The 70,724-nt window shown below is 38.5% G+C and overlaps 6 protein-coding genes across 8 annotated transcripts in view; 4 read left to right on the top strand and 2 right to left on the bottom strand.

Moving 5' to 3' along the window:
* The window catches only part of mybbp1a (MYB binding protein (P160) 1a), a 17,847-nt gene extending 6,154 nt beyond the window's left edge, over positions 1 to 11,693 (top strand). The window contains exons 11-27 of the mRNA XM_059352266.1: positions 1 to 58; positions 502 to 708; positions 1,409 to 1,517; positions 1,607 to 1,697; positions 2,513 to 2,673; positions 2,802 to 2,912; positions 3,000 to 3,179; positions 3,418 to 3,591; positions 3,787 to 3,944; positions 4,233 to 4,367; positions 5,199 to 5,289; positions 6,533 to 6,664; positions 6,745 to 6,813; positions 7,181 to 7,294; positions 8,989 to 9,087; positions 9,201 to 9,325; positions 11,090 to 11,693. The exon at positions 1 to 58 is cut by the window's left edge and continues 68 nt beyond it. Coding sequence (XP_059208249.1) covers positions 1 to 58; positions 502 to 708; positions 1,409 to 1,517; positions 1,607 to 1,697; positions 2,513 to 2,673; positions 2,802 to 2,912; positions 3,000 to 3,179; positions 3,418 to 3,591; positions 3,787 to 3,944; positions 4,233 to 4,367; positions 5,199 to 5,289; positions 6,533 to 6,664; positions 6,745 to 6,813; positions 7,181 to 7,294; positions 8,989 to 9,087; positions 9,201 to 9,325; positions 11,090 to 11,456 — 2,381 coding nt within the window. The 3' untranslated portion in view covers positions 11,457 to 11,693. The remainder of the gene's footprint in view (positions 59 to 501; positions 709 to 1,408; positions 1,518 to 1,606; positions 1,698 to 2,512; positions 2,674 to 2,801; positions 2,913 to 2,999; positions 3,180 to 3,417; positions 3,592 to 3,786; positions 3,945 to 4,232; positions 4,368 to 5,198; positions 5,290 to 6,532; positions 6,665 to 6,744; positions 6,814 to 7,180; positions 7,295 to 8,988; positions 9,088 to 9,200; positions 9,326 to 11,089) is intronic.
* Positions 11,694 to 19,140: 7,447 nt separating this feature from the next.
* Positions 19,141 to 21,537, bottom strand: LOC131986727 (uncharacterized protein C11orf87 homolog). Its single transcript, XM_059351823.1, has 2 exons — positions 21,025 to 21,537; positions 19,141 to 20,663 (listed from the first exon to the last, which is right to left on the bottom strand). Exon 2 carries the CDS (start codon positions 20,563 to 20,565, stop codon positions 20,125 to 20,127), a length of 441 nt encoding a protein of 146 aa, XP_059207806.1. The 5' UTR covers positions 20,566 to 20,663; positions 21,025 to 21,537; the 3' UTR covers positions 19,141 to 20,124.
* A 15,099-nt stretch (positions 21,538 to 36,636) lies between these two features.
* On the top strand, positions 36,637 to 45,216 carry psmg1 (proteasome (prosome, macropain) assembly chaperone 1). Its single transcript, XM_059352445.1, has 7 exons — positions 36,637 to 36,821; positions 39,500 to 39,603; positions 40,541 to 40,686; positions 42,025 to 42,087; positions 42,406 to 42,604; positions 44,085 to 44,215; positions 44,329 to 45,216. Exons 1-7 carry the CDS (start codon positions 36,703 to 36,705, stop codon positions 44,404 to 44,406), a joined length of 840 nt encoding a protein of 279 aa, XP_059208428.1. The 5' UTR covers positions 36,637 to 36,702; the 3' UTR covers positions 44,407 to 45,216.
* Positions 45,217 to 45,549: 333 nt separating this feature from the next.
* ccdc15 (coiled-coil domain containing 15) lies at positions 45,550 to 53,541 on the top strand. 2 transcript variants are annotated; one of them, XM_059351667.1, is made up of 10 exons: positions 45,550 to 45,977; positions 47,287 to 47,436; positions 47,593 to 47,721; positions 49,426 to 49,542; positions 49,668 to 49,802; positions 51,187 to 51,306; positions 51,399 to 51,502; positions 51,749 to 51,943; positions 52,640 to 52,788; positions 52,883 to 53,541. In XM_059351667.1, the coding sequence occupies exons 1-10, from the start codon at positions 45,810 to 45,812 to the stop codon at positions 52,930 to 52,932; spliced, it is 1,317 nt and encodes a 438-aa protein (XP_059207650.1). In that variant the 5' UTR covers positions 45,550 to 45,809; the 3' UTR covers positions 52,933 to 53,541. The 2 variants fall into 2 exon arrangements, with proteins under 2 accessions (XP_059207650.1, XP_059207649.1); XM_059351666.1 differs by having other exon boundaries at positions 49,426 to 49,548.
* A 1,349-nt stretch (positions 53,542 to 54,890) lies between these two features.
* On the top strand, positions 54,891 to 68,075 carry slc37a2 (solute carrier family 37 member 2). Its single transcript, XM_059352452.1, has 18 exons — positions 54,891 to 55,391; positions 56,885 to 56,966; positions 57,597 to 57,687; positions 58,360 to 58,438; positions 58,526 to 58,661; positions 60,405 to 60,481; positions 61,493 to 61,659; positions 62,600 to 62,637; positions 62,724 to 62,876; positions 63,353 to 63,443; positions 63,561 to 63,623; positions 64,140 to 64,225; positions 64,525 to 64,573; positions 64,846 to 64,919; positions 65,473 to 65,551; positions 66,234 to 66,331; positions 66,445 to 66,509; positions 67,774 to 68,075. Exons 1-18 carry the CDS (start codon positions 55,333 to 55,335, stop codon positions 67,787 to 67,789), a joined length of 1,503 nt encoding a protein of 500 aa, XP_059208435.1. The 5' UTR covers positions 54,891 to 55,332; the 3' UTR covers positions 67,790 to 68,075.
* Positions 68,076 to 70,078: 2,003 nt separating this feature from the next.
* The window catches only part of pou2f3 (POU class 2 homeobox 3), a 16,613-nt gene continuing 15,967 nt past the window's right edge, over positions 70,079 to 70,724 (bottom strand). For both annotated transcript variants that reach the window (XM_059351815.1, XM_059351817.1), the window contains exon 12: positions 70,079 to 70,724. This exon is cut by the window's right edge and continues 850 nt beyond it. The gene's annotated coding sequence lies outside the window, so the exon portion shown is untranslated.

Below are 70,724 nucleotides of genomic sequence, written 5' to 3'. Positions count from 1 at the left end.
AGCTGTCTGTCCCACTGGATGATAAGACCAGAGGAGTGCTTGTCAATACCTTCTTTGGGTGAGAGATGAAATAATCTGTAGTGTTCTCGGACAGCCGCCTCTCAAATGTACAGCACTTTGAAAAGGTTTATATAAGATCAGTATTTCACATCACTGTGGAGGAATTTCACTCTCTTTGCAGATTAGCTTTAATTCGGTCACATTGGAGGGTTTCGGAAGAACAAACTGCCCATTTGTTCTTCCTGCCACAGCGTTTCAGCAGGTCAGACAAATGTGGCAAATGTAGAAATGTGAAAAGGTATCAAATGATAATCTGACACTACAGCCAGTGAAGTTTATTTCTATCAGCATTTGCAGAACATTAATGCTTTCTACTCTGTTTGCACAGAGGACAAGAGAAATCCAAATGTGACGTGATGCATGTAACCTCGCGGTCTTGTTCAGTTTTCTCGTTGTGTCACAGCTGATTGACTGACTTACTGTCTGTCCATCCTCCTCCAGACTCCTCCTGTCCATGCACCACCTGCCTCTGGCCCAGGACTCTGCTGAAGGCGCCACAGTCAACCAAAAGCGTGTACAGGGCGTCACAGCTGATGGCACCTTGTGGATCTACCACCTGGTCCAGTACGCCCAAGTCCTGCTCGACCAGACGAAATGCGTCCAGAGTAGCCAGCCCTTCAGCCCCGAGCAGAGACAGGCCTGGGACAGGTAGGACAACAGCATACAGCAGAAATAATCTGACTGTCACAATATTTCAGCCTCCCTCATGAATATATTTGCACAGGTTTAATGAAAATTCAGCTTATTACAACTTGGAGCTTATTTTCGTAGTTTTATCAATCAACTAATTATAACACTGAAGTCATTAAGTCTTGTGTCTCACTTGGGGGAAAAAAGCTCTGCTGCCATTTAGAGGACAAAAATGTTTGTAGCAAAAAACTGCCATGAAATGAATAAATATTATATTATTATTTTGTTTTCACCGAGTTAATGAATTGAATTAATTTTTAACCAATTCAGTCCAGATCATAACTACCAATATAGAATATTAGCAATTTAAAGGCCATTTTTCTGCATAATACCATTGTGTTTTTTATGAAGAAAAAAATGGGCAAGTGTCTGAATTTTGGATACACAGTTTATTATAGATATTAGATATAGATATTATCAGAGCTGAGGTTGAACTTCCAAAATAAAAAAGATCACACCCATGACAAAAAGTTTATCATTTGCATTAACACAGCCACAATGTTTAAAAAAATAAAAAATAAAAAAGCCACAAATGGGCTGGAGTAATTTCTGTTCAGCTACAGGTTAAATGTATAACCTGCTACACATCATACACAGCATTACTAAACGCAGTAGGATTGTGTTTGACAGTTTTGCTCCTATATGTGTGTTCTTGCAGTATGATGCAGTCGGTAGCAAACCTGAAGAAGAAAGCAAAGAAGGGCGCGACTGCAGAGAGCGGCGCCTTCCAGCAGCTCTTCCTGCTGGTCGGCATGCACCTCTTCAAGGTACAGCATACCACTAGAGTCGTGATTATTGTAGTTATTATTCTGCTGTTAACAACACTGACAAACAAACCAAAAAATTTCCCTGAAAGGCCCCTGAAGAGCTGCTGGACACCATGAAGGACCTGCAGAGCTGCATGGACAAAGCGCAGGAGAAGAAGGCCAAGAAGAAGAAGAAACAAGGTAAGGATTTATGCACAATGATGGAGTCAAATGTAACCAAGTACATTTACTCAAGTACTGTACTTTTTTGTACTTAATAGTATTTCTAGTTGCTGCTACTTTATACTTTTACTCCACTACATCTCATAGGGAAATATTGTGTGTTTTACTCCACTGAAACATATGACAAAAGTGTTGTCAAATGTTGTTTTTTTAATTGATTTTGAAATATTGAATTAAAAAAACTACCCAACACTATATAAAGTAAATAATTTAGCTCCACCTTTACCAGCTGCAACATTTAGGAAATGAACAAAGTAATGCATCCATAATTCTAATCAAATAATATAACCTCTATTTTTCTGAAATGGGAATTGTCGTGTATTTTAACCTTAAGTCTGTTGTATATGTAAATAGGAAACTGTTTGATAATGTAATGTTTGTCATTGCAACTTTATGAAGTGATTATATGTGTTTACAAAATCTATCAGACCATTGTTTTCTTCGATTTCTTGTTCATTTTTATGCCTGGTACAAACTAAAGGTACATATCTCTAGCCATTTTCCATGGTTTTCTTGATAATAACCAAAATCATTATCAAGAAAACCATGGAAAATGGCCAGATATCAGCTCTTAAATCAAACTCTTATGAGCTATTTTGTTGTTATCATTAAATTGTCCAAACAAACATACCTTTAGTTCTACCAGGCATTAAATGAAGAAAGCAAGGAGAAAACAAGGGTGATCTAATAATTCTAATCTAATTTCCATGACTGTATGTTAAAGTATGTGAATGTGCTGTATAAATATGTGTGTGTTGTTTCCTTTGGTGCAGCCACAGAGCAGGAGGAGGAGCCGGAGTGGGTGGAGGTGTTGGTGGACATCTTGTTGTCCCTGCTGTCCCAGCCGAGCCGTCACATCAGACAGGTCTGCAAAACGGTCTTCACCTCCGTCTGCCCCCACGTCACTGCGGCCGCCCTCACCGCCATCTTAGATGTAAGTAAAACGAGGCTATGAGTGACTCCAAAGCAATGAGTGATCTCTAATTGTATTCAGACACCCTGGTTTTATGTGTTTCACTGCAAGCTTTTTATGTGATTGTAAAGATGAGTATTTCTGTGTAGGTTCTGGACCCAGACAAGGATGACGAAGAGGACGGTGCTGTGGTCGTCACTGATGACAACAAACCCCAGAAGAAGAAGCCAAATGAAGAAGATGATGATGAGGAGATGGAGGTCAGTCCTTGTCGGACTTATTCACAAGTTATATTCTTTACTGTGAAACGTTTGAAATCCTAAAACACGTGGTCATGCTTCTGCCAGGACGAGGAGTCTGAAGGGTCAGATGATGACTCTGATGAGGATGAAGATGATGAAGCAATGGAAGAGGATGATGAGGAGGAGGAGGAGGATGAAGAGGAGGAGGAGGAGATGGGAGAGGGCGCTGTGGACCAAAGTTTCCGTTTGGAGCTGATGAAGGTCCTGAAGCAGCAGAATGCTCTGGTGGGTTTTTAGAGAAGGTCAGATTTAAAATAAAGAGTGTTTAAAGTCGAAATTTTGCCTAATTCAGCCTATATTTAATATTGTTTCAGAGAAGAGTACCAACTTCTGCACCTCTGCTGATATAAATGTTATTGGATATAGTAACACTGTTGGATTGAGACATTTTAGATGAGAGAACAATATGTCTCAGATCCCACTGCACATTGTGGTAAAGTCCTCTGTTGTGCCACGTGTTCAGGCAACAGAGGGGGACGGCAGCAGTGATGAAGATCTGGATGACGACGCCATGATGGAGCTGGATAAGGGCCTGGCGGCGCTGTTTTCCGAGCAGAAGAAAAAGACCCAGGCCAAGAAGGATGAAAAGGCGAAAATACAAAAAGAGAAGACGCTGGTCCGAGACTTTAAGATCAAGGTACGTCATCCAGGAAATAATGCTTGTTGTCTGGTCCCATCAGAGTCCCATAAGATCTCAATGTCATGTGTGTATTCAGTCCAGAGATGGCTCTAGAACATGCTTAGCATGGCTTAGCTTAGCACGAAGACTAGAAGCCAATACGCCTTCCACTAACTCCAAACCTGTCTCTCTCCCCTGTTTGGTGTGTTCCAGGTGTTGGACCTGATCGAGGTGTTTGTGGCCCGGCAGGCTGGCAGTCCACTTGTTCTGGGTTTGGTGGAGCCTCTGCTCAGCATCATCGACAGAGGAATGAGCTCCGACAGCGACCAGCAGGCGCAGGACTTCCTCCGCCGAGCTGCAGATATCTTCAGGTAACACACGTTAGCTATAGATCGAGATAATTCACTGCGTCTGTTACTGATTTAATGTTTGTTGTCTCCAGCCTTTGTTTGTTTTTGTACAGTTTTCAACATCATTATGTATTTGGTGTGAAATGCACATTTCAGAATGTTTTGATCCACAGTCGCAGCTGGCAGCCTGATGTCTCAGCTAGGTTTTCATATCTCAAGAACTGGACTGATTCCCACTTTGACTGAATACACACATATCTCACCTGTTTGTGTGATCCCCCCCCTCCCTTTTTTTTTTGTTGTTGGTAGGAACCAGCTGTGCAGGTCCAAGGTTTACTGCAGGACCGTCGGTGACAGACAGGGGGAGCTCCATGACCTGCTGGACAAACTGATGACTAAAGCCCAGAAACTATCCGAATCCTCAGTCTGCCTCTACTACTTCAGGTACAACTTACTGTTTAATGACTGAGCTGAATAATATTAATAATAAATGATAATAGCACAATATCTGAAAGTGTGATGAAACTGATCACCGATACAAAGGGAAAAGGTCTGGGAAAATATGTAAAGGGTATGACGCATAACATGACCATTTCACTACACTGAACAAGTGCATTTGGAAGTTGATGAATGAAAAATATGAACTGTGATTATGATATTCTGTTAAAAGTCAAGTCTAACTAAATGTGACTCTTTTTGTAACCTGAAACTTCTAATTTAATCTGACAAAGTGAAATAATCAGTTTATTGTAAGTACTGTATATACAGGTGCCTCTCAATAAATTAGAATATCATAGAAAGTGTATTTATGCCAGCAATTTGATACAAAAAGTGGAAAATACACATTATATTGGTCCATTGCAAACGGAATGAAAACATTTAACTTCTTAATTTATTTAATTTCGTCTAATTATAATGATTATGGCTTACATTTAATGAAGACCTAAAATTCAGTGTCTCAAAAAATGTGAATAATACCAATTTTAAAAAGTATGTTTAATATGGAAATGTTGGCCTCTGAAAAGTATGTCCATCTATATGCACTCAATACTTGGTTGGGGCTATTTGACTTGAACTACTTGAAATTTTGACTTTTCCATGATACTCTAATTTATTGAGATTCACTTGTACATGTGTAACACAGCTGTAAAGTGCTGAAGAAGCTTGAAAGTGCTTGAATTTGACTGTCGAAAATGCGTATGAACCCTGGGGCCGTGCATTTAATTTGGGTCTTGGATGTTTTTGTATTTTGCTAATGTTGAACTGTCGCTGCAGTGCGTCTCTGTACGTGGTCAAAGTGCTGCGAGGAGCTCCACCTGCTGAGGCCAAAGAGGAGCAGCCAGCTGACGGAGCTGCAGCAAATGATGTATGTTTACACACACTGATTAATTTGTTGCCTGTGTTTTTAGTCTTAACCTCCTTGCAGTGTGTGCTGCTGCTTTAAGATCACTGGATAATAGTGCCATTGTTACTGTTTACATCGCTCATTACGTCCAGCTTTGCATCAGAAATATTCCAGGTCTGTCCCAGTATTTACTGGGTCAGGAAGTGGGTCAGTGCTGGATAACTTGGCCCCCTTTTATCAAGAGTGTCTAACTCACACACACAGTTCTAGTTTGCTTTTATAGATATCGTAGTACATTGCTGTTTTTTCTGTCGGTCGGACAAAACAAGACATTTGAACGCGTCACCTTGGGCTCTGGGAAAATTGTGATGGACATTTTTATAGACTAAGCAAAAATATTATTGACAGGTAAATGAAGGTAGTTGTTAGTTGCAGCCCTACGCTGCTCAAAAAGAGATTCCAAGTGTCACCTATGTTCAGTTATTGCTCACATATTTTCAGTTGTCTGTGCCGCCAGATGGTTGCAAGAGGATGCTGCTCTCAGATGTTTGAGTTTATTGTTTTATTTATTAAGTAATGGACAAATTCAAACGTTAACTTGATGATGCTTCTAGATAAAGTAAGTTAAGGTATCGGCAAGCGTTCTTCTTCAGGGGGCAATGTTTTAATGTTTAAAAAGTACAAACATTTCACTTAAACCCACACATGGCAACCTCATGATGGTGCTGGAGGAAAACTGAGGATTTCACCACCAAAAACAGTAGATTTCATCATCTGGGAACAGGGTCATTATTAACAGACAAAGTTATGGACAGTGAAACATGCACTTCAAAATAAAATTTGTTGCATTGGTGATATTTCAATATTGTTTTTTTCAAAGAACATGACAACAGCTACAGGTATTAAGTGACCCAGGACACCTAATATTCAAATCCTGTAAAGCATTAGATAAAACACAAATGACAAAGAATTTTGTTTGGCTGCTGTAATAAAGCTTTTGTGATTTTTTTTTTAAATGTCAAAAATTCATGATTCAGCTGCAGTATAACTGAATAGTTTCTTAATTATTCCAAATATAAGGTGACTTAAAAAAGCCAACCCTGGAACCACTTTAAAATAATGCTGAATTTAAAAAAAAAACGGAGCAAAAAAATCAAATAGTTGTAGAAATATTTCTTAACATGCCAGGAAAAAGACTGCGAAAAAGTCTTGTCAGGAATAAAAACTGACCCGCTGTGCTCTTTATTGCTGTGTTTGTGTGCAGTTGAGCTTCATGGGCAGCATGGATGTGGATCGGGTCTCTGCTATCTTCAGAGACGCTCTGAGCTCCTTCATGGGCAAGAGGAAGAGCCCTCTGAGCACTCAGATGTTCACAGACTTGTTCACCAGATTCCCGGTGAGTTACAGCGACACATCTCACAAGGTGCTTCAGGTCTCTATGACAGAAGTAACTAATGTGTGTTGGGGTTTTTTTAGGGTTTGTGTGTGAAGCTGTTGGATGCAGCTGTGCAGCACATCACATCTGGGGTCAGAGTGCACCAACAGGTAAAGGAGACCCTCCTTCCTCCATCTCAGATGCTACATGATTTACAGATGTTACATTGATTTATGACCTGTTAATATTGTTTAAAGAAGTGGGATGGGATTGAACAAGTTTTTAATTCTTCCCACCCCTTTTCAAATATGTTGTGGCATTTTTATAGAGTGCTTGGCGGCCTTGTCAGTGCAGGAGTCACTAGGGCTGACTCCTGTTGATGCATTATTATTATTGTATTGTTGTTGCATATTTGAAATAAATCATTCAAATCAAAAATTCAAATAAAAAAAAAGAGGCTACATATTTACTTAGAACCATCTGTATGTGTTGAATTTGTGTGTAAGTTCCTGTTGATGGACATTGTTTTGTGTTCAGGGCCAAGCATGTGTGTTGGTGTTGCGGGCGATGCAGAGTCGGGAGGTTCAGCAGCTGCTGAGCGGCGCTCCGTGGACGGAGCTCTGTGTGAAGGTCTCAGGTCAGCTGGAGGCGGTAAGTCAATATTACATCACAGGGTTAGAACTGAGGAGGAGCTGCATCTGTCAACACTGAGAAGCTTTCGGGGTTTATGTAGTATACAGACTTTCTTTCCCTCTTGTTTTTCTTCATTGTCATGTTCAGTTGTTTTTTCACTGGCTGTTTTTCTTTGTTTTTCTGCATGCTTGTAGTACGGTGTAATAGAATATGATGCATTCCTGTAGATTAAACGACCCAACATTGTATAAACTTCTTTATACATTGTTGGGTCGTTTAATCTACAGGAATGCATAAATGAGGACAACCTTAAACATCTACTGCAGTAACATATTTTAGTTCTTCTTACTTCTGTGCTGTTTCCAAAGAGGTGCACGACTTGTGTATTGCAGTGAAAAACGAGGCCACAGTGAATAAAATGTGACAGGAGCAAAAAAACCACCCCGACACTGCTCGGGGATCAGTGGGATAAAGGATTAACGCACAATAAAACACTCAGATTCCCACTCAAATATATGAATAAAATAAATGCATGCAGGAAGTGAGGAAATGTGATTAGGTGTTTCAGTAATGACATATTTTACAAAAGGCTACAGCTTGAACAAGATGTTTTTTTTTAGTCTAGCTGCAGTGCAAATACTGTGTAACTCTTCAGTAAAAGGACATGAATGTGTTACAACAAGCTTAAAGATTATATAAGTTATTTCAAATGTGGAAAATGCTGCAACAAACAGCACACAAACTCAGAGAAGAAAGTGAGACACCACTCCTATAACGTGTAAATAGACAACTCTTTACTAACAGGTTCATAACTTTTCATTACTGCTGCATCGATGTGTATGTTGCATTTTACTGTTTTAGATGTTAACTCTGCCGATAACCAGGTACCAACTCGCTACCATTGCTCTTTTTCCCCCCAGTTTCAATTCTGTGAAGCTCTGAACTGATTAAGTCATTTTTCTATGTGTAATGTAACACAAGGCTATAACGAGGGCAGTGGAAACATCCTTCACGCATGTGCAAATTTTAATTATATTGCTCTCGAAGGTTTGTGAAATTGCATCAGGCTGTGATGAACGATGATTAGAGCTGCACTCGCTGACCTCTGTGTGTCCACAGGACAGCTGAGGTGTAAACGCATGCATAGTTAGATGCTCCTGCAGTTCTTATATAGACCTGCGAAACAATAGACATTTTTTTTAAATGCTTTTTTGGTGATAAAATGTAACCTCAGTCCTGTTTCCGGGCTGCTCTGCTTTATTGAGCTTTGCTAAGCATGTCATGAAACAGTTTCGTCCATACAAATGTTTCAAAATTACTTTTTTTAAAAGCAGTATATAAACATTACAAAATGAGTTATAACACTATAATCTAGTTCTAAGCAGATATACAGTCATGGAAAAAATATTAGACCACCCTTGATTTCTTCAATTTTTTGTTCATTTTAATGCCTGGTACAACTAAAGGTACATTTGTTTGGAAAATATAATGATAACAAAATAGCTCGTAAGAGTTTAAGAGGTGATAGCTAGCTGTTTCCCATGGTTTTCATGAATCATAATTGTTGAATTATATATAATTCAACAACTATGACTCCTTCAGTGGCCATACATTAAGTAATAGTGTCCTTATGATGGTGTACAACTATGTTATAACTGCTTGTTCACTTCTGATTAATGCTGAAGTCTAACCTTGGTGTCTTCTCCTCTCAGAGTCTCCAGATCGAGCAAACTGAGAGCAAAGTGGTGAAGGAAAAGGTGCTGAAAACCCTGGAGCTCTGTCAGTTCCTGGTCAAGCATGTTAACCAGCAGGTAAGTGTGGAGTGACAGTGTGAGAGTGAACGGCTGGTCCAGTGATCTCATGAGAGGGAATCCTTGATGGGGTTTGACTCACGCCTCTGCTTTCTGCTGCCTGCACCGTGTAGAAGCTGTCTGTGGACCTGGAGCCCCTTCAGAAGGTCCTGCAGTCCCTCACCAGCGCCATCGCTTTCAAGAAGACGGGCAAGCTGGAGGACACCTACTGGGCTGTGATGAAACACTTCGGAGTCATGTGAGTTGTTGTGGTGTGAGCTCAAGAAATGATTGTCATGCATGTACCCAAGATACCAGGCTTGTGGGAGAAATTAGGTTAAAAAGTTAAATTTGTGTATACATGCAGCACGTTAGTGATGAGATCCCCCCAAACACACACACACACACTTCCATTTATAAGTTTGGTTCCATGGTTCACTTATTTTAACGTGCATTAGTGTGCTGAATGTAAAGATTTCTTCTATGAAATGTCATGTAGGGGGCATGAACTAAATCAAAATCAATACATTGGATAAACTGAAAAGAAAAGTCTTCACTTTGGGAAGGGATCAGGAGAAATGTAGCTGCAGAAATCAGGTTTCTCTAATCCAGAGATCCCCAACCCGGGTACTTGAACCCTCTGGCGTTATCAGGGGGTACATGGGAATATTGTGGTGTGGTTTAAATTTAAATAACAATATATTGAGTGTGAGGCAGCTATATTGAACACCTAGTATTGCAACTGAGGGTGCGGGAAAAATGGTAAAGTTCCCACTTCTCCAAAATAATCAAAAGATTGACAATTTCATTGCTTAAATGAAAACAATGTTGTAAAATATTTTTAAAAGTTGTGTAAAAAAGGTTGATGATAAATTGAAATGAACACATTAGGAACCTGATGGATGGCATTGATAAATGGGAGGTCATCTCATAGCAGTGTGCAGTAACGCCTGAAAGAAAAGGTGTGGGTACACAGCTTTAATCTTCTACTTCAATAACGTAAACCAGGTTTCTCATTTAGGTTAAGTAACCATAAGGTTTTACCTCAGCACACAAGAATGCAGACTTCCACCAAGGTCAATAGTGTATTCACATGCTCCTTGGATGCATATCCCAAGTTGGGAAGACGGTCTTCCGATTTCAATGTGTTCATGAGCTTTAAGTCAAGATGTGGAAACAACATGGACGCTGCAAAAAAGATCCATTTTATTTTATTGCTCAGTGTTTAATCAACATAGAGCTGTTTCCAGTGTTTGTGTGACAACAAAGGGCAAAGGACACAGATCATGTGAGCTATGAAATATGACAGAAAACACATTTTTCAGAGTATTCCGGCACCATACAAACGCAGCACAAATACAATGACAAATTTGCAAATTTGGATCAACTCAAAAATGTGATGGCCTCTTTGGGCGTCCCAGTGGCTCACACCGGTAGAGCGCTAACCATGTATGCCGTGTGCTGCGGCGGAGCCAGGTTCGAATCCGGCCTGAGCTCCCTTTGCCGCATGTCTTCCCCTCTATCACCCCCTTTCTATCTCTCACTATCAATAAAGCAACAAAATGCCAAAAAAATAATCTTAAAAAAAAAAAAAAAAAAATGTGATGGCTTCTTCTTGAGTGCTTGCTACACCCTTCCACCAAGTTTCATGAAAATCGGGCCAAACTGGCAACATCAGTGTATTTTCATTGTTTTCTCCACCATTGATACGTTTGTTTGTTTTTTAAAATCACTGCTGCAGTATAATGAGAGGTTTTCTAACCGCAGTCTTCTGCTCCTGGGAACACTGGCTTTTGTCCACAGGTGCTGCCAGAATCCACACAAATGGAAGTACCTTGTAGCTGCTTTAATTTATAATTTATGAATTTTAACAAGGAATTTGTTTGTTCTTGTTCCTTTTTATAAAAATGAGCTTTACCCAGGATAACTTTACCACAGGGCTCGTGTATCTCAAAGCGTTTTCTTTCACAGTGTATTGTAGCCATCACATTGACCTTGTATGTGTTTATGTTCACTTTCACAGGAAACCAAAAGTTGAAAAGATAAAGCCTGACAAGGAGGCCAACCAGCAGCAAGTCCTTAAGAAGAAGAAAGGTTTTCTGCCAGAAACAAAGAAGCGTAAAAAGCGCAACAAGCCTATTTTAGAGCCAGCAGCAGCAGCAGCAGCAGCCGCCGCCGACAACAACTCGACCTTCAAATACAAACCGGGAGCAGACAAAGGACAAGCCAAAAAGAAACATGACAAGAAAACAAAACAGAAGCGGCCGGCCGACGGAGCGACAGCTTCTCAGCCCAGCCCGGCCAAGAAGAGCAAGACAACACAGTCTGAGAGCAAGACAGCCAAGAAAAAGAAGAAGAAATCCAAACAGAAGAAAGGGGGAGGAGAGTAAATGGAAAGTGGACACTGCTATTTAAATATTTCCTTTTAAAGAGCCTGTCTTTTGTCTGTTAATTTTTTTTTACCTTCTTGGCTGCCACTTCAGTTCTAATAATATGTTTGTAAGTTTCAATATGAGATAATATTATACATATTGAAAAATGAACATGTGGGAAGTGAATCTGGATGGATTATTTTTCTAATATGTAACTTTGTTTGGAAAAAATGCAATAATAAATTCATTTATCTCCCTGTAAATCTGACATGACTGCACTCACTACAGAATAGTTCTATCAGCTTTATTATATATATATATATATATATATATATTTTTTTTTTTTTTTTTTTTTTTCAGGTTAATGTCTGCGACACTGAATATAGTCACATAGAATTTTCTTTTTTTCTAATGGGATTGAATCAAAGATGTAATTTTTTACTGACCCAGACCAGTTGTCTAAGTGAGGCCAAGCTTATTCTTTGCTGCCACTCGACATCCATTAGTCAAAGATGTGGGAGGACGTGACTCAGAATTTTTCAGTCGCATGTATGCATTGACAGAAATGTAACTTATATAACATTCTTAATAGGAAAAATATCACTGGCCTCTTCGCAGGATTTGATGTTCCAAGCCTTTGTGCTATAAACTAAGGTGAGCAATCACAGAGAACTCTAATTCAGCTGTCAGAAAAATGATGCAGTGTCCCACAAATGGATTACTATACAGGATATGCAGCCATGCTGCCATAAATCTACAGGCGTGCCAGGCAGGTAGCAGCCTCATCCATCAGTTTATCTCATCTTAAAGCCCCTCTCCACTTCAGGAACCTTCAGTGGTGGGCCTCAACAGGAGCCATCTTGCAGCAAACAACGTGTTGTTTGGTGCTGTACTCACAGTACATAGCACTGTTTGGAGTCCCAGTGACTCAAAAATATATGGGGGTGTATTTGTCCTAGCCTCTCATCACACATTAGTTTTGAGTTTCAGTCTTTAAGAAAACAGAGCTTGCTTTAATCAATACAATTTCGATGTTAACGCTATAATAGATTTTTTATTTTATGTTTATCTGTCTAATTTGTTTGGATCACATGATTATTTACTTGTATGTGAAAGTAGGTGCACATGTATAGTAACAGACTCCACAATGCCCAAGAGTTGATCCAAAGGGTCGTTGTTTTTTTAAACAAGGTGGGTGTTAAACGAAAGGTGTCCTCTTGTAAAAAGGAAATGTAAAAATATAATTGGCTGGTTGCCAGGAAATTAACTGGAAAGGGCCACGGGGCAATCGCACCGAGCACTGGTCCCATACAGCAATAGCTGTATGGGACCAGTGCTAATAAACTGTGTTCAAGGACCCAAATTCCACTCTACAGAAATAATTTATACATAAAAACATAGGAAAATTTGTCTTCTCCCTCACAATCCTCTGGTAAAGCTGTCAGAGTTATAGTTTGGGCGTAGGACGCACAGATGCGCCACCAACACGCACCAACAGCCTCATTGGCTCCCATATTAAAAACGCAGGAAGATTTCTGAAAAGGGGAGATGGAACAGTTTTTTTAGATCGCTCTAACAAAGCTATTTTTTAATTTTTCTGAAAAAAAACAAACATATGTAGACGTTCAGGAAGAACTCAGGACGCTCAAAGTGAAATCGGATCAATGATAGGTATTATGGTTTTGCCAAAAATGCTTTCTGTTCGAGGCCAGAAATTCCAGCCTTTCAATGTTCCGGGACATTGGCAGGTGTCAGTTAATTCTGTTGATTGCTTTGATCTGATTGCCTTTGATCTTTGATGTGATTACAGTTACAGATACACACACACATGCGCGCAAGTGCGCACACTCCTCACACATGCATACACATGCTTCAAACGCACGCACACACACACACACACACACACACACACACACACACACACACACAGGTAACTGCGGTTTTCGCTACACACACACACAAATCACACACTCACTCACACATTTTTAGGTCAAAGGGCATAGTTTGAAATCTCTGAATCTCATCATAGTGTACACACACCGGCAGTAGCCCCTGTGGCCCTTTCAGAATTTCCCCAGAGGAATTTTTCTAGTTTAAAATGCTATCTTAAAGCAACTATTTTAATCTAACTTAAGCTTTAATATCATTCTGATGCTTCACTGACTTGTAATAGGGATCATGTAGCCATTCTCACTTGAACTCCAAACAGCAGTTCTTGCAACTTTCATGTGCAGGTATAAACTGCTGCAATACTTAAACAGACCACCAGTATTGTCACTGTTTTTTGAGTCATATTTAGATTAATGAATGTCCTCTGTCTCAACTCTGTGATTTAGGAGTTTCCTAATGGAGCGAAAGTTTTACTTGTTGCTAAAGTAAAGCTAACCGCCAACTGCTGCTAGCTGTCGTTGTGGTCAGCATGTTCAGTTGTTGTGCCTGAACTGGAGCCTGGGCTAACGGGCAACAGAATGGGGTTCCCCATCCTCTACGGCAGCGGTTCCCAAACTTTTTTAGCTGCACACCCCCTTCTACGTCCCAGCCGGGTTGACGCACCCTCAATCCCCCACACCTTCAAAAAAACAAAATGCAACAAGCTTTTTTATAGCCATATTAAAGGCGGCATGTTTAATCATGCTCAGATGACCAGAACACACATATCACATTTGAATTCATCTGAAACACAGTTTCAAAATAATGCAATAAAGATATGCGCAAGCTTCCACTTTCTTTTTTTTTAAGATTATTTTTTTGGGCATTTTTGCTTTATTGAAAGTGATAGATAGAAAGGGGGAGACGGAAGGGAGGACATGCGGCAAAGGGACCTCAGGCCAGATTCAAACCCGGGTCCGCCACAGGAAGGACTCAGCCTTAATGGTACACGCTCTACCAGTGTGAGCCACCGGGATGCCCATCAAGCTTCCACTTTTAAGAGTAAGAGGATGGATGACAGGCTCAGGATCAGAGGCAGATAAGTTGGGGAAAATGTTATAATATTTTGAGCCACGTTGAACAAAAATTGCAGCAAGTTTAAATGACTGTGGAGGTTACACAACCCCGTCATCATAACACATGTTGGAAAAATGGAAGAAGATAACTTCTTCTACGCTTCATTTTAAGATGAAGTGCATTTTGAATAGCCTGCATTTATTAATTAATATTACAGTTTTTGATTTTACATTTTACAAAGGAAATGTTTATTTACACGTCTTTTAAAAATGCAATTGTGTAATTATCAGACCGCATTACATTTTTCATCTCGCTCACCCCCTAGCAGCAGTTAGTGCATCCCTGGGGGTCCGCGCACCACACTTTGGGAATCCCTGCTCTACGTCCATCATGGCAGACTGCAGACAGACGACACGCTGGCCTTCCTGCTGTTGGACTGGTAAGTGGTATTAGCCGGCTAACTATACTAAGTTTTCAACATTTTTTAATTGTAACTAATACAAGCATAACAAATAGACATCAACAGCTGTTCATATTTACGACAGTGGTGGAGAAAGAATTGCACTCTCAAACTGTAGGGGGGCTAAATCACACAAAAATATTTATTCTATGTAATTTTGCTTTAATCCATCCAAAACTTAATGAGATACTTCCATCTGGATCAAAGTGTTGGGCTGATATTGCCATCCAGAGAGCCACATAACTGGCTATGGCTAAATCTACTGGGAAACAAAGTGAGGTTTTATTTCTGTCACATTCATACATTTATTAAACTCCTTATGACTCCAGTTTAAATCCCCAAGTTACCTATGAACTGCTGCATCTTGCAGTGATGTGTGTAATAGCTGCGTCAATAATGGTTTTTAAATTTTATGTGAATGACAGGAGAATAGAGGTAGACAACTAAATGTATGAGGATCTGTTCAAAAGCTCCAACAAGAAGTATAAAGATTACACCACAGAGAAATGATACAAGCTTTGAATACGGCTTATCTGTTATTCCCTCTCTGGCCGACTGAACAGTGGAGGTACTTGTCTGAGTTTCTGGTACTGTACCCTCACAGACACAGCTTGAACCTGCAGTAATGAAGCATACAAACAGACACTGGTGGTGACAAATCATCCACGTCGAAAACCTGACAGCAGGGGTGAGAATAGGAGCAGCGGTGTCCTCTCTTCCTGACAGTGAACTGTCACTTGTCATCGCTTTGAGTTGAGATATAGAGTGCAGAACCAATCTGCTAATGCAACTCAGTAGAATAATCAGAGTGGGCTGTAAAGTGGAGGGCAAAGTCTCATCAATATGAGTAAGCTGTAACTGAATGCTGGCCTGATTCATCCCCTCACCTTATGAAATATTTTGTATTCAAGCATGGTGCTTTTGTTTAAGTGTGGCCCTTTGGAGTGCGATGCTCCACAGCAGGCAGGTTGGCAGGCTCCTGGCAGGGTGTTAGTTCTATATTGAGTGCAACCGGAAACCAATTAATTGGTGCACCCAGTAGTTTACTTGCCAAGCCTTGTAGGAACAACCTGAGTGGAGTACCGTCACTTGGAGGAGGCCCAAATCTGCAAGCCTCACTTCAGTCTCCTCCAATTGACCACCTGCTGTGCAGAAAAAACTCCCTGTTCTTGTTATAATTTAAAGGATCCTGCTGATTTATTTTCACTGAAAAGAACATTTTGACCATTCTGACTATTTTTCAAACAACAAAGAAGAAATCTGAGTGTGAACCCCACCAAGGAATGCCAACTCAACAAGATTTCAAGCCTCTGCAAGTTGATCTTCATAGTTCCAAGAAATGATAGGAAATCAATGGTTGTCTGGAGGACTGAAAAAACAGTTTGAAAAGAGAGGTAAAAATAGCAAACGCTGTGTGTGTTCAACAGATTAGATTGAAAAATTATTTTAGAAATAACAGTCTAAATCTTGTCTCAAAAAGACAAGGTACAACCAATCAATTCCGAGTCCAGACCCATAAGTCCGCCCACTTCACAGAGTTGACTGATCAGTCTGGCATCATGACCTTAAACAATGATTTCCCAGTTGAAAATCAATTGTTCCAATGAGCAGGATTAACGCTTTTGTCGAGCTGTGCCAGAACCAAGGAGTAATAACAACTATGGTGGCTGCGATTGATAATAATTTAAACTTGCTCTGCATAACTCTTAAAACCCAAACAAAACCAATAGTTGGCAAGGCCATTCATCAGTTTCAACTTAAAATGATGGTAGATTCAGGCAAATACGTTGACCTCTAGTGACTGGTTAGGAAATATCCAATTCCCCTCCTTCACAGAAATCTTACAGAACGAAGGCAATGCCAGACTGAAGATGGAAACAGAGTGGAACGAGTTGACAATTCTGTTTGCTATCAGGCAAAATCAATTCAACACATATCCCTAGCAATAACGGGGTTAAAAATCCAAACTTTGTTCTGGGGGTTGGCACAGGAGAAAGCTAGTAAATCGGTAATAAAAAACTTTATTTTTACACTATCATTCTTTTCAAAACTTTATTCACTTGGCATCACAAATACTCACCAAATCTTTGCACTAGATTATGTGATCCTATTTAAATGTTTATAAATTGCACTAACTCAAGACCAATTTCCTAAGGTGACACACAGTTACACTCAACCATAATAGTGCTATAATAAACAGGCTCAGAGGACCTAATCTATTCACTGGCCATCCAACGTCCCCTGCAAAGTCTGTCTGCAGCACTGAGGAGCAAAACCCTGTGGGACAACAAAACCCTGAAAAATGACCTCATTAATTCTAAATTAGGCTATACACAATAACTGGGCTATTCCCAGAGCAAACTTAAGTCACACAAAAGTCTCTGTCTTCATCTCTCTCTTTCCAATGCAGCTCTATATGTGTAGCAATAGCAGTCCTACTTCATATATCCCCAACTATTGACCTTCATCATATTTCCAACCATTGCCCTCTGAAGTTCTCCAGCCTATACTTGTTTCTACCCCGAAACATGACCCACAGGAGCTCCACTGGTGTCAGGAGATCAACAAGTCCTTATACTGAAAACATAACAGTTGAAGTTTTAAACTATTATATTGTTATATTAAATATTGTACAACTTTCACAGTTTGGTTACGTTTAGGCAATAAAACTACTTGGCTAGGTTTACGAAAAAGTCATGGTTGCAGTTTTTAAAAAGGAAATCCATTCCTTGCCACTTGCTTCTAGTGATTCCCAACCACAGACCTCCATCTATTTCTAGCCACCGACCTCCACTGTTTCCTAGCCATTGACATTTTCCATTCCTAGTCATTGACTTTTATCCATTCCTATAGACGGATCTCAATCCATTCCTATCCACTTACCTCTAATGATTTATAGCCAATAACCTCCACTGATTAACAACCACTGACCTCCCTCCATTTCTAGCCACTCATCCCCACTGATTCCTAGCCAGTGTCATTTGTCGTTTCCTGATCACAGACTTTTATCCATTCTTAACCATTAACCTCCATTTTTTCCCCAGCCACTGACTTCCAGCCATTTCTAGCCACTTACTTTTAATGATTCCTAGCCATTGACTTCTCTCCATGCCTAGCCACTGTCCACTGATTCCAAGCCACTGCTGTCCATTGATTCCTAGCCATTGATCTTCTTGTGTCATATATTTCTAGCAACTGACCTCCTTTGATTCCAATACCCTGACCAGCTCTGGCCCTGAGCCTCCATCCATCCCGAGTCACGGTCCCCCAGTGATCCTGTCCACTGCGCTTCATTCATTCCTAGCTACTAACTTCCTTCTGTACCTTTCTACTGAGCTCCCTGACCCCATCATCTCCTGGCCACTTACTACTGCCCATACCCAGCCACTGACCTCCATCCAACCATCCATCTCTAAATGCCAATATCTATCTATTCACCATTGACATCCCTAGTCACTCAGATCCATCCTTTGCTACCGACAGCCAACTTCATCACTTATCCTACCTTACTTTAACCAACCCCCCACAATTATTCATAGTAGTTATTATGGTATTGTTCCGTAAAATCCCTTTTTTGTTTTTTTATCCTGAAAACATGTTTCCAATCCTAATATATATACATTTCTGAAGCAAGCATAAGTCTGAATGTAAAATGCATTAGTCATCTTTTGTTGACTTACTTCCAATTTCCCTGCAAGGATAAATGGTTTCGTTCTGTTGCACTTATGCCAATGAGATATAGATAGACGGGCAGTCTGTCAGTGCATCTTCCAGGGCTGGAGCTGTGCCAAAGACTGCTTCATATTCCCAGGCTTTTTTCTTGCTGGGGACAATTAGGAACATGGTGTCCTGGTACCTGGCCAACACAGTGACTGATGCTGATTCACTTCCACTGACCTCAAGTAAGACAGGCTGTGGCGCCATTATGGGGGGATGTTGAGATTAAGGGTGGTACTTCTATGGATAACCTTCATGTCAATAAATCACAGTGAAAGAATAATGGAGTCTACACGCAGTAGACGTTGTTCTATATGCAATTGATTGTGTAGTGACAGTATATCTACATGGTTCTATATATGCCATAGAAATTGTGTAAGCAGTCATACATTGGTAATTTAAATGCAGGAGACCCTACGCAGACTCTATGGATCCCCCCTAGGAAGGTCATTTGTGACGTAATGAAAATCCATCCAAACATTTGCATATTATATAATGTCACGTATATTGCATCTTTTTACCAGTCAGTTCAATATACTGATAGTCGTATTCAGGTGGTGAAGGTTAATGACACATTCAAAAGGTTTAACATAAGGTAAGTATTTATTTATAAACTTAGAATATTACATATTTCCTTTGATAAGGCAGATTATATGAACTCCAGAAAGATGATGTTACTGTAAAACATTCCAGCTCTCATAATGGCATACATTTACAGTGAATTCATATAATAAATGACACAGAATTTCTATTAGGCCCACTATGATACAATATGACGGATAAAAATAAAAAAAGACGGGCTTGAACCCTCTGTTGGATTCTCAATTTATTACATGTCAGAGAATACATTATAAATACTCAAAAATGAAAATACTGTATTAGCGCTATACTATCTGACACATTAAAAAAAATCTTATGTGCATTACTACAGCAAAAAGTCTTGCATCCTGTCAGGCTAACTAGAGCTACCTACAGATGTCTAACAGACATTGGAGGACAGTACTTTAGGCAAATATGCTAAGTCACTTAATTTAAGGAAAAAATACTATGCAAACAAATAAGCCATTTTCTACAGCCTATATGCAGCTTTGCACTGCCTAACAGCACCACAACATCCATTATAGTCTAACTACATACTGGTAGTGTGTCAGAGAGACATGCCAAGGAAGATCAGCGAGCCATTATGGTCTGTGTTGTGTCACCAAACTCTTAATAATTTAACACAACTGTGTGTCACATCCCAGGAAGGATTTAAAGTTTAAACATCTTTGAGGGTTTAAACAACGTTTTAGGCAGAGGGAGAGGAAGAGGTCCAAAAGTCAAAGCAGGCAAATACTTTATACAGTCCCATAAGGAATTACCGGTTGGCTAAATACTATAAGAAGGTGTGCGGCCACATAGCTATCCAATGTGCCACTGTAGTACTACTGCCACTACCTCTAGGCTGACTATTCTGCTTAGTATTCTGCATTTCTAAGTAATCTACAAGCAGCAGAGATGGGTGTGGGAGTTCTTTGTGCCTTATTGCTTTTCCTGTTTATTCCACAGTCTCATTCCCTGAAGTTAACAGTCAAGAGGAGCTGGCTCCTGCAGCTCCTGGTCTCCGGTGCAGGCGACGTCCACGCTCTCCGCCGCGCTCTGGCACGAGAGCCTCTCCTCACATCGCACCGGGCGCACGATGACGCACGGCCTCGCGGTCTCCCCGCTCGCCCCTGCGCCGCCGCCGCCGCGCGCGGGACTGCGACTGTCGCGCTCGTATTCCTCCTGCGCGCGCTGGATCTTCCTGTTCCGGAGCTTCCTCTTGTGGAAGTGGAAGGTGGCCAGGGACACGAGGACGATCCCCACGAGCACGGCCACCAGCACGAGGAGCGCGAGGGTGGAGGAGAGCGGCGAGAAGAAGCTGAGTTGCTCCGCGCAGGAGGTGTCGTTATTGGCCTGGGAACCACCGTGACAGCGGTGCAGCGGCACCGACAGTCCCGAGGCCTCGGAGGTTCTGGCTGTCATCCGGTCCACCTTTCCCGGCCACTCTTGTCTCTCTGACCCCAGTACCCTTCGTGCTCTCCGGGCTCAGCGCGGTGACACCGGCCCGCGCATGTGGTTACCTGCACCGAAAAGAGCACACATGAGAGACGGAACAATCAGAAACCCGCCCACCAGTCCTCATTAACCGGTCCAGGCTACATCAATAATCTGAAACAATTACCATACGCACCATTAAATCACAATGTGAGATAAAAACCTGCCAGCCCCTAATAGAGCATATGCTCAGTTAGAAAAACGGACGCTCCTATGAATATAAGATGTTCGGACAATAAATCATCTATTAAAATTGTGAAGGCCTACAAGATTTAGCCAAACAGATATTTTCCTGCACCCCACGCAGCGTTTTAACATGTTAGAGGACAATGTCTGCATTTGTTGCATATCAAGGCTAAAACATTCAAATAAAAGAGAAATCCTTACCTGGTGAAATTGTCAGTACGGGGCACAGTCCGTGAGTGGAGAGCCGATATGTGTAAATGGGAGAACAGGATCACGGTGACGCATTTCATACAATGAGATGCTGCTGCTGCTGCTGCCGCTGAGCTCCGATCACTCAGGACGCTTTGATGCCGCAATCCGCTCAGTCTGCATCCAGGGCAGCGCTTCCCCAGCTAAATACTATAAGTAACGGCGGAAATCCCTCAGTGTGCATCAAAGTGGGCTTTCAAAAATGCGATTAGAAAAAGAGCTGTGGTGTGGTTTTCCCTAGAAAAGCGTCCCCTCCTCCGGTCATCCGCTGCTCCACTCAGCATCTGAATGAAGAGCTGCAGCTGCATTAAAGGTCCCGTATAGTCAGCTGGCAGGGCTGCCTTTTTTCCCTTCAAATGTAGTCCATGTATTACCAACACCAGAGTGCTTAAATTCCCCTCTAATCACTATAATAGTACATGCTTATTCACCTCATGCTTAAATCATATAACGAAAAAGGTAAATTAGTTTTAACACATGACCCTGGTCGGTAACAACAGACATTCCTGAGGGTGTGGTCAGTCAAATGCTGCATGATTTGAAGCCTTTAAGCCTAATAATGAGGAGTGTAACTAAGGTCCAGTTGCCATGCATTCATTTGGGCCAAATCATGTATATGTATGCCCCAAATTATTAGCCATTTCCCACAATTTCAGACATGGAAAGTTGGTTGAAAGCACATATTTTTGGACATTACTCCATGTGAATAGGTTCAGATATGGAATGTGTTAACTTTGATGTACATTTATCCCAAATACACAGCTGAAAATGGATTCATTTTCTAATTAAACCAGTGTATCACAATTAAATACTGTCACAATGTTCATTTAACACTCTTGAGTATTGAATATTAGTACAAATGAGGTAATTGTACTTGAATTAAAATATGTAATGGTTTGTATAAGTATTGCTGAAATGATTAGTTGATTAGTTAATTAGCCGATTGTCAGAAAATCAATTAATGAATTAAACAATTTGGTGGTTCTAGCTTCACAATCAGAGGATTTGCTGCTTTTATTTTAATATTTTTGAGGCTTGTACTCATTTTTGCAAACCGAAGAGTTGATCGATTAATCCATAATGAAAGTAATAGTTAGTTAGTTATTAGTTACAGAATGAGCTTGACTGCAACAGTAAAATCCTGCTTTTACATAAATATATGTAATAATAATCTAATGATATCAAACATAATCATATAACAGTCACAGCATGTGACATGTATCTGCGTTAAGTAGCCTGTTACTTTTATTTAATTAATTAACACATTTTTATGACAGACTCATGACTTAACACACAGTGCTGAGCTTCATCTCAAATTAATCTTCAGGTTTCCAGCCTTCAGGTTCAGGGCCCTCCTTCAACCTCAATGCTGAGCCTCAAAATGTCAGCTTTTATCGAACTCCATTCAAAAACTCTCTTTTTTTAAAAAAACACTTTCAAATCTGAAAAGTCAACTTCCAGAACAAACTCTTTTGGCTCAGTGATGGTGATGAGTGATGGACCCAGCTGGACCGACAGTTGCCTTTGACTTTGTCCTTCCAGAGACCTCATCACTTGGATAATCTCCACAGACTCTAAATAAGAGGATTAATATAACTGTTAAGCACTTGATTTCATATTAAAACTACTCTTGAATAATACATGTTACTCCCCGCTTTTACTTTTGCTGAAGAGATCAAATATTTTACAAAAAAGTCACTTGAAATGAAAAAAAACATTCTTTTTTTTTTGGCCTCCACCAGATCGAGCTCAGCTCCTCCCTGACTAGAAGATTGCTGCAGGCTGTGTGACACGTACTCCAAATATAGAAGTGTGGGCAGCCAGGAGTGTTTCTACAATGAGGCCACACCTTGACCTACCTTAAAGCGTTGTGAAAACATACAGTATGTCTCTACACTTTCCCATAACAAGAACAGATGATCTGACTGCATCTCAATTCCTGACAGCATACCAATTCTAGCAGGTTTGATTATGTAGTGTGTTCACACTTGGGAAGGTGATAAAGTATGCATACTAAAAAACACTGATTTGATGTGGTGTTGATTGATGACACTATTTCCCCATGATGCATTGCAAAAATAAAGTATACAGGGCATGCTGTAAAACAACATTTGGACAGAGGTTAAACTTCTTTTTGACAGAAAACAAGCAAACGTATTATCACATCTTTTCATTTGTTTGACTGTGGAAAACAAATGGGGCGTAGTGACCCATTGGTTTGTGGATTACTGTTTTTGCATTTTGGCCATTGCCATCTTGTATTTTTGGAACCAGATGGGGCCAGTGGGTGGACCTGTCTAAGAACCTGAGGACACTTAGCTTTCAATAAAAATAAATTACTTGTATTACAAATATTAACCATAATATGGAAGTTGATATCAGTTCATTAATATAACGGGACAATATATATATATTTTTTTACAGTATAATTCAATTGCTTTATAGCCTTGATTGTGAAATTACAGTGAATTCTATGTAAAAAAAAAAAAAAAAAGCATATTGCTGAATGTCAATTTAGGGGAAATTGTTACAGTACAACTTTAAATTGAATTTGAATTTTAAAAAATGAATTAAAAAGTCTGGCAGCAAGAGTTGTTACACTTCCTGTCATATTAAAGTAAAAAAAAAGTTATTCTACATATATATATATATACACACACACACACACACACATATTCACTGTATATTATCCACATTTGATCTGACTTTTTGATCCAACTTTAAGCTACATTTTTGGATCTCGGTGGTTTTCAATTCTCTATTTTTGATGATGAAGGATTTTAGTCATCAGACGTCTGGATCTAAAGTTATCAGAGAAACAAGCAGAGCAGACGTTAGCAGCAGCTCAGCTCGCAGCCCCTCTGGGTTGTAGAAGCTGACAGCAATGACGGCAATGGTGGTAAAGATAACAACTCCCCTGATCCCAAACTGCTTTATGACGATACTGGAAATACATATTGTGTGTTTAAAACTATTTTCCCAACAGTCTTAAACAATTAGCAGTTCTCTATGAGGACATTTTAGGATTTCAGGGCACTGTCTGATCCTATAAAAAGCAGGGACTCTATTGTTACCTAGCCTTATATCTTAGAAGTGTAACTTTTTTTAATCAAAAATCTGATTTTCATCTCAATCATCCCCAAATTCAAACGATTGTGAGAGCCTAGTGCCCCAGTCAAAGTAGATTACACTGCAGAATGATATGTTAAACACTGTGTATTAATAACAGATAAAAGCAAAGAAGAACACTAAGTCAGATAAAAGTCTCTGTGCTTTTCTGTATTGGTACCACAGAGCTTTCAACATTCTTCCTGTAATTTCCTACTTGTGGACATGCTCCATCACCGGCGGGGCTGCATAAAAAATGAATGTCCTCGGAGGCAGCGAGGGTCCCTGGATGATGAACTCACTGAAGATGAGTGCATACTGAAAGATTTATACAAGTGTTCATGCACAGTTTAAAGCCTGGCATATGTTTTAGGCCGTTAAATGGAGAGTGATTATAGCACTTATTCTAATATGCATACAGGTCAGCTCAGTTTTCCAGGTCAAAGTGACCCACATTAGACCACCTGACCAGGGATGGATTACTGAATGAGCTAGGACACAGGTCCAAAGGGTTTGGGGTGGACCTGGACCAGGGCCTCTGTTTGAAGCAGTTTTAACATTTCTTGTTGGAAAGTAAGGGGAAATAGTTTCAAGGAGACATAAAACAGCCAGAAAGACGAATCAAATCAAATCAAAATCAATCAAATCAAAATCACCTTATTTATCCCTGAGGGGAAATTCAGGTAGTCTGTTAGCTCTGTTAGAATAAGACAGCCTGATGGCTGTAGGAGTGAAAGATCTTTTGAATCTCTCCGTCCTGCAATGGAGAGAGAGGGTGACACAGCTACAAAGAGTTGCAAATAATCAAGCAAATAAGTGACACAAAAGAGTTTCAAAACAGCCACAAAAAGGCTGAAAAACAATTACAAATTACAAAGACCATAAACACATGCAAAGCAACTACAAAGATATTCAAAAAGACTACAAGGAGACACAAAATAAACACCAAGAGACTCATTACAACTGCATAGATTAACAAAAAAATGTACCACAAAGAGATTCAAAAAGACACACATAACTACAAAGAGACACAAAAGGACCAAAAAGACATGCAAAATAACTAGAGCAATGACTCTATGAAATGACTAGTTAGTGTAATTAAAGTTCCATGTCACAAACAGAATGGGCATTTTTATCGTTTAGTCAGCCACAATGTTATTAGTCTGACACAAATACACACAACAGTGAGCAACTTTGCGTAAAGGAATATGTTTTTGTCTCATTATTTGTGCTTTCCCTAATAATGCATTTTGGGTACATCCATACTACAGAGATGCAAAATGAGCCTCAGTATGATTACCACTGAGAGGTGGGGGGTTCTCACATGCCCAGGGACCCATTGTCCCACAATACATCCATGCACCTGACCTGAATCCAACCACAGAGGAGCCACTTAACCTTAAACTAATAGAATAACTTCTTAAAACAACACAGAACAAAACAACAAGAAGCTTAATTTTGGTGAGTTTTTAGCTGTGGCAGTAGAAATGCAGAAAGACTCTTTCAAAGCCTCTTCAAATAGATTAAGTCACACCAAGTGTCGTCCAGCCGCGTATCTTTGTAGTCAATGATGAATCGTACAAATAGAGATAATGGCACACACATTCAGACAGACGCTCTCTGAAAGCTTTCATGAAAAAAAGAGCTTGAGAGAGAAGTTTAAACCCTGTCCAATTTCACACCTCTGCACTCTGTGTGCTACCTGCCCATCAACAAACAGCAGTTGGTTTATCGGTGCTTTCTCACTGCCTGCTGAGGCTGGAAATGAGGTTGATGAGACGGTGAACCACAACAGAGAAGTCGTGGGCTGTGAAAAAAACAAAAAGATGAAATGAAAGATGTTGAATCACTCTGAAGAACTGCAGGGAACTCAAGAGTTGGGTGATAATTCTCTGTGGGTTTGATACAACAAGCAACACATTAGTCATTTGATTTATGGTTAATTTTCAAATGTCTATTACAGCAGTTTTGTTTTAATACATCTCTACAAAAAATCCTCCAGGTAGGTTTTGATCAGTTTTCAGTGAGCTTAGATCTTTTTCTTCAGTAAAAATAGCAATACCACTGTGTAAAAATAATCTGTTACATCAACAAAAACAACAATATTCATTATTAGTATTGGTTGAAAGAAGGGATGTTTAATCCATCCACCACCACTCCCACCTGCTTGATAGACAACATTATGCAGCATGCGTCATCACATATGAATAAATTGGGCTTGTTGCATCCAGATGGGTCTCAGTTTTCCAGTCATGCACAATTTATGCAATCCTGAAGGCCCCAGTATGCAGAAATATCCAAATACATTATTTCGACTGCATGCAAAAATCTGCATGACCTCTGCCCCAAACTTTTCATTCAGATAACTTAAGGTCAGAGGTCAAGGGACCCCTCTGAAAATGGCCATGCTAGTTTTTGTTAGCACGACATTGTTGGTACCAATGGATTCCATGGGTGGTCTTTACTTTTCTCTTAAAGACAGTAATGTTGGCAAGAAGCTTAATGTTGCAGCTAGTGAAGGCGGAACTTATTTTAATCACTTTATATACAGCTGGGTAGCTTATCCTGTAATATCATTATTTATTTGGGTTCAAGTTATAAACTAAATGTTGTGGGTAAAAGTACAGTATTTCCCTCTGAACTGTCACTGATTCCCTCCAATGGTACAGTACTTGAGCAAATGTACTTAGGTACTTTCTACCACTGCCTGTTTCATTATAAACCAAAACTACAACTGAAACTACATTTTTAATGATACATTATGTATCTGCCTATTATTGAGCCACTCACTCTTTTCCAGTGCACTCTGACTGCAGCTTGTCTTAATCAGGATTATTAACTGTAATGAGAAAGCTTTGTGGGTCTGAATGCTAAACATATATTGATGTACACACTACTGTCCATTCAGTGTGTGTGTGTGTGTGTGTGTGTGTGTGTGTGTGTGAGAGAGAGACGTTGTGTGTCTTTATTATGAACGAGCTGATATCTTTAAAGCTGCAGGCCATCTCAAGGCAGCAGCCATCCTCTTGATATTCCTTCCACGCACACACCACTGCTTTCACTGCAAGTCTCTGTCAGCAGAATTTCTAATGAACTGCACAAAATCCAGTTTACCATGCATGCACTCATGCATGCACATACACACATACACATGCACACACACACAAACAGACACAGGCCAACTTTTCTTTTGTGCACAACAGAAATGGCTTTAGGAAAGAATGACTGGGGTACGCAGAGAGGAAATGTCTTTGCACAAATTGATTTTTCTTTTTTCTTAATGATGACCCTGTCACCATGCTCTAGTGTGACAAACTGCATGCATCTATTTTAGGGGGATTGTATATTTGTGTATTCTAAATGAAGACAGATAACCTCCCGGCTTTGTTCCTCTTGTAAGGAAGGGATATTTCAGGGACACACAGTCTGTCCCTGAAATGTTCAGGAACATTTCCTTCACAGGGTCATGTGTGAATTGGAGCAGGATCAATATTCAGGGAGTTGCAGCGCCTCCCAGGAGTAAATTAGTGAGTCCACAACTGTTATTGAGTTTAAGTTTTTCCTTGCTGAATCATCAATCCATCAATCTGTCTATTTTTGTCCACTTATGGAACAGGGTTGTGAGGATGGCAGGATGAGTAAGGTATTCCAGACGTCCCTCTTGCCAGCAACTTTTTAAAATTTGTCTTGGAGAACCACAAACTATTGCAGGCCAGGCAAGATGTATAATCTCTTGAGCGTGCTCTGGGCCGACCCTGGGGCCTTTTACCAGTTGCCTCAAGCACCCCTAACAGGAGGTGCCCAGGAGATATCCTGATCGGCTGCCCAGAACACCTCAACTATCCCCTTTCAATGCGAAGGAGTGACTCTACTCTGAACTCCTTCTGGATGTCTGAGCTCCTTACCCTATCTGAAGCTGAGCCCAGCCAGCCTACAGGGGAAATTCATTACTGTATCCGCAATCTCATTCTTTCAGTCACAACCATGACTATCCGTGAGGGTCGGGACATAGATAAACTCAAGAGGCTCAACATCTGCTGATGCCTTACCAATCCCTGCATTCTGTTCATGTTCCATTTACGCTCCCTCATGAACAAGACCTTGAGACTGAACTCCTTCAGTTGTTGCAGAAACTCCCAACCTAGAGAGGGCAATTCACCATTTTTCGGCAGAGAACCTTGGCCTCAGTGTTACAGTGATACTCATCCCAACTGCTTCATACTCGGCTGCAAAACTCTCTAGTACCTGCTGAACAAAGGCCAACTCAGATTGTCTGAGTGTGAAACAGTGAGCCACCAAAACCATTTCCTTAAGGTTAGGCACCAAAACCGCTAATCTAAGATTGGGAAAAAAGAACAATTTTAAGCTTAAAAAACGTACATACATAATTTCCAAAAATGAGACGCAAATCCATATACCACCCCTGTCACCTACCTATCCGGCAAACTTATGTGACTTTTAATATTACTAATTACTTATTTTCTCAACAGTCAACACTTTATGGGATACATACAAATTACAGTACATTACATCTTGTAGGAAATCATATGAACTATTCATTAGGACAACAAATCGAATCAAACTGATTGACAGCTTATATTCAGAAGAGACTATACAGTTTTTGTAAAAGGTTGCATGCTACCTTTTGTATTAAAAGATACATGTTGATGCTGTTTCCTAGTGAAAAAATGTTATCAGTCAGAAGGTTTTTTTAATAAATATATATTTAATAAAACCTCAAACTTCAGTAAATATCCCTTTCTTCACATTTTGCTCACTGACGTCCTTATATATCGATCTTTTCTTCAGCTGCTCGATGGTACATCAGCAGCAGCTCACCTTTTCCACCCACCTCCAGGCACTATGAGCATCATCAGAGCCCTGCGAGCATTTACACACAAGTTCACATGATTAAACCCACACTTTGCTCAGAAGTGATCACACCCCCAGTTGATGAACAATTCTGTTCCTAAGCAACTGATCCTCTGCATGAGTGGGGTTTGCATGTTCCCTCTGTGTGTCTGCGTGGAAAATCCTCCAGGCGCTTTCACTTTCCTCCCACAGTCCACAGACATGCAGCTCAGCTGGAGCGAACACTTTAAATTACCCCCACGAGTGAGTGTGAGTGTGAGTAGGTGGTCTGATGGAGTGGGTGCATGGTTATATGAGTGTGTGTGGAAGGCTCTGTCCCTTTGTGACGACTATAAATAAGGAAATAAATGGTGGAATGATGAACAGTCACAGGTCTCTTGTCACATTTTTCTTACAGTTTTTCTCCATTTCGTAAATGAAAAATGGCACTCAGCTCATGTATCAACCATAGATTTAAAACTTAAGAAGGAACTACATATTTTGTTTCTGGTATGGTTGCAACTCACCAAAACAATCTAGATTGCTAAACAGTGCAACAGATATGAGAAAATATGTATTTTTTATTGGGGGGTGAATTTTCCCTTTAGGGCCATAAACTAAGCTAATTAAACAAATAACTGGGCTCACTAGTTCACCTGACTTGAACACTACATGCCTTAGTGATAATGTCAAAGCTCCTCCTCTGAGTCTGGCTGCTACATCATCTGCAGGTGTGCCAAATGCAGAGGTCAAATAATTATAAATTACAGTACTTCTGGTGTTATTGATCGTACATTGTACTGACAGCAAAATTATCATACAAATATGATAATTATCATTCATCTCACAACGCTGATGACAGGTGTCATAGAAAAACTAGTAAACTGCACTGAGTAGAATACAGATCTTTGCCAGGCATTAAAAGTCTCCTGCATTACATAGTTTTGAATTCAGCTGAATTCAGGAGAACATTTTGTTCCAAATATCTTTATTATGAAGCATTATTCACAGAGGTATCTGAACAGGAAGATGTTTGCTTTTTTCTTTATTAACATAAAAAATCAAAAACTTATACATATACATAAGGTTATCAGACAAACAAAACATGACAGAATCATCTGATTGAGAAAATAAAAATACATTAAGGCCAAAAAAATAAATATTATTCTAACAATGTCAAACAACAGAATTAAGAAAAAATGAAATGAATAAAAAATAAATAAAAATGTCCTAATATCATGCAATCACCTATAGTACTTTCACATATTTGACTAAAATAAAAATAAAAATTTGCACATCTGCATAATAATTTTTGCATACCTTGATCTGTTTATTGCCATTAAATCAAGAATAAATACTCTTAAGGTACAGCCTAATATGCATTTTGAACATAAACACATAATACAAAAAAAAATTAAGTAGTGAGGGGATAATGATGGTGATGCTTATTAGGTTTCCTTTTTTTTTTTTTTCACCTCATTCACCTGCAGTGTCCTGCCTTAATTTGTGCAAAATGTCTGTGCCAACCAGGCAGTCAGGCCAGTTGGAGGGACCTGGTGCTCTTGACAGACAGACAGACAGATGGAGCCAGCCACTATCACCAACCTCAGGACGTACTGCTGTTCGTGAGACAAGGTAAAGACACACACTCTCCTTTGACTGTCCTAATGTTTTGACATTCTCTGTCCCGTTGTTGACATTCCTCTCTTGTTGTCTCGAGCCTGGAGGCTTTGTTAAGCTGCGGAGCATCCCTCCCTCTCTTCTTCTATCTCTCCTTCCACTATCAATTATATTAACAGCAGCCTGAAGCTTCCTACTAGCATGTTGCTCCATGTTGTGACAGGAAACCTTCCTGCTGTTACTTTATGGCCTCTTGCTACATTATTGCACTGCACTGGTAATAGAGCTTACTCTCTATTCTACTCCAGGCTTTGCCCTGCTATCCAATTTGTCTTTCCAACACTAGACATTTTTTTTTCGAGTGACAATGAAGCATTTTTATGGCTGTGCTGATGTCATCACATTTCTGTTTGTCCCTCATCTCCCGGGGCACAGCTTACAGGGAAATGAATTATACAACACAATGGAAAGGATGGATGTTCTGCAGTCAACTTGAGGCCAATTTGCCCTAACATGACTTGGCTTATGTTTCCATCGAGCTGTACAACCGAATGTTCTGCCAGCATCCTTTAAGAATTGTGTTCTCCTGCTTTCTTCCACTTGTGTTAATTATGTATTACCACTAAGAAGCTGGTGGAGTCATGTGGTATGTCAGGTTCACCCTTAATTGGCACAAAGGCCAAAAATAGCACATTCCTACGCTAATTGTTAGTCATATTCAAGCCCCTATATGCATTGTATAACCACGCAGCATGTGAATCCACTGGAGAGACACAGGTTTAAATCATTCATTGATTTAAGTGAGCAGTTCAGGCAGAAATACATTGGACAGGCAGTACTCATGCATGCAGCCCGGGGCTTTGAGCTGCCCACAGGGATTGTGGGGAGCGACTGGTGTTTCACATCTCTGTGTGCACGGACAGTGTGTTTGTTTGAGCTGCTCAGATGAAGCAGTTTCTGTGCATTTGAAATATTTAGTCAAATCTTAGTTGTTGGAAATGAATCACAGTAAAAAAAAATTAAAGTACATAGAAATTGTATTGAAAATCACCTAGTGTCAGGATTATCCCCATGCAATGAACCTTCAATGTATGTGTACATTCTATATTTTTATAGTTAAAATACAGTTTTTTAACATGTAAATATCATAACTGTAGATCTTTGCACGATGTATAGAGTATACTTTATATACAGTGGGGCAACAAAGTATTTAGTCAGCCACTGATTGTGCAAGTTCTCTAGAAAGATTAGAGGTCTGTCATTTTCATCATAGGTACACTTCAACTATGAGAGACAGAATGTGAATTATGGTGGAAAATAAGTATTTGGTCAATAACAAAAGTTCAACTCAATACTTTGTAACATAACCTTTGTTGACAATGACAGAGGTCAAACGTTTCCTGTAAGTCTTCACCAGGTTTGCACACACTGTAGCTGGTATTTTGGCCCATTCCTCCATGCAGATCTCCTCTAGAGCAGTGATGTTTTGGGGCTGTCGCTGGGCAACACGGACTTTCAACTCCCTCCACAGATTTTCTATGGGGTTGAGGTCTGGAGACTGGCTAGGCCACTCCAGGACCTTGAAATGCTTTTTACAGAGCCACCTTCGTTGCCCGAGTGGTGTGTTCGGGATCATTGTCATGCTGGAAGACCCAGCCATGTTTACTACTGTTACTGATGGTAGTCTTTGTTTCTTTGGTCCCAGTTCTCTGCAGGTCATTCATCAGGTCCCTCCATGTAGTTCTGGGATTTTTGCTCACCGTTCTCATGATCATTTTGACCCCACGGGATGAGATCTTGTGTGGGGCCCCAGATCGAGGGAGATTATCAATGGTCTTGTATGTCTTCCATTTTCCCACAATTGCTCCCACAGTTGATTTATTCACACCAATCTGCTTGCCTATTGTAGATTCACTCTTCCCAGCCTGGTGCAGGTCTACAATTTTCTTACTGGTGTCCTCCGACAGCTTTGTGGTCTTGGCCATAGTTGAGTTCAGAGTCTGACTGTTTGAGTCTGTGGACAGGTGTCTTTTATACAGATAATGATTTCAAACATGTGCCATTAATACAGGCAACGAGTGGAGGACAGAAGAGCTTCTTAAAGAAGAAGTTACAGGTCTTTTATCCCAGAATGTAACTTTTTACACACCTGAACCATCGCTCTTATCTGAGGAAACACTGGAGAGTTTTGCCCTGGTTGATGCAAGGACACTTGGTCGAGTTTTCTCCCAAGTAAACCCAACAACCTGCCTTTTAGATCCTATTCCCACATCGCTCTTAAAATCATTTTATGCTTTCTTTGAGGAACAGATTTTAAATGTTGTGAATTGCTCTCTTCAGACGGGTGTCTTCCCCATTGCCTACAAAACGGCAGTGGTGAAGCCCCTTCTGAAGAAGAGTAATTTAGACCCCAACATTTTAAATAACTACCGGCCTGTATCCAACTTACCATTTTTAAGTAAAATTTTAGAAAAACTGGTTTTTAACCAGTTAAATTATTTTTTAAATAGAAACAACATTTTAGAGAAATATCAATCTGGTTTTAGAATGAACCACAGTACCGAGACAGCTCTTTTAAAGATTTTAAATGACTTCAGGTGTTATTTAGATTCACAGAAATTAACAGTCTTGGTTCTACTGGATCTCAGCGCCGCCTTTGATACAGTAGACCATCACATTTTATTAAACAGACTCCGAACCCTGGTCGGCCTCTCTGGTACTGTTTTTAACTGGTTCAGTTCTTATCTCTCAGATCGAAGTTTCTTTGTAAGTATGGATACATGCTCCTCCAGAACACATGAAATCAAGTGTGGGGTTCCCCAAGGGTCAATTTTAGGTCCAATTCTTTTTAATCTGTATATGCTTCCCCTTGGGGACGTCATCAGGAGACACGGCATCAGCTTCCACAGCTACACTGATGACACACAACTGTACATCGCCGTGTCTCCTGATGACACTGAGCCAATTGATTCCCTTTTAAACTGTATTTCAGATATCAAGTCATGGATGGCAGTGAACTTCCTACAGCTCAACCAGGACAAAACAGAGGTTTTAGTCATCGGTCCTGAAGGCAAGAGAGAGAAACTTTTACCAAAACTACGAGATTTTAAAACCTCACAATGTGTAAAGAACCTGGGCGTCATTTTTGACTCTGAGCTAAGTTTTATTCCTCATATTAAAAATACAACAAAGATAGGTTTTTACCATCTTAAGAACATAGCCAGAGTCCGCCCGTTTCTCTCCCAGGCCAACACGGAGGTGCTGATGCATGCTTTTATCTCTTGTCGTTTAGACTATTCTAATGCCCTGCTCTCTGGTCTTCCCAAAAACAGCATCCACAACCTACAATTATTACAAAACTCAGCTGCACGCGTGCTGACGAGGACCAGAGGGCGGGAGCACATTACACCAGTTTTAAAATCACTGCATTGGCTCCCCGTGTGTTTCAGGATTGATTTTAAGGTTCTTTTATTAGTTTTTAAATGTCTTAACGGTCTTGGGCCATCTTATCTATCTGATATGCTTTTATCATATCAACCCTCGCGGGTCCTGAGGTCCTCTGGCACCGGCCTTTTAATCATTCCAAGAGTTAAAACTAAAACCTACGGGGAGGCTGCATTCAGCCATTATGGCCCACGCCTATGGAACAGCCTGCCAGAGGACATCAGGACCGCAGAGACTGTTGATGTTTTTAAAAGGAGGCTCAAGACCCACCTGTTTGGTCTAGCTTTTAACTGATTATTTTACTATTTATTTATTTATTTATTCCCGTTGTATTTTAGTTTTTATCTTTTATTTTCTATCCTGTTGTCTTTTACTCTTTTAGTTTTTATCCTATCCTGTTGTCTTTTAGTCTTTTAGTTTTTATCTTGTCCTGTTGTCTTTTAGTCTTTTAGTTTTTATCCTGTCCTGTTGTCTTTTAGTCTTTTAGTTTTTATCCTGTCCTGTTGTCTTTTAGTCTTTTAGTTTTTATCCTGTCCTGTTGTCTTTTAGTCTTTTAGTTTTTATCCTGTTGTCTTTTAGTCTTTTAGTTTTTATTCTGTCCTGTTGTCTTTTAGTCTGCCCGTGGGGAAGTGGTATTGGGGACTCCCTGGACCGGGGGACTGGGTGGCTCTGCACCATGTGTGGAGTCCGCCCCGGTCTCCCCGGGTCCTGGTGGTCTCTGTGACGGCGTCCTCTATGGCTGTGGGCTCTGCCACCTCTCAGTGTGGATGCTCCCACAGGTTGCTTTTTCCTCATCTGGATCCTCGGTGCCTGCCATGTCTCTACACTGTCAATCAATATGTGCTGTGTGTGAGTCTGAGTGTGTTTGTGTGCATGCATGACTAAATGCGTGTGTGCATGTTTGTGTATGTATACTTACAGATGTGTATGTGGGGGAGGGAGGGGTGGGTTTTGTCATTTTTATTGTTTGTTTTTTCTTATTTTTTGTAAAGCACTTTGTGTTGCATTTTTATGTATGAAAAGCGCTATATAAATAAAGTTTGATTTGATTTGATTTGAAGGTTTGACCTTTGATAGTGACCTGCGTCACTCACAGAGAACAGAGACAGACCACAGAGAAGCAGAAATAAAGCACAAAATCATTTACCAATATAGAAAATAATCAATTATTTTAACAATTCCCTCTTTTGGCCTAACATTCATTAGGCCAACTCAAACAAAATTATGAATAGTAGCAATATCAGTGAGCAGCAAAGCATGCATTTCAGAGTGAATTAATGTCATTTGATATGGGGAAAGGGTTTTACCTACGATGACCATGGAGATGAGGCAGACACAGACAGAACAGATACGAGAAATACACATAACACACAACACCACTAAGCTTGTGTCATCAATATGTCAATTTCTGTACATAATATAGTAATAATATAATAATATTACCACCATACGGTGTCCACTCTCCCCCTCGGCTCCAGGTGACACAGAACAGAGAGCACTATAAGGAGAGACAGCAGAGCAAAACAGAACAACACAGCCGTATCCAAAACAATCTTTCTGTACCCATTTATCAAAAAAAATTTGCAGTATATAATGTCAAACACAATTGATTATATGAATATGATTTTTTCATGAATGTATGATTCTCACAGCTGTTTTCAACCTGATATGGACTTGCCCAACGTGGTTCTGTCCACTTCCTATTGATGACCCTCAGCCACACACACACTCTCGGAGGGTCTTGCACCCTGCCAAAGCTTTTCTCTGTCTGGAGCTGTCATGTCTCCTGGACCTGTGTGGACAGGAGGCTTCCAGTGCAGTTAATGTACAGCAAAAGGACACATGGCAACTGTGGTAAATCCAGGGGCACCCCCCTTTTACCCACAGTGGCTGGTCCTTTAAAACATTATTTTAACAAGCTACAGCAATAGTTGTAAAACTGAGTGAAATAAAACAAAATTAGAGCAATTAAAAGGATGAAAAGCACTACTAATTATGACAATAAAACACAATAAATTTTGTTCAGTAAACTACACTAAAATATTACAACATAGATACAATAAAGTAAATTGATAAAATAAGGTAAATAATATCTAAAAACCATTCATAATCAAAATCCTGGCTGAACAGGTAGATTTTGAGTTTACGTTTATACTGTCACATCTCATGTATAGAAAGCAACCTGTTATATTTATCATCCTATTTTTGAGCTGTATGTCTATTTCTGTATGTGTACGGTATTGTAATTATGCAATTTAAATAGCTTTTTATTGTCATATCTATTTATTCATTTCTTTATTTTGTCTTCAATTTATTAATTTATTCAGGTTTACTGCTTCTATGGCATGTAGTCCCCACACAAAATAAAATATTATTTTATCTCTGTCGTTGAAGTTTTTCTCAATTTTGAGATTATTTATTATTATTATTATTATTATTATTATTATTATTATTATTATTATTATTATTATTATTATTAAGGATTTATGGTTTGAAGTTTTATTTTGAAGGGGTGTCACTACCGCCGGAAGTAGCGGATATATGTCATGGCTACGGGTCTGAAGCACTAGCCAAAGTTTCGCTTTTCTTTTGGTGAACTTCGTGGTTATGGCGACGTTTTTCGGTGAAGTTCTGTCGGTGTACTCTCGGGCTGTGGATGAAGATGAAGAGGAGCTCGACGAAAACGAAGAAGATAAAGAAATCCGCAGAGAATTGGAGGAAAAGAGGTAAATAGTGTTCGCCTGCTAGCATGAAGTCAGGAAGCATGAATCTACGACATGAAATGACGTCAGACAGTTTCATTGATTTATATTAACCAAGTTAATGAAATTACTTCTTAGACGTAAAGTTGTATGTGTCCTTCATCCTTGTATTCATATATGATGTTTAACGTCATAATAAACGTTGATACAACTTAACTAGCATCTAACGGATGCTCTAGCTAGCTAACATGACACATGACATTTTAGTGACACTAGAGATGGTTTGTAACAGAGTATCTTTGTAACATGTTACAATTGCCACAAATGCAGTACTTGTTTATGACCATCTCCTCAGGGTCTTTCACTTGATCTGGTTAAAGCTAATTCATATTTTAGTGATAGTTCTTATTGGAAAAGGGCTGAATCCTACCTGTCTTCATGTGTAAAATGTCCAAATGACCACACATGATCCTACCTTTCTTCATGTGTAAAATGTCCAAATGACCACACATGACCACATGACAAATAGATATCGTCACCCTGTTAAAATAATCGACTAACTAATTTTTTCAAGTTTTGCAGGAAACACAAAAAAATTCACCAAAAGTGCAACATATGACATTTATTGATCATTCACTCAAAAAGGATGTAGGAAAGGATGGCTATTGGTATAGTAATAACACTGTGTTTAATATATGTAACTTAAGAGAAATAAATGACTCAGGCAATTTTTGAACATGCCTTTGGGACTTAAGCAAGATATGGTAACACTTTATTTTGAAGGTGTCTACACAAGAGTCACACAAGCCTGTCAGAAACATGACATGACAAGTATTATGAGCATTAATGTTACTTCAAAGTGTCATTAATGTTCATGACACATCCCATGTCATGTTTATGACACGCTTATGTCACTCTTATGTAGACACCTTCAAAATAAAGTGTTACCATATCATGCTTAAGTCACAAAGGCATGTTCAAAAAAATTGCCTAAGTCACATTTTATTTTCACTTGGACATAATAAATCCGCCTAAGTCACACACTTGACATAGGCCATTATCTTAAAGGGGTAAAATCACATGATCTGATCAACTAATGATGTAGGCAATTTTACCATAGGTGGCAGGTGTCATGAGGAGATGATTTAGGCAAAAGAACCCGACAATTTTGACAAAAAATCACTTAGGCAATTATTTTAGCAGTGTGACGATATGCACAAGGCAACAGAAGACAATTATTACACATAACTAATAATAATAGTATAATAACAATTTGCAAAGACCAGTACAGTGATCAAGAGAGAGAGAGAGACAAATGGTTATAATGTAACTTTAACATGCTCATGAAAAGGGCAGAATTTCTAGTAACGGTTAAAACATACATTTTAATTAGAAATAAAACATTAAATATAGATTGCATTTAGATCACTAGTTTGGAAAACTGCAGGAAAGTAGTTCAGTTATTTTTTCCATTAATTGATAATTATTGCAGTGAGCTTTCATATATAGGGGTTGAAGTACTTTTAGGGTTGAGCAATTTCTACCAAATGGTATATGGTGATGTCCACAGTGAAACATCATGATGTACGATTATATTGTAAGTGCAAGTTATCCAAACTGATCAAATCATACGACAAAACAATTATACGAACTGAATTGGCTATTTCTTTATATTTTCATTCATCATTGATCTCTATTCCTCAATTGTAAAAATGTGCAGCTTAAATATGAATATAAAATGCTTAAAAAGTCTACAGCCCCAACGCCTTAACCTGTAAATTTTGCCAACTTCAAGTCTAGTTTTGAGGTTCCCTAGCTAGGCTAGCTTTCGATTCCAAATCTCCTGAGATATTTCTTCGGTGTCCTGCTTCTCATTTGCGCTTGGGTCCCTGCTGATTCTGACGTAATCATATTAATAAATGCTCATTATGACCTATTAGTAATATTGGTAGGCTAATTAAGACTTTTATCATCATTGTGGCTCCATTCTGACATTTTCTTTCTTTTTTTGGCCAAAAATGGCTCTTTTGTTAGTAAAGGTTGCCGACCCTTGGTACTATGGTTCCATTAACTTATATGCATATGCAAGGCATATATCTCTACTACTGACGCTTCCAACATTCAGCAAAAAAAAAAATCTAGAGTGATAAATAGCACTAAAGGTAAGATCAATTTTTGATTTTGGGATGAAGGAGCGCCATCATATCAGATGATTAAGCATTTTACTGGTGTGTACTCAAAAAAAAGTTACATTGACACACAGTGCACCTGGGGCTAATGGGACCCAAGTTGCACAGATAGTAATTCAGCTTTGACTTCAGCTGTCAAAGAGTAAAAAGCTCAACCTTTTCTATTGTACTTAGAACAATGAAAATATGTAGAAGTATAAAGTAGGATAAAAAGAACAAGAAGAAATACTTCAAAGCCATGCACTTGAGCCAATGGATATCTCTTGATAAGGAAGGGTGTTTTATGGGATAAAGACTGATTAATTTGAGTTGTCATAGATAGAGTGTAAAGAACCTTAAGAAAAAGGCTTGAGAGACACGTGTGTAATAACTTCATTTAAGGAAGTAAATGTAGTTACTTGCAGGCATCATCATCCCCAGTGAAAACTTGTACAGAAAATCTTCAAATATTTAGTTGCACAGTGTTTTCCATAACTGCTCTTCCTTCTCTAACCCACATTACTTTTACATCAGGGAGGTTCATCTGCACTGGAGCCCTGAAGTCTCTGAGTCGCTGAAATCCGGAAACAAGTTGCAGTGTTCAGACTTCATCCTCGCAGTGGGACACAACGCTGCCAGTAAGTGGCTGCCTGCCTGCAGCTGTATGTTACATTACCTGTAATGAGGCCTTCTAACAGCACACCCAATAATACTACAGATCAAATGAAACTTTAATGACCTCTGTGAGGGATTTGGTGCTGCCATATTAGCTCTGCAATAACACAGACTTCCATGAATGTTTTTTAAGATAATAAGATCAGTAATGACCAAATACTTAGATTGTTAATTAACACAACTTGTTAATTCAACAAGCAGCAAGGCTACAAATCAACACACTTTGATTTAAACTTCAGATCCAATTATTATGAATAAAAGCAACTTTACAACTTTATGAATATTAAAGCTGATGATGGTTCCATTTCATTCAGATTGTCAGTAAACCAGCAGGATTTTCTCATATATTCCATTGATAATTTTATCTATAAAATGTTGGAAAATAGTGAAAAATGTCCATCACAGTGAATCATCATCAAGGTTTTCCACAATTAATTGATGGCAAGATGTAACAATACCGTCATTACACTCAGCTATCCCGGGTTCAGATTTCCTCAATGTCTATCATTCAGGATGTTCATCCTCTCTTAGACGAACACACCGCTGAATAAAACCAGTGAAAACCCTGAATAAATAAATGGCGAGCTAAGCTGCTGCTATTGTTTGCTCAGCTCTTTTCTTTCATGAATTAAGATCTAGACGTCCATGAATTAAATCTTTCATCAGATTAAAATATAGAGTTAAGTTTGAAATATGTACACAAGGCAACAAAACATTCTGAATGTGGAGATGTTACATGTTATACTCTTAAACAGTGCTGATAGACATTAATCGTTTCTCCTCTTTAAATAATAGCAGTTACACCTGTTCCACTGTCTGCTGTGAGAACAGGTGTATGTTAATATAGGTACGTCTCACATGTGAGTTGTTGTTGAATACTGAGAGGTTCTGTCTTCACAGGGTTTCTCTCTGTGTACGTTCTCACATCTGAAAACTGGGACGCAGTGGGACATGCATCCATGTGGAACGAGAGGAGCCGGGCTGTAACTGGGATAACCAGCGAGGAGTCGGAGTGTGTTTTCTACAGACACAAAGACAACCGATCCGTGAGTGACACACTGAGCAAAACAGCATGTGTGTGATATGTTATGATGTCAGTGAGTGTTGTCAACTCTCAATAATAATCATTCAGTTCAAAGAGCTCCTGATCCTCCCGATCTTCTTTTCTTTCTTTTCTTGTATATTAAAAGCACATTATAATGGCTGATTCCAGCTATAAATGGGAGACAAATTAAAGGATAAACCTGAATAAATTAGAGAAATGGAATGCAGATGCTTCCAATGACAATAGAAATTAATCATAGCCACAATAATTGTCAGTTGAAGCAGCTTATATAACTGCATGAATTCTCTGTTTTCAGAGATAATACTGTATCTCACCTTATATTGTTTCCAATCTGCTACAGCAGCCTTTGCACTGTTTCAATAATGAAACAAAACATGAATCCCCTCTTCAGATATTAAAGTTGGAAAGTAGGCCGTGACACACAGGATTAATGAGCCAGGATAATCTGCTCCTCCATAAACTGTCAGAGCACAGAGTCATAACCCCCCCAGTCTGATGTATGTACAGGTGTGTGTGTGCGTATGTGTGGCTATTTCGTATCAGCCTGGTGTCGTTTGCACGTGATTTTAATTAAGATAAACGTGGTGAATGGCCGCGTCAGATTTATCACACGTTTCTGTCAGACGACTGCAGCGATTTAATGAGTTGAAGGAGAACAATTTTATACAGTGTAAAGCAGCTGTGAACGACACATTCTGTAACAATCAACCGTTCATTCATTAGATTGCTGATTTACTAAAATTCCTGTTATCACAACCATAATATATAATGATGATTGAAGATTGTCTATAGGTTGGAGAGTGTTTTCGGAAGTATTCTTTGGGCATTTTGGCCTGTGTTGACAAAGGACAATTGAGGAAAGTGACTGAAAATAAAGTGGGGAGTGAAAGATGGGGATTGACATGCAGCAAAGCTCCCCAGCCGGACACCAAGGCAGAATGTTGGAGTTATAATAATTATAGTATAGAGCTGCTATGATTAATCGATTTGGTAGTCGATTAGTCAAGAAGAGAAAATTCATCAGCTTTTATTTAATTATATATTATACCTTTTTCTTAATATCATATCTTATATTAATGTTTCTAACAGGATCTCGTTAATGAAAGTGTGTCATTTTTGACAAAGTCTCAAACGAGTCGAACAAACGGATTTTCATGATGATGATTACACAATTTGTTCAACGAACATAAGAAATGTCAAAATCTGACAACAATTCCTGTTTTTACAGTATCTGGCTTTGATAAATAGTGTAATGTAATGTGTCTTCAATCCACAAATGTTGCATTAGAAAATATCTTTTTCATTCCCTTCCCTCAAGGTTTTGATATGCCAAGTGACATGCTACATTGCAGAAGACCAGCAATTTCAGTGGACAGAAAAGGTAAGAAAGCAGCCACATGGCACTGTGATTCAAGGATTTTATGCAAAGAAACTTGAGGGCAGCTTTTCTTCCTCAGTCTGTAAAAGATAGAGTATTTACAGTCATACTCAGGTTTGTTTTCTTACATTAATGAAGCACAACAGTGTAGGAAGAGGAGGACTCATCTCAGGATAACAATAAAAAGCATTTTATATGTATACATTTGATTGTAATATTGTTATTTGTCTACTGTTAAAGCTCTGTATACTACAGATTACAATGGTAAAAGCATGCAGGCATTTTTCAGGGTGATCTAAACTGTTTCTCTGTCTCCTGCAGGTTTTTGACTGTCTGCAGCACAGACAGCTGAATGTGACGGTGCTGTCAGATAGCTCTGTGGCTGAGTACAAGACAGCAGACTATCTGTGCTGTAGCTCTGCTCCCTTCCTGCGCTCTCTCCACACCGCCGCCTTCAGTGGTCAGCCTGTCTGCCAGTCACTGGAGCAACCCAACATAGTTACTGGTCTTCCAGCTGCAGGTACTACTATTTTTAGAGCTGTGACAGGGCAGAACCCTAATGAGTTTGTGCTGGTTTATTATTATTTGTTGTCTGCCGCAGCAGCTCTAATTGCCAGGAGCTGGAATGAACTCGAAACATGAAACTTGGCCCAATCAGGGTTTTCTCTTCCATTAAGACGCAAACTGTTTTTGGCACCATCTAATCTGAATTAATGGAAAATCAATGTGGAGAGCATCAAAAACTAACAATGACTTCCTAGATTTAATGGTTGTAGTTGGTCCCCAGTGGACTCCACAAGCAAGTTTTGTCTTTTAAGCTCTTTGGGTGTTTTTATTATCTGCTGGAGGTTTTCTACATTTTTATACACAGATACTGTAAACATAATGGTCCAAAATGATGTGAAATTATTTTCTAGCGAAGGTATAACATTTTCTTGGAGGAGGACCATGTAAAACGACTCACAAATTATTTTCACCTAAAATTAGGTAAATCACTGCCTAAAAAAATGGAAATTTTGTGCAAATGCTTCCAATCCAATTCACAACTTAAGTCTGACTGTGACAATAGAAGCCTCTTAGACCATAACAGTCTATTGTAATGTTTTTTAGACACATTTTTTACTTCCCTTGTACCGTAGGTCTGATCATTATTGGACCAAGCTGAATAAAGGTTTTCAAAAGCTCGTTAATATCTTGGAAACTTCTCTAAACTTTAAAAGTGTGTGGCTCAGCACATTAATAGACCTACCTCCACAACCTAATCATCACAAAACTCGCAAGATGTTTAAAGAAGTAGCTGAAATAAACCCTAAAACTTTCGTTCAAATCGCTAGAAACAAACAATGCATCAACACTAACCTCAGCACACATTGCAAACGTCTTAAAGTTTCCAGACGGACCTGGTTTAATTTGGTTCCACATTAAATGCATCAGTCAACATAATGTCTGTTCTGCATGTGGCTGCGTACACAAACAGTTACTGCCTATCCCAGTAGTTATTTTCTTTTTCAATAATGCACATCAACTGCAAAGACATTTCAGTGCTGACCTTCTTCTCTCTGTGATCATCACTGCTCTCTTTGAATTGATGAACTAAAATGCTGCACCAGTAATCTGAAAAGCGATTTAATGTTACCTGGGTGGAAATGAAAAGAGTGTAAAGCATTATCCATTATAAATCCAGCTTCAGCCAGGTTTCATTCTTTACCTTTAAGTGTCCTTAAGTGAGTCACTGAATCCCAGATTGCTTGTGCTGACTGTATGCGGGGGAAAAAATGTCATTTTCATTTGTGAACTGAATGAAATGTAGTTCCATTAGTGCTCCAACTGAGCTCACAGTGCTTCATCCTGATTTGGTCATTTTGGTGCTGGAGCACTTAAAGATACTGAAAGTCCAAACATTTCATCGGGATGTAGAACACAGAGGACCTTGAGACAAACTTTCCAGTCCCCATATATTCTGAAGATTTAATTCTTCTTATTTTGTGCTTTTTCATCAGTGCTGAACCACAGCGAGGTCCACCGCATCCCCGCTGTTGTTTACCAGTGTTACAGTGATGTCATCGGCCCCGACTCTGTCACAATGGAGACCTACAAGCCTGCACTAACCAATCTTGGCAAGTCCATACAGGTAAACTGCTTTTCTGTTTACATACTGGACTTTCTAAAGGTCAGAGTGTGACTAAAATACATCTGCATTGTTTTCCTGTTCTCCTGACTCTGCTTTCCTCTTTCTCTCTTCAGTTGGACCCGTCTCCGAGCAAAGACGTCCTCCGCAAGTTTGTCAGAACCACCAACATTCAGAGTAACCTTTATATCTGAAAATGTCAATGTTGCGCACTGTGCAGTACAATTTCATTGTATTTTCCTGTTGTAAAATACTGTCATTTTTTTAAATAAAGACATAAAAAAAACAACTTTGCAGAATGGTTAGGGGTTAAGTTTCCTACAATATAATCTTTTGTCCCATAAGACCTTTTAGAGTGACCTACATTCAGAACATCCTGCCTCTGGAGATTTAAATTGTTGCCTGTTACTGTCAAGGACATTCAGAAGGCAGATCAGGATATAAATAGAAAGCATTTTATCTGTATACATACTTTATATTTGAATTGCCTCCCACTGATCTCCAGTCAGCTGTGCATACAGTGATGGTGTAGTGCCAACAACGAATCCAGAGGAGGAGACTAAAGTGGAAACAATGCAATGTGACTTTGAAGAGTTGCAGAAACAGCTCAGAGCCTTAGAGAATACAGCCATTTGTCATACCCATTCAGCTGACTCTGGGGGTTCTTAACAATCTTTTGAGTCTTCTTTTGGAGTTATTGCAGGTTTGCATTGCCACAGTTTCAGGCTGTCCATGCCAGGTTTCAAACAGTCTTGGAAGTGCTTAATTTGAACTGTTATGGTTTTAAGGTTAGGAATATGCTTTCAATATACTGTATTAAAAAATAATTGATTTCAACAAAAGGTGTCATCTGCACATCATCGATTATGTTAACCCAAAATCTTTTGATACTTGAAATTAAACAATCTGTGTGTGACTTCTGGGAATCTGGAGAGTTTTGATTTAGGTACTTTGAAAGTGCTTTAATGGAAGTAAATTTGACTCTGATAAATATATAAATAAATGTAATGAAATATAAATGTGTAAATTCATACAAGGTAAATAAAAAACAAAGCAAATTAAAACATCAGTTTATGACACAGTTGACCAATTAATGAATACCTTGCTTTTTTAAATTTTACAACCATTTTTATAATATTTATAGCACATTCAATGGCGTTATGGGTCATTTATCCAGTCATTTAATTATTTATTTTTCAATTTGGCGGATGTGTCTAACATAGGAAGGAGGGATGGATGGAATAGTTGATCTCTGTCTTTCCTCTACAGGCATATTTCATTAACACAATGTCGCCTCCTGTCCGGATGGGGGCAGTAATGCGCCAGTGAGCTGTTTGTCAAACGCCGGAAACTAAAGGAAGATTTAGTGAGCGAAACTCAAAAAAAACCTGTTGTGTTTACTAGTTAAGCTTTGACTAATGTTACAGCGATGTTTCTTTGTTTTATTGTCAAGACATTTAGCAAATAGTGTACATTATGTTGTCGACACATCCGCACTAACATGACATTAATGTCAATGTATAACTTTTCCAACTGAATACCGAGAAGAGATCTTAAACAGTGGGTTAGCATCAGGCTAACGACGCCAGCGTTACCAATGAGTGCTAACCGGGTTAAAACTTCGACGAGCAAAGCTTCAGTTAGCCGGAGCAAAGAGCACCCAGCCCGCAGAGGGGCCAACAAGGTGCTGGCCGAGAGGAACCCGGCGGTAGTGGCGGTGGGAGCCTGGGTGGAGGTCGGACAAGACTTCGTGGAGCACCCCTCTGTGAGTTTGGCATTTAACGCTAGTAAACATTGCTAGGTTTCACTGTGTTGCCAGGCTGCTGAGACCGTTTTTGGTGATGACCAGGCAGCCTGCAGGTAAGGGAAAGTGCTGAGTTTTGCTAAGATTGGCATAAACCAGGGATGGGCAACATGTGGCTCTTCGGGCTTTCTGCTGTGACAAAAAAAACCCCGAAATTAAATGGTTATTTCTTTAAATTTGAATTTCTTTTTATCATTGGTGTCTGTCCAAACCAATTTGTATTCTTCAATTCAAATGTGTAGCTTATATGTGGCATTCAAATGTTTTAACATTGAATCTAGACTCCCTAGCTAGGCTTTTCAATTTTGAATAACTCCTGCGATATTTCTTTGTTGTCCAGCCTCTCATTAGTACTTGGGTCCTCGCTGCATTCTGACAAAATCATATTCATAATGCTTATTATGACTTATCAGTAATGTTGGTAGACTAATTTAGACTTAGTAGGCTGTTTTGACTTTACTGTAAGGCTCAAAATAAGGTTTGTGGCTGCCTTCCAACATTTTTCTCTTTCTTTTGGCCATTAAGGGCTCCTTTGTTAGTAAAGGTTGCCGTCCCCTGACATAAACCAATGGTGGAAGAAGTATTCCCATCTTTTACTTCAGTAAAAATAGAAATACCCCAGTGTAAATGTCCTGCAATCAAAATTTAAAATTACAAATGAAAGCTTTAAAATGTACCTAAAGTACAAAAAGTAGAAATATTCATTATACATAATGGCCCATCTTACAATAATATATAGGCTGTTATTTTATTAGATTTTAATTAAGGATTTCTTTAATGTTGTAACTGACAAATGGAGATAATTTTAATTACTTTGTATTCTTCTGGGTAGCTTTATCTATGCACCATAATTTACTCGTTAATTTATATATTTTTTATTAATAACCTTAATCTGCAAGGCAACTATAACAACAGAGGTTTAACTGATTTTTATTATTGATTTTATCTGTTCATTTATTTTCAGTTAGGAGATCATTCTGTTTAGTCCAGAAACTGTAAAAAAAAATTCAAATGCCCATCACAATTTGTAAAAGTCCAATTTGGCATTTTCATATTGTTTATTTGTCTGACTAACAGTCGAAAACCCAAACATATCAAGTTTAATATTGTGTAAGACTCTAGAAATCTGAAAACAGCATCCGGAAGCTTCATTTAAAAAAAGTTAAACAATTTATCAATAATAGAAATAGTTGCTGCATATATCACATTACTTTAAAGTATCCATTTTTCCTAAAGCAGTCCAAACAGTCCTCAAATTTCTTGGATTTAGGCTCTGGCTTTGCTAACTGAGGAGATCCAGGAAGACAAGAGGAGGGAGACTGAAGAGAGCCTTCGACGATTTCAAGATGAAGTACGCCATCGTGTGGCACAGCAAGCTCAAGTCAGCAAGAAAAGACAGCAGCTGCAGACAGACTCCGAGGTAAAGATGACATTCTTTGTGACTGACAGTGAAGTTTTAACAAGGTAATAATAGGTCACTAAAATGATTCAGGGGAGGGCGCCGACTAAGCACTTTGTCACACAAATAGTATTTTATTTTCAACAATGGCTGCGCTCTTTCTTTGTTTACATCCAGGTTAAACCTGACAGGAGAATCCCACAACAGCAAGATCAGGCCTGGACACGTCAAGGGTCTGTTGGTGAGCGATCGATGTCTGCAGCAGGAGCTGCACAACAGAGGGGGATTGAGAGAAGTTCTCAGCAGGTGAGAGGGTATACTTTTTTTTATATAATTAAAGTTTTAGCAAAGTTATCTGTTTACTGGTTTGATGTGTCCACCTACCACAAAACTTTACCTATAAGATATAAGAAGGTTTTAATTGTCGTTCCCCGCATATTCATACTGGAAAGTTATTTTAAAATAGAAATAATCAATCTGGCTTTAATCAATACCACAAGATCCAAAAAATGGACACACACCTGTTTTTGCTTTTGGTCTGGGGCTGTTTTTTCTTAGGGGCTGCTTTAGGCAAGGTCTCTGTTCCAAATAAATACAGTTTCGGAGAGACCATTCATTGTTTCAACCATAGGGTTTCAACGTGAAAATGCCCATGTATGTATAAAGCCAGGTCCACAAAGAAATGTTTTTTTCCCCAGTTTGGGGAATTCCCTCGGAGAACTTGATTTGCCTACACAGAACTCCATTCAACCCTTTTGGGATGAATTTGGGGGATTCAAATAATTAACTATTTGAACTGAAAATGAGAATTTTAGCTAAAAAAAAAATTATTTCATATTATTTAATTATTTCAAATGAAATTAAGAGAAGGTTATCCCATGGTAAAAGGAAAAATAGGCTCTACAAGCTTTTTTTTTTTTTTAAATGCAACTCATGTGGGTGACTGGTGCTACTGGCTCTACGGCCAGAGATAATGAGACAGAGGTGTCTGCGGCACAGACCTTTTCACTCAACACACTGCGCACCAGACGGCTGGGACATACTTTCGTTCCAGTGTGTACAGGTGCCATCTGTGGACTTCTACCGGTTGCACACACAGTTCATGGCCTGGCGTTCCACAGCATGTTGACTTGTTGCTATTTTTGAATAAAATGAACTGTAGACAAGCTACCTAATGTACTGAGCTGCACCATACACGACTCTCTCTCCGTGGCTGCTGTAGCTGACCAGGAACCCACAAATGGTTCTTCCAGCTGGGTCATCTAATTTGTCCCCCTCATGGTGTGACTGACTCGCATGCCAATCCACTGCTAACTGCAGCAAATGTTGTATGACTAAAGTCTTCGGGCAGAACTTGCACATTGTTTCGCATTCTGTGCATAAATCTACATATTGTAAGTGCAGCTATGTTACAGGCCAAATCCGAATGCAACTTAATCTCTGCAGTCAGATTAAAAGAAACCAGAAGAGTGGAGGCTGTTTTAGCCATAGTTTAATGCCGAGGCTTTTTGAGGGGCATGCTTACAAAGCTGCATGTTTGGGTGATGATCATTGAGGAAATGGCAGATCAGAAAGGTCAAAGATGTATTTGAGATCATTCAGTCTTTATTATATAGTCTGATCACCAGGGAGCATTGGTGAGTCTGTCAACTGTAAAATCCCACTCTGTAGTTATCTTGGTCACAATTCTTTAACAACCAAATTGAAGAGATCTTTATTTAATGTAAGGATGTCAAAATGTATGTTGTCTGATTTGTTGCCATCATAGCATTGGGTGTAAAAATCCAGTATTTGTGTTAACTGTGGAGCATCTGGTCAGGGACCCAAACACACTTTTATCCTCTATCATCCCTTGGTCCTGTACATCCGGCCCTCTGTGTTCCTGTTTTTATGTTTTTCTATGTGCAATATGTGTGTTTTTGACAATGATTGCATTGTTTCCTTGTGTGAGTGATAGAATAATGTGACAATGATTAATCAGTAGGATTATTTATTTCTATGATTTTCCAGTCAAGCGGAGGCATGAGGCAGGTCAGACTCAGACTGGCTGCCTGTCGGATGAGCCGCCATGGGGAAATGACATCAGAACTTCCTGGAGGCGAATGGAATGTTTCTCCAACCAGACATGTGAGCGTCTGTGTCTCACACTTGTTCCTCTTTCAAAAGCATATTGTTCCTATAATTTTATATATATGTGTGTGTGTTCTTGCACATCCAGGGTTTAATAAAACAACTTCCTCTGCACCCAACAGAAAATCGGATCTCACGGGCTGAGAGCGGAGGAGGAGGAGGAGGAGGAGGAGGAGGAGGACGATGTTCAGGCAGAGAAAGAGGGGGACGATCATTTCTTTATCAGTCAACATGAGTGTCCCCTCGTTCAGCAGAAGGTTAATGAATATCCAGAGTGCAGCAGCTTCTTGTATTTTTTTTCTAATCATCTTGGATGCATGATGTATAAAAATGGTTGGATATCGTTTTAGTTTTATTGATGCAGATTCTGCTTATCAAATTGGTTCTAATCTCATGTTAAGATTCTAATATCATTTGGAGAGAAAAAAAACAATTACATTTTTTTTTCCTTATTTTGGACCATGTAAAAGTAACATCACACAGTTTTTTTGTTTTACTTTACAAAATGAGCAATCTTTTCAGCTTTTTTACAATTTTGTGTAAAAAATGTTTACACAAAATTAAAACATAGCTTGTTTTTTCACTTGAGATTGAGAAAACAAGCATTTCAGGGAAATATACTTTTTCCACTTCCCCCACATGTAATCAAATTTAGCTTCTTGATGCTTCATGGAAAAAAGTATTATTTTCCATTAAAAAGATATATTATTAGATATGATATCATACCTTCTTTGTAGTTGCTTTTCTCAAGAGGAACAAAGATTTCAGGAACAAAACTAGCCTTTATTCTTTACAAACTATCTAGATAGGCTGAACTATCTAACACCTTTACCACAAATCTTGTCACCTCTCTGTGACACTCATCCACTTTGAAATCAGACAAAGGATCTGCACAGTATTACATGCTCCCAGCAATTTTAACGTTTTCCACCTAATGGAGATCTTCGTCAGGCATTGTCAAATCACCATCAAAATGCAGAGCAAGCAATATACAGTCATGGAAAAAAATATTAGACCATGTTTTTTCCATGGTTTTCTTGATAATAACCAAAATCATTAATAAGAAAACCATGTAAAATGGTGAGATATCAGCTCTTAAATGAAACTCTTAAAGGAGAAAACGAGGGTGGTCTAATATTTTTTTCCATGACTGTATAGACACAGACACAAATAGATGAGGTGATCTGCATAATTGAGAGTCAATTATCAATTTGAACAACACTGTCTGATACTCCCACATGGGGGAGAGAACATGTCTTGATAAAAAGGAAGGTCCAGGATGTAAACAGAAGTGTCTCCTCTCACATTGTTTGTTGACGTACTACGTGACATATGATATGAAATTAGGTCAGCGTAGCAGGTCCCGGAAGACAAGTGCAACTTTTATCAAGAGCATCAGCCTTCAGGGCTTGTAGACACTTTCAGTAGAAGCGCTTTTTGTTTAACATTTCTATTTAATCTATTGGTCAACATTGTAATGTGAAAACGGTTCATTATAGCATATAGGCCTTCATACATTTTGCCTATTCTGTCATAGCACATAATGTGGGTATCGACACTGTAGCAACAACATAAATTGATTCAATAATTCTATTTCAGTGTCTTATCTATATCTGTTCTGACTTTGCATGTATGTTTCAGGTGAGTGGTCACGTGTTGTTGGATTCTGAGAAATCGCAGCCTGATCCAGGTTCCAAGTCCAACCTCAGAGTCCCACAGGTCCTGTGGCCTCTGGCTGACGGAGAAGAACTGAAAAGACAGGTAGACAATAGACATGTGCCTGAAGCTTTGTCCTTACATGTTTGGAAACTTTCAGACTGAATATTACAGATTGCACATTTCTCTCTGTGCAGCGTCAGTCTCAGTTCCTGATGCACCGCCGTCTGTACATGAACATTGAGAGAGAACAAGTGAAGGAGAACAAACAGAACAGGAAACACCTGAAGAGGACAGCAAGGTGACGAGACTGGAGTATTTTCTCATGCGCAACTTCCTCTTATTTATGTGAATGTTTGATGTCTTTAGAGACCCAACCGGTGTAACTTTGAGAGATAGTATGGATGATACTTTTTCCCAAATATGGCTCAATACTCACAAATGTTGATAGCACACAGACAGACTGAAATACTGGCATATGAATGTTCATTTAAAAAGTGATTATTAAGCCATGGTTGCATTTCAAATGTCCCTGTCTTTACTAAAGGATCAAAGCAGAGAAAGAACAGATTCGTCTGGAGGAAGAAAGAAAGTTGGAAAGAGTACAGCAGCTCGCAGAGGCCCGACAGAGGCTGGAGGAGAGAGAGCTGCTGATTCTGGAGCGGCTGAAGCTCGAGGAGGATAAGAGAGCTGTGGAGCTGCAGAGGAGGAAAAGGGAGGAGAAAGGGAAAGTAGCTGCAAGGTAATTTATGGAAATAATTTAAAAAGCTTAAAGGGGAGCTCCACCAATTTTACACATCCAAGTGTGTTTACTGGTGTTTTGGAGTACTATTTTATTATTAAAAAAGTAGTATTTCCCCCCCAAAAGAATGCACATAAAAAATAACTAGAAGCCATTAAATCATAATGAATGCAGAGCATTTCAACAGAAAATTTAAGCTAAAGCTAAAGTTTCGAAACCTACCTTTTTTACATAGCTAGAGTCTGGCAGATGTGACAGTAAAATAAGGTTATAGAACATTGAAAAACGTTTATTTATTTTCCTTTGAAGGTATTTGTTATGCTCATTTTCAAGACATTTAATAACCTTTTTCGCTGTCTTTCATTTTGATTTTTTCAAGGTTTTTTTACACTGACATGCTTTAATTTTTTAGTGTGCTCTGCTCACTTTAATACCATTGATAGAAAACTTTTTCTGCGTCCATAGAGAGCCAAGGGAGGTGATTACTGTATACATCTTTTTGGTGTTTTGGGTAAATTATTCCTTAAACAGAGTTTTTTTGTTACTTTTTGTGAGCTCCTTGTGGCACCACAAAATAATTAAACATATATCCAAAAAGTGAACAATGGACCAAATTAATTGAACTATGTATGCACTCTAAAAAAGTGTGAGTTGCTCGGTGAAGCTGATCAACAGGGTGATTGTAACTATCTGCAGGTTCATTGATGCTCTGAGAGCTCAGCTGAAGGAGCGACTGTCTCAGGAGAAGATGGAGCCGCCTCCTCTCTGCTGCTGTGCATCCTCTTTTTGGGACTCCCACCCCGACACCTGCGCTAACAACTGTGTCTTCCACAACAATCCCAAAGGTACACACTGCACACACGTCACATCTGCCACTCTGTATACAACACCGCTGAGCTTCAGTGGAACTATACTGACAGTCATTTGTCTCCTCCACAGCGTATGCCAAGGCGCTACACTCGACAATGTTGAGTTTCGAGTTACAGTAAAGGAAGCTGATGAACTGAAACAGGCTCCTTGTTCTCTTTTTAAAGGAACTGTTGAACATTTTGGGAAAAAAACATTGTAAGTTGTCAAACCCAGAGTCGGATGAGAAGGTTGGGATCACTTTTATCCACTACAGAGAGGTCGAAGACATGATTAACCTCCAGACTGAAATATCTCAATGAATATGAGATGGATTGCCGTGACATTTTGTCCAGACATTAATTTTTTCCACAAGATGAATCCAGCTGACTTTTCATCTGCTGTGACAACGAGACTCAGTGTCTCAACATCTACGAGATGGATTGGCACAGACTTTTGTACAGACATTGAGGGTTCCAAGATAATGTATCCTAAAGACTTTTGTGATCTTCGGTTAATCTTTACTGTGTGCTAGATGGGAAACTTTCTGTCTTGCACCATCATCGGGTCAAAAGTTCACTTTGTCCAATACTTTTTTTTTCCCACCAAGTATCCTCAGTGTCATATAGAGGATGGAAGGATAAGTAATTAAATGATTGGATGAATAAATAATGTGCCATTAAATGTACAAACAATAATATTGAAAATAAATAAGGCATTAATTAATTGATCAAATGTAACATAAATTCATGTTTTTTCATTCAAATTCATGTATTATTTACTTATTTGCAAATAAGAAATACATTTAAAATATACATGCATTTAAAAAGCATAACAAATAATTAAATCAAATTTAATAGACAACTAAATAAATTATGCAAATTAAACAAATAAAAAAGTAAGTCATATTTGGTCAATTAATTATTACCTATTTTTTTCATATTTTTGTTTTATTTAATGGCATATTCATTAATTTATTGAATAATTTATTTCAATAATTTATTTTTGACTTGGTCAGCTTCTGTCCTCGATAGGATCTAACAATAACAGAGACTAAAATCACTCATTAATTTGTAGATAAATGCAGGTGAATTTACCACAAACTCTTGCTTTGACCACATTAAGATTAAACTTGTCTACTGGTTGGAGAATGAGTTATTTATATTGTGTGTCAACATTATAAGCAGCATTTCATCATTGCTTTGCAATAATGTTTTTTTTTATATAATATATTTTAAAAAGCATACAATCTCACAGGAATTTATCTTTTACTTTATTTATTGATGATTTAAGAAATCTGAATGTTGGAATACTCTGTGAAGCTTTGATTGGTAAGTCATCAGGGAAGTCAGTTGTGTAAACAAGAATGTGCTTTCGAGGATTTGTTGAGTGGGATTTTTTAACATCTGTACAGTTAGTCAACCTAACATTCTTGAGGGCTGTGTAAATAAAAAACTCAAGTCCGTCATCTTTTTAATTAAATGTGTCTTACAATTTATTTTTTATAGGAACAAATTTAATAAGCTACTGTATAATGTTGAACAATAATCGGAATCAGGAAGATCTTTATTGTTATTATACTCAAGTACAGTGAAATTGTGGATGGCTTCTCTCCATGCATCTGGTGAAAAAACAATTAAAGCAAGAAGAAATATAAACAATTATTTACACTTTAAACAATAAAAAAATATAACATTAGGAACGATATACAGTGATGGAAATTTTTTTAGACCACCCTTGTTTTCCTCAGTTTATTGTTTATTTAATGCCTGGTAAAATATAATGATAACAAAAATAGCTTATAATAGTTTAATTTAAGAGATGATATCTAGCCATGTTCAATGGTTTTCTTGATTATGATTTTGGTTATTATCAAGAAAACCATGTAAAATGACTCGATATCAGCTCTCAAATTTAACTCCTGAGCTATTTTTGTTATCAATACGAACGTATTTTTTAGATAGAAAAGGGGGCCCAGTAGAAAAATATCCATCGTGCGACCTCTCAGTGTTATGTCGCGGTCCTCGATCAGGGTCCCGACCCTCAAGTTGGACACCACTCACACTCAGCTGTTTCCTGTTTGCAGTGACGTCAGAGGAAGTGCAGTCACGTGGTCGCCGGGAGGATCCGTCTGGAAAATTTTTATGGAATAACAAACTTAGGCTAAAAATAATACTCTTTTTTTTTATTATTATCATTTTTAATCATCAGGGGCGCCCTTTGAACTGTTCCAGCAGATGTAGGCTGGCTCTGCGGACCCGAAGCAGAATATAAACTGAGCCGGGACAGTATGGAGAACTGCTGCATGTTTACGGACTCTATCTCCCATCAGGAAGCTGCACGGCTGCTCCTTTATTCATTCACTTAGCAGCTGTCTATTTTGAACCTTTAGATAACATAAGCTGCTACACATTAAGTGTTTTCTGTCGCTATTGAGCCGTAACTGTCTGATATTGGAGCTCTGAGGACATGCCTGGGATCTGAGGGCTTTTTTTTTTTTTTTTTTTTTTTTTACAAAGTTTGACACAAGTTTTCATCGAACAATGAAGGCGCCCCTGGCCCCCGGTATACGATTTACAACGTCCTTTTCTCGAGATAGTTGGTAAGTTTCCATTATCGTCCTTACTTATTGTTCTCCACGCTACACAAACAGTCTAATGGTATCCCCATTACCGAGATGTGTGTTATCTCCCCTGCTGTAAATGATTGGCTTAGCCGCGTCGATAAACACGCATTCTGTGAATTTGTATTGATGGCTAGTAAATCCAGTGCCCCCTATATAGTTACCTAATTTACTGTATCCCATTGTCTGTTATAAACGTATCACTACAGCTCGTTTTCGTTGGGATGTGTGCGCCTTGTATTACCGGTTTTTGAGGTGTGAATCAAGAGCCACGCCAAACTCCATTAAAAATAAATGGGCATTTCTAGGTTTCCTGCCCTATCGACACTAATTCAACCTTTAACGGATCAATACTGTCTGCTGTCACAGATACACAATTTCAGGAATTTGGGAACAGACAAGTTATTTCAATACGATTTCAGTTTTAATTGTCACCTTACTCTGAAGGAACTATTAATTATTGTTTTCTGATTTTTACAACAATCAATACACTAATGCTCCAGCAGTTTAGTAGCAAAGCTTATAAATAAATTATATAAAACAGTGCTTACTCTATTAACATCTAAATTATACATTCATAATATAAAAGACAGTGTTCACTTTATAATAAATCCCCATTTTTATTTTATTTTTTAAGACATTAACATTGTACCTGTGCTCCTACACATTTACAAACGTGTTATTGATTCAGTAGTAGTATTTCCAGCAGCCTGTTTGTTGCAAAATACTTCTCAGTAATCAGTAGTTCATGTTAATTGAAAGTCTTTCTCACAGTGCCATGTCATGTTTCTAGTCTATGTGATAAAAAGACAAAAACATAATGAAGAACTAAAGGAGGCAGGCATTGTGGAGTCGCTGCACTTTATGGGCCATAAACAGTTATCTACCTGTCTGTTAGAAACACCTGTAAAATGTCAAGCAAACAAGTGCAACAGCCCTGCAATCAAATCTGCGTTTGTGAAGTCTATAATGATGACATCAGAACGACCTTATGAGTGAAGTGTAATGAAAAGTATATTATTCAGCTCTATAATACAGCACATAGTGGTATTTAAACTCAAAAGTGTTCATGACTATAGAACATAAGTAAACGGTTACTTTCCCTACTGGTGACAGATGTTAAAACTTGATGTTTTACTTATATTTTATCGGAGTTTATTAGCATTAGAAATATGTTTCTGCACACGTGTGCCACCTTATACTGCCGATATCAGGTGTTTGGTTAAGGGATAATCATTTTACTAATATTTATTTAGTAAAATTTGTACTGTTGTTCCCTCTCTTCTTGTGTTTGTACATCATTAGACAGCTTTTAACATATGCATATTTATCATTTAGACTATTCAGGGAATGTAACCTCTGTAATGCAAATTAATTTCTTAAGTTTCAATCGTCCTGACCTAAGTGTGCTCTTTTGAACCCAAAGAATAAAATTTCCACCACATCCTTATTCTTTCATCCCTGTTTTGCAGGTATCGGGGTTTCATTCTTTTCCTCACCTTCCTCTTCTACACGGCCTACCATCTGTCACGGAAACCCATCAGCATTGTTAAGGTGACTACAGGGTTTTTTTGCGGGAACTTGAAAAATGCGAGTCAGGGGTCTGATGCTACCTGTAAGATACTCTCTGGAGCTGTTTTAGATGCAATTATGTCCTTCACTCTTAGACATGAGACATAAAACTCCTAAGAAGGGATTATTTTCACCTAGTTCACTTATGGCACTCAGTTCTTTGGACTAGAAAATCCACCTTTCAATGCTTCATACACACAAAGCTAAAATTAAATGTTTTGGACCAGAATATATCTTTCCATATCCAAAGTGATCAATGTTATTTTTCAGACATGCTACAGATAATAGCAAAAAACTCCTCCCACACATTTTCTGCACTTTTGTTTTTAAATGCTCCTAATCTAATATGGAATGCCATTTCATTCAATATGGAATAAATACATCAATAAATATGCTTATAAAGTATGCCAATTTAATAAATGGTATGGTCCTGTAACACCACAGACAGATTATTTGCACTAAAAGTGAGCATGTCTTATCATGAGAGGCAGTGAAATATATAATTTATTCATTGATAGAATTTTTTTTTTACTCATATGTATGCGCTCACAGATTCCTGAAACCCGAGTCGTTTTAACTGATTCCTTCTCTTTGTTTCTGTCTGATACTCAGAGTGAGCTGCACAAAAACTGCTCCACAGTTGTTCGGCCAGCAGACCTCAACATAACCAACAATGAAACTTGGTGTGACTGGGCGCCCTTTGGTAAGTCTTATCATGGATAAACTCATGAGTTTATATATGGTGGACTAGTACTGGAAAAGATATCATCACTTTTTTAATAATCCAAATTTTTTTAGTTTTATTTGAAAGTCGCAGTCTGAATGACAAAATGTATTGATTTATTTCATACTAACTTCACAAACAGTATTACATTACGATTAGTATTTAATTAATGTTGGTATGCACAAATACGCTCTTGAGTCAGCCGTCTGGAAAGGACCTTATCAAAGAAACCTTGAACTGTTGTGTGAGTAACTCCTGAACCAGATAAATCCAAAACAGAGCTCATATTTTACTTTCAGTAATCAGCATTGTTTTCAGGTTTCACTGTTTGGTCACAGATTATGCTTAATACAAGTAGTTGACAATAAAAATGCGATACTCAACATATAAGCACATTATTGATATTAAGTTGTCATGAGATACAACATAAAAAACTTTTAATAAAGGCACAGGTTCTGTTCTCCTATGGCAGTGCTAATTCAAGAGTTCGATTCCCTGGCTCAGTTGTGCATTTTGCAAAAAAAGTTTGTGGGTAGGAAGCTTTTGAGAGTTCTTGATGCTGCACAACTCCTATTAGTTGATAAAAAATATCCAGAACTATAAATAATTACATGGAAAAAGCTAATATTTCCATCTGTGTCATCCCTCTAGACCAGGACAACTATCAGACACTGTTTGGAGTCTTGGATAACTCCTTCCTGGTTGCCTATGCCATCGGCATGTTTATCAGGTTTGTATTTGCTGTTGCCTGCAGATCCTGTTATGTTTTTGATGATTTGTGTGTGTGCGCTTTATTGATGACTTCTTGTGTTCACAGTGGAATATTTGGAGAGCGCGTGTCTCTGCGGTACTACCTGAGTTTTGGCATGTTGATGAGTGGATTGTTCACATGTCTGTTTGGCCTCGGCTTCTACTGGAAAATCCACTCATTAGGGTACTACGCCTTCATCCAGGTAAACGCACAAAATCGCAAAGTTATGCACTTTATGTTGTTTCCTGAATCATTATAAACATAGGGGATGCCCTGACCTTTCCTCTAGTGCCACCATCAGAGCAGAGTTTCTACATGCACACAAGAAATTGCCAAATCTAATGTGAAATTTGCTGAATTCCCTTTAATTTCCATGTATCAATTATCCAGAAACCTACAAATTGCAAAGTTGTCACTTAAATGCACAATATTTAATTTCTGCTGCTCAGGGTCTCAAACAAAACAATAACAAAAGACTTTGGCAACGTTTTAAAGTAGTGTGGCATCGTGGGAGTTGTCTTCACCACCATTGCCATCATTGCAAAGTCTATTTTATTAATTACGACATTCAGAATTAGCACTCAAAATCAGCAGGGTAGAAACAGCTGTCTGCGCAGGTTTGCAGCTCTCTCTTTCTCACGTTTTTGTCGTCATCAACCTGATTGTTCCAGGGGCCATTACAAAAAAAGGTTGAGAACCAGTGCCCTGAACATCCTCTCATCCATTTTGAGATCTGCTGCATACAAACACACTCACATTAGGGAAGAAAGAGGGAAGCACAGATCAGAAAAGCTTTTTTTTGCTGACTCAGATGAGACCAAACATGCAGCATACATACACACTGGTTCCATTGGTCACTTGTTTTGTTTCACTTCAGTCTTTTTTTAAAGTCCCTTTGACCACACACATCACCCTGCACATTTAGATGTTAGTCATGACGAGTTGGTTCACCTCAAAAACAGGTGAAGACACCAGTTTTGCCCACAGGCTGCTTTCCTTTCCTGCAGGATGGAAAGAAACAAAGTATATTGTATTGTATTGTATTCATTCTCGTTTCTGCTAGTTTATACTTCTACTCCACTACATCATAGAGGAAAAGAATGCACTTTTTACTTACAAATTCAAAAACAAATACAAAATAATATCAACTATTAAATTATAATGCATGATCATCCACGATCATCCATGTGATTGCCCTTGCTTTTTCTTTTTTCCTTCCTCAACCTTGGAAATGCTAATTTATTTCAACTTAACCTGCTGCTTGTGCTGTTTAAACAGTGTTAAGTCAGCTGTAACTTGTCCACGTGCAGCTAAATAAATAAGAATATCTACTCCAAAGCTTGTAGCTCATGCATACAATGCTGTTATACAGCTCTGAAGTGTCAGATGAGCTCTGCACCATCACATGACCCTCTCCTGGGGTCAAATTCAACCATTAGAGAACTATAATTAGAAATATTACTCATCCTATACATACAGATCCTACATACAGAAACTTACACTTAGTTTGTAAGGAAAAAATGATCCTCTTTAGCAGAAGATGGATCAAAATGCAAATTCTAAAGCCTGAAAAGGAGAATTTTTTAAGACTTAAGCACCAGCATGAAGCTACCAAGAAGTCACTGATTTATTGTATTGATTCACATCAATTTTAACCCCTTACAGGTGTGATCGCCGTGAGCTCTGTGGGTCAGTACCGACCTCATTTATCATCCTTGAAAATGTAGAGATCCCATGGTGACTTAGTCAGGCTTTTCTCACGCACATATCACATGACTCACAGCTGCATCACATGACTGCAAGAGAGTGTCTGGGCTTATGTATTTTTGGTGTGGGAATGTTAAGACTCACTGGTGTTCTCTTATTCTCCTTATTTAAGTTGAGTTTCCAGCGTTAAGAGGCTTTGATGCACTAAGTTAACAGGTTTGTTTGCTTCATTCTTCAGGTCATGAACGGGATCATGCAGACCACCGGTTGGCCTGCAGTGGTGGCTTGTGTCGGCAACTGGTTTGGAAAGGGGAAGTGAGTACTCGATCTGCACCGGGGTGTAGTCCTGCTGACTGTGCAGCATCAGATGCTTTTTTTGTAGCTGGCCGACTCACACATGCACATTTGTCACGTTTTGACAGCACAGTGAGACCTGAGTTTGATTTACCTCAGACCACAAGCACCAGATCCAGAGCGTAAATCTAGACTGCCCCTCAAACATACACCACCGCTCAGAAATTAATAATCTGCTGCCACAAGAGCTCGATTTGGTCCAGTCAGAAGTCAGAGAGAACTCCATGATATGTTTAAAAACCCTTTAACGCTTTAAGGTTTTAGAAAGTCTTCTTTATAAATCAGGGTTGTTTTGTACACGGAGAACAAAAATGCTGGTAAAAGAAACTGAAAATGTAGCATCAAAATGTGTGCAGATTTATCAGAAACAGGTTCCTGTTTCAGTCTGTAGTGCACAATAATATCTATAACAAGTTGTAATTAACAGGCACCATGTTATTTTAGCAAAGCTATTGTTTAAACTGCACAATAGAAATAGAAGGTTTGTTGATGGGTTAGCACTAATGGAACTACTTCACCCTTAAAGACCTTGACTATTTTTGGAGACACCTGACTCCTGTATTTATTTTGTGATTCTGACCTCGGAAAAATGTGTTTTTTTACTGTGAACTCAAACAGAACTTAATTTTTGTCTAGATCTAACCTTTCCTGAGCAATTTACAGCCATTTATTGTAGTAATAAAAAATAGCTTTTTTCAGAGAAATGTATGATCAAGTGACCATGAACAACAAATGCAAACATTGCAACAATTAGTGGAAACTTCACAAGCTACATACAAATAAAAAGAATACCATAGACAAAAATGCAACAATACATAGTAACGGTATAAATGATGAAACCAAACGACACACAAACATGATATTGATCCTAATTACACTATCAGAAAGAAAGCCAGTAAATGCATCCCCCAAACTGTTAAACCACTCCTTCAACTACTGACTGATGAATTGCTCTTGTGTTTTGATCATCAGGCGCGGGTTCATCATGGGTGTGTGGAACTCCCACACCTCAGTGGGAAACATCTTGGGCTCACTCATCGCAGGAGTCTTTGTGTCCTCAGAGTGGGGAATGTCCTTCATTGTCCCCGGTCTCATCATCGCCTCCACCGGGATCCTGTGCTTCTTCTTCCTGGTTGAGAGTCAGTATCTGTTTATCAATTAAAACTTCACACAAATCTCCTCCAAGGAGGCTTTAGACACACACGCACATTGATCCCTAACCCTAATCCAAAGAATGTATTTGTTTGGAGGGAATGGTCTGTGCTCTGTCTGGGTAAATCACACCAAACCTGACTGTTTCAGCCGTTTTCAGCCCAAAAATGTTTTTTTGTACATAAAATAAGTTTCAGATTTTTCAGAACATCCTCTCCTGTTTATCAGTCAGTGTTGACAAGCTGTTGAGCCTGGTTCCTCCTGTTTCTAAATTTCTAGAGCCAAACAGATATATTGGTTGACAGATATTATTGGTGTATATGCTGTCCGATATGTGCTGTTATGAATGCTGTTTTTACACAATATATAATGCAGAAAATAGTTTGGCATAATTGAGAGAATGTGTTTGCATTTTTTTAAATATGTTTTTTAATAGTCAGCAATTGACTGAAACTGAACAGTAATGATGTTTATTTAGCTATTTATTTTATTCCTATTTATTCTTTATTTTCTCAGTTATCATTTATGGAATTTGCTGACAATGTAATACTGTCTTTGTATTAAGTATAATAATGTTAAATATTATTTAACAAAGTTTTAGCTCTCAGTTTTAGCTCTCTGGGTACATTTGTGGAGTAATGAAAAATCGGTGCACAATTTACATATAAAAGGTCTATTTTCATTCCAGCTCAAAAAATGACTATACCAGCCACCATATCCAGTATCGATGAATTTCATGCCTCTGAAATCAGTATAGGCATCAATCTCAAAAACCCCATATTGGTCGGGCTCTATTAACTCATCCTGCAGGACAGAATTAGGTGTGTGAGACATGTTTATTCTGGAAGCTGGAGGATTAGTCACACTTGTCAAACCTGAATTTTGCTTTCAAGTTCTGAATTGCATCTTTTCCTCTCCCTTGCTCAGAACCTGAAGATGTCAACTGCACTCCTCCTCAGCACCACGTGAGTTAAACCACAAACATCCACCTTTCTATCACGCCGGTAACAAAGACTGAAATGTGCACTCACACGTGTGTTTGTGTTGGCAGAGCGAACAGGAGGACGGCGAGACGGATCCCCTCCTGCAGAACTCGTCCCACGCTGACAGAACGGTGAACGGAGCCATCGTCACCGAGCATTCAGAGATTGTTGAGGTGGAGCACACTGAGGCCATCAGCTTCTGTGGGGCTCTCAGTATACCTGTGAGTGGAAGCAAAATGTTTATAATGTCTTTATTGTTTTCTTTAGTTTGAAAGAGCTTAAAGTGGTGAATATGGGAGAAAAAAGTTGCTTTTTTTTCCCACTTTTTTCTCGTAAATCTGCGACTTTTTTCGCACAGATTGTCCACTTTAAATCTCTTAAATCTGCGACTTTTTTTCTTGTAGATTTGCCTTTGAATCTAGTAAATTTGCAACTTTTTTCTCGAAATATTACCTGAAGTTACCAAATAAAGTTCTTTGCCTGATAAAGGGTTAATTTGAAACAGGTCGTTCTGAATTAATGGCACGGTATTTCATATTATTTTTAGATTCAGAATTGAGCAATTTGAATATATATATATAGACAATTGTGTGTAGGATAATATTTACTTTGGCACCCTCTGGTGGTGTGGAATAAATGTGATCCTGAGATGATGAAAGGTTTTTTTTGGTTTTAATTGTGTTTTTGTTTCTCTCAGGGAGTCGTGGAGTTCTCTCTCTGCCTGCTGTTCGCAAAACTGGTCAGCTACACTTTCCTCTACTGGCTGCCTCTCTACATCTCAAACGTTGGTCAGTATTTATTTACATACATGCTTGATACATTTATTACAGTTTCACATCATTTAAAGTCATTAAAAGTCATTTAATTGTCAAGTTAATTTGTTGATTTCTTATCTTAATTTTCAGCACATTTTGAGGCAAAACAGGCAGGAGACATGTCGACACTGTTCGATGTAGGAGGCATCGTCGGTAAGATTTGACATGACTTGATTCTCTAACATATTTATGCTGAATGAAGGGAAAAAACTAACATAATATATGACAGTCAACTGTCTGCAATATAATTGGTCTTCTTGGGAGCAAATAAAGGCCTTTCTTCTTGAATTCCTAATGCTACTACTGATGTTAGAATTTAAATACCACTAAAATTTGATATTTTCCTTTAAAATCCATCTATCAAAATGTATTTGGTTTCATTCCCTACTTATCACTTACTTAACGGGAAACTGAAACCACATAAATTCAGATAGATGGCTTTCAAGGTAAAATATCAGTTAATTATGATAATGATGTTTTATATAGTGCCATTAACTTTCAACAAAAAGTTGTCTTTCGCTGTTTCAGAAAGGCATTTAGTATCTTAGAGAGATTTAGGAAGATTAAAATCCTGGATTAGCTTTCCCACAGTCTTCAGTTTAGACCTTGTAACTTTCCAGGAGATGTCCTGAAGACAAAAACTGACTTGAACATGTTTTGTGTCTGCAGGAGGCATAATGGCGGGCGTTGTGTCTGACTACACCGGGGGGAGAGCGACAACCTGCTGCGTCATGTTGCTCGCTGCCGGCCCAATGGTGAGTGTCATCGAATAAACCTAATTATTGCCAATGCCAGGTCTGCTTCCAAAGGTTATTCACCAGCAATAACAAGTTTGTCATCTCATGACGAAAAAAAAATAGTATAACAACTGATTTCAAACTAAAACAGAAAAGAAGTTTCGAAGAAGTTTGGTGGTAAGTCTGTAGGTTTTGTTTATGTTTAGTGCTGCAAGATAATAGTTATAATCAGCACAAAATTCTCTGGTTAGTTTTAAGGGGGAAGTTGAAAATGTTGTAAAAATGTCTGTGAAATTATTATTTTGTTCGTCTTTCAGCTTTTCCTCTATAATTCCATTGGACAAAGGAGTATCGGTACGACAGTTGGTAAGTCTCAGAAGGTCTTGCTGTTCTTTTTCCCACTAGAATGAGCCAAAGTTAAAAAAAAAAACCTTGTTTAAATCAAATGTATACATTTGACACATGCCTCCACAGCTCATCAGTCAGGACCTGTCGCTCATTTTTCTTTTTCTCTTGGACCTTTTTCCACTAAATGCAGTGTGGCCTTATGGTTCTTCTGTTTTAAGCATTTCATTTGGGCATGCCAAACAGGCAAGAGAAAAAAAAAGTGGCTTTTTAAAGTTTTTTTCCCCATGTAGGTATGCTGCTGGTGTGTGGAGGCCTGGTGAACGGACCGTACGCCCTCATCACTACTGCTGTATCTGCTGACCTGGTAAGACATGATGCATCATGGGAAACTCTGTTTACTTACTCTGTTTAATATCTTAGCTGTCTGATAGCAAGCCATCAAACAAAAAAAACCAAGTCTGTTGTGAAATAAGCACAGTTTCTATAGATTAAACATCTAACCCACGTTGTCTGCATTTACTTAAGTAATGTACTTTCTGAGGTTTAATTTTGAGATACTTGCAATTTAAATAATTCCACATATGGTTCTTGCATATAATTCAAATATTGTATTTTTTACCCATCTACATTCATTTGACAGCTTTATTTATGTTGCACCTTTGTTTACAAAATAAAATCAACTCATCAATGATTATGTATCATTATAATTAAACTACCAAGCGCTATATGTAACAATTAAATGAGCTCCACCATAATCATCTGTGACATTAAATTGTTCAACAGAGTAATGCATCAATGATTATAATACACTAATATAAAATGTATTATTCCGAAAAGTGCTATCTGCACAATGACTACTTTAACTCTTTTATATTTTGATGCTAATACTTGTGTGTTTTGTGTTTTTGTTGCAAAAGGGAACACATGAAAGTCTGAGAGGAAACTCCAGGGCTCTGTCAACAGTGACAGCAATCATTGACGGGACTGGTTCAATCGGTATGTATAAAGTTACTTTACATCACTCTGTTAAAGCTCCTGTAATCATTATTAGTCATATTAACCCTTTGATGCACAACATGCGTCTAAAGTGACCCGATATGTATGAGTTTTTATGTTCTACATCTTTGCAATAAATTATTTTCATCATTCAGTATTCCAGGTTTTCCTCAATTAGTTTGTTTTTGATCATCAAACATCCAAATTTTATGTTTCCCTTTCTTCATTTTTTTAATAAAATCCCTTTTTGTATCACTACTCTAATGCACAACATGGGGGAAATGACACATATCCATTTTTTAGCTAAGTAGCTTGCTTTCATTTTTGACCCATGTTGTGCATTAGCAGGGGTGTCAATATGTTGTGCATCAAAGGGTTAATAAAGGATCAAATTAACTTGATTACTAGCTCTGTAGTTAATATCGTTCAATGTAATCCTGAACTTCAATTGATAAAAGCGCTGAATTGAAATATATAATTGAAAAGGAAACTGTGAAAATACACCAGTTAAAACAATTATTTATTCATTTTGTTTTGCCATTTTCCTGTCTTACTTTTGCATTTAACCCTTGGCTTTTCAATTAAAACATACAGCAAAACATACAGTTCAACATCCAAAAGGTTTAAACTTTTTTGATGTTATCATGAGAAACAGTCAGTGATGCTGGTGTGTTCTCTGCAGGAGCTGCGGTGGGTCCTCTGTTAGCCGGCGTGATCTCTCCCACTGGCTGGAACAATGTCTTCTACATGCTCATCTCTGCCGACGCCTTGGCCTGCCTGGTCAGAAACACATCTGTTCACTGACCTCTTTAATGTCTTACACTGTAACACAGCAGGAATATTTTAGCAATTTCTGCTCATTCCAGTCCATTAAACACATTGTTTGTTTTCAGTTTTTGTCCAGGCTCGTTTACAAAGAAGCTAAGGGTTGGTGTGGACGTGCCCCCCGAGCCAGAGGGTTAGTATCACCGGCTGTGATGATAAGAACGGCTTCCATTTTCAAAACTTTACCTTTATTTCCTTTCATTTCACAAAATCCCTGTAGATTTGAACACTTAGAGACACACATAGATAAAGTTTTGTCTTCTTTAGGGGGAGATTGCAGGTCTTAAGTAGAAGCTACATATAAGGGGTATAAGTCATCTGAAGGCTATTGTGTGTCAATATTTTCTAGTCATAAAATCTGTAACAATAACATTGTGTTTTGGTTAGGCACCTATTCAGATGTTGAAAGTTTAGAGCATAGAACCTGATGATTGAAGTATATGAAGGTCATAACCATGCTCACTTATCTTCATATGTTTTTGCAACAATCTTTGGGTTTTGCTATATTTGTGATAGATTTCTAAATTCAACAATTTTGACCACTCAAGAATTGATTAAAAAAATAGTCAAAAATACCACATTCAGACATCAAGACCTTGTGGAACACAATACATTTTGGAGAGTGTTGTAATAATTTGGTAATTTGTGTAAATTGCTGAGAACCCCCTTTTTGTCAATGTACCTCGGAAAGATACACATCTTCTGAAGGCTCTAGGTTTTTAGTTTATGGTTTTGTGAGGCTCACAGCAGCTCATTTTATACAGTGAGGTCAAGAAATGCTATAATGCTGCACTTACAAGACTGTTTAGGGACCCCAGTATGCAGAAATATTGAAATGTACAATTTTAATAAAATAAAACATATCTACTGCATGCAAAAATATGCATTGTTTTTGGCTCTCAAAAGGGGAGACTTGTGGGTACCCATAGAACCCATCTTTATTCAGATATATTGAGGTCAGAGGTCAAGGGACTCTATTGAAAATGCCCATATTTCAGTATGTCCACCCACTAAATAATGCCTGACTTATTATTGTTTTTTAGTTCCCTTCCTGATGAAGTTATGATATGGCTAGATTCATACCATTGGATTCCTCTGAATATTAAAAAAATTACATTTGATACAGCCCTAACATACAGACAAGGCCAATATTAGTTTATAGCATTTATATCATTGTTGTTTACATAGTTTGTCCACTAGAGAGCACAGACACATTTGTTTTAACTCAGCTAAGCCAACAGCCTTTTCATCCAACTCTCAGCAAGACAGAGAATGTGTTTCCTCAAATATCAAACTGTTCTTTTAAACAAGGAATACCATAGAGATATTAAACAGGGTTTTTGTTTTTCATTGTATTATAAATGTCTAAAAGTCATTCTCAAATCTCTTTGTTCCAGGTTCAAAGAAATCTGAGACACTCATCCAATCAAACCGGAAACCAAACACAGAAAACAGGGAAACAATGCTCAAACTGACGTCAGCACACAGTGGAACAACTTTCCATCTAGCCTTCATAGAAACCAGTGGAGCCGCCAGTGGAAGATTCAAGGCACTAAACTGACCATTGAAGCCTTGTTGTTATTGTAAAACAGAGAGAAATATGTCTTTTTGAAGACAACGCCTTTTTTTATGACTAATCTACTCATTCTGATTTGTTTGTTTTTAATATTCTTTTATCATTAAATGTGTATATACTGTCCATTTTCTCAATTTCTGTCTCTTTCTTTGTTACTGCGACCTTACAATACTCTCACATACAGATATTCTCCATTTCAGGACAGAAAACTTTGACATCAAAGTCACATCAAAACCTCATTAAATAAAAACTATGTATAGGAAATATTAACTTTACTTCAAGTAATAGTTTTTATTGTGCCGTAAAGATTTTCCCAGTCTGTGTTTGAATGATATATGTTTTTAGATCAATATTACTGATGCATTATGTTGCATTTTACTGCCGCAGATGTTTAAAGTTGTGCTACTGTACATCTAGGTATCTCGTAAGATTTCAAATGCTTGACTCTACATGACTTGTAACAGCACTTTTTACACTTTATTATTGCTAATTTTAGGTTAAGTAACACCAATGCTCAAGTGACAAAAATCCTCAAAAAAAAACTCCATCACCATAACACAGAAGAATCCAGAAATGTTGGATATTCACTCTCTGAAAGGGGGAATTACACTGTCTGCAAAGTTTTACATCCAAAGTTCAACTTGACTGATCTTTGACCTCTGAATACACAGATAAAACAGGATTTAACAGAAATTATATTTTACTCTTTGCCCAATTTATAAAAAAGAAACCAATGACACACATGGCCACCCTCTGTTTAATAAAAATAAATAAGCATCCCTGGAGTTAAGAGGTAAAGACAAATGAAACCCCAAAATTTTATTTTAATTTTTAACTCAGAGGGTCATACAGCACTGTTTCCACTTTCTTTTAGCATTGTTGAACATTAAAAAAAAAAAAAAAAAGGACTCTACATTCTTGTGGTTGGTTAACTGACCTGAGAGTTATGTTCTACTGCAAAATGTTTCTCTAGAATAATGGCTACAAAGAAAACACAAAACTATTTTTATAAGGGTCACTAAACAACCAAACAAACAAGAGAAGTCAGACCTTGACTTGAGCTCGAAAAGACTATTTTTCTGAGTCTGTATTAATCAGAACAACAAGCTACAGCAGGAAATAAGAGACAACGTAAACAGAAGCAACAGGAGCTGGCTCGGACCTGCAGAGGTCAACATTATCTCCATCTCCTTTCATCTAAATTTATTTATTTTTTTAAATTATTGCAAACATAAAAACACCAAACCAACCATGAACAGATCCAACAGTCAAGTTATGTCTGTGTAAAGCCTGATTCCTCTGTGCCACAAAGCTCAACTATAAAAACAAAACACATCAGTTAGCCACACCGTTGCACTGGGTGATATGTTTATCAGGAACAAGGCCATATAATTTATTTCAGTAAATCACACATACACTATGCTGCTGCAGGAAATGTGCACTATATTGTTTATTATGTGTATTAATCTGAAGCTGAAAATAGTCCCCAGCAATTTCAAAGTTTAACTCTGTAAACTTACTATAAATAAAGTATTAGCAGGCTTTGAGGGGTACTGAGAGCCACTGATGGCGTTGGGAACTCTGAATACTATTCAAGAAATTGAAATGTTTAGAAAATCCTTGTTTTTACTTAAACAAGTGGCTGTGAGCTGCGGTCAGCGTCCTATTACTTGGACATGTGCTTGCACTTCATAAGCACTAAAAAAACATCCTGGGCATCAGCCAAAACAATGACGTTACATCCAAAGACTGAACGTGGCTTATCGGCATCACACTGAGAAAATGCAGGAAAATAAATTAGAATGATATTCAGAATAATGTTGCTTTATGTAAAGTTACTATATTAAATTTGCACCATTGGCTCCAGTAACTGGCTTGCCAATTATTGTTGAAGGGCTAACAATGCCACATGGAAGTTAGAAGTTACCGCTAGCTGGCTCATCTTAGCATAGCTTAGCTTACAGTTACCTACTCGGTCAAAGAAAGCTACCGTTAGTTATACGCCTTTGCTTTGAACTGTTTATTGGGGGCTAAAATCATCACCTGTTTGTCACAACACCTAAATTGTGGATCATACTAGCTGAGGTACTAATTTGGCGAGCCAACCAACATAGTATTTTGATAGTGATAATGTTAGCCATCAAGCAAGCTGCATGGAAGCTAAGGTTAGCCAGCTAGTTGTAACTGAACTAGGTGGCATGGATCTGGCATTGGTCGCTTTGTAATGTTAGCTGTTAAAGTAATTTACAAATTGCAAGCCTGCCATTTTACCGTCCAGAAAAGCCCCAGGAGTCTGGATTAATTAACTGACATAAAAATTGTTGTTAACTTTGCTGTAGGGGAATTAAAGAGAAGCAAGGCACTCCTTTCCACAGAAATCCGTCCTAAGGCTATTTTAGCTAACCAAGGAAGTTACAGAGATTAATACATGTAAATTGTATGTTTAAGAGCCAGAGTTACACATTGTTGGTTTTGGTCTCTTTTGCTGACAAAAACATGGAAGCTAATTTGCTTCGTTAGGACACTCCAAACCAGTGAACAAAAGCAAGGGAAAAAAATACCCAAATACGGAAATATCTCTTGGGAAATAATCTGAACAGTTTTAACGTTGTTAGAAAATGCAGTTTTAAGGGCCTTTAATGTGTGTTATAATCAATTTTTTAGGCTACATCATGGGTCTTATTTTTGTAGTTGAAGATCTGGGGCCACATCACCAAAAAGGAACATGAGCAGAGGATGTAAACAAACCTCCAGGCGAGTCACACTTATTTT

The sequence above is a fragment of the Centropristis striata genome, chromosome 15 (genome assembly GCF_030273125.1).
Source record: "Centropristis striata isolate RG_2023a ecotype Rhode Island chromosome 15, C.striata_1.0, whole genome shotgun sequence".
NCBI classification, from domain to species: domain Eukaryota; kingdom Metazoa; phylum Chordata; class Actinopteri; order Perciformes; family Serranidae; genus Centropristis; species Centropristis striata.
Note: the sequence above shows the minus strand (reverse complement) of the source record. Positions and strands in the feature narration are given on the sequence as shown.

Excerpts from the sequence above, each read along its gene's own strand:
- LOC131986727 (XM_059351823.1), bottom strand. The coding sequence starts at position 20,565 with ATGACAGCCAGAACCTCCGAGGCCTCGGGACTGTCGGTGCCGCTGCAC.
- psmg1 (XM_059352445.1), top strand. The coding sequence starts at position 36,703 with ATGGCGACGTTTTTCGGTGAAGTTCTGTCGGTGTACTCTCGGGCTGTG. Across the intron at positions 36,822-39,499 it reads AGAGAATTGGAGGAAAAGAG|GGAGGTTCATCTGCACTGGA; the intron begins GTAAATAGTGTT and ends CTTTTACATCAG. Across the intron at positions 39,604-40,540 it reads AGTGGGACACAACGCTGCCA|GGTTTCTCTCTGTGTACGTT; the intron begins GTAAGTGGCTGC and ends CTGTCTTCACAG.
- ccdc15 (XM_059351666.1), top strand. The coding sequence starts at position 45,810 with ATGAGTGCTAACCGGGTTAAAACTTCGACGAGCAAAGCTTCAGTTAGC. Across the intron at positions 49,549-49,667 it reads CTCCAACCAGACATGTGAGC|AAAATCGGATCTCACGGGCT; the intron begins GTCTGTGTCTCA and ends TGCACCCAACAG. Across the intron at positions 51,503-51,748 it reads CACCTGAAGAGGACAGCAAG|GATCAAAGCAGAGAAAGAAC; the intron begins GTGACGAGACTG and ends TCTTTACTAAAG.
- slc37a2 (XM_059352452.1), top strand. The coding sequence starts at position 55,333 with ATGAAGGCGCCCCTGGCCCCCGGTATACGATTTACAACGTCCTTTTCT. Across the intron at positions 56,967-57,596 it reads AACCCATCAGCATTGTTAAG|AGTGAGCTGCACAAAAACTG; the intron begins GTGACTACAGGG and ends TCTGATACTCAG. Across the intron at positions 64,574-64,845 it reads GAGTATCGGTACGACAGTTG|GTATGCTGCTGGTGTGTGGA; the intron begins GTAAGTCTCAGA and ends TTCCCCATGTAG.